Source organism: Medicago truncatula, chromosome 1 (assembly GCF_003473485.1).
Source record: "Medicago truncatula cultivar Jemalong A17 chromosome 1, MtrunA17r5.0-ANR, whole genome shotgun sequence".
In the NCBI taxonomy this organism is placed as follows: domain Eukaryota; kingdom Viridiplantae; phylum Streptophyta; class Magnoliopsida; order Fabales; family Fabaceae; genus Medicago; species Medicago truncatula.
This window is the reverse complement of record NC_053042.1, coordinates 27,727,048-27,799,136: the sequence shown is the minus strand read 5'-3', so window position 1 is coordinate 27,799,136 and position 72,089 is coordinate 27,727,048. Positions and strand designations below refer to the sequence as shown.

At 32.3% G+C, this 72,089-nt stretch overlaps 7 protein-coding genes and 4 non-coding genes across 11 annotated transcripts in view; 3 read left to right on the top strand and 8 right to left on the bottom strand.

Annotated features, from left to right (window-relative positions):
• The window catches only part of LOC120575979 (uncharacterized), an 18,732-nt gene extending 1,264 nt beyond the window's left edge, over positions 1-17,468 (top strand). Inside the window, exon 2 of the mRNA XM_039826918.1 lies at positions 16,931-17,468. Coding sequence (XP_039682852.1) covers positions 16,931-17,455 — 525 coding nt within the window. The 3' untranslated portion in view covers positions 17,456-17,468. The remainder of the gene's footprint in view (positions 1-16,930) is intronic.
• On the top strand, positions 9,705-10,112 carry LOC120578230 (glutathione S-transferase T2-like). The gene has a single exon (XM_039830658.1). It carries the CDS (start codon positions 9,705-9,707, stop codon positions 10,110-10,112), a length of 408 nt encoding a protein of 135 aa, XP_039686592.1.
• A 7,184-nt stretch (positions 17,469-24,652) lies between the features above and the next one.
• Positions 24,653-37,241, bottom strand: LOC25481440 (probable LRR receptor-like serine/threonine-protein kinase At3g47570). Its single transcript, XM_039830654.1, has 5 exons — positions 36,659-37,241; positions 31,026-31,583; positions 29,069-29,440; positions 25,189-27,171; positions 24,653-25,005 (listed from the first exon to the last, which is right to left on the bottom strand). Exons 1-5 carry the CDS (start codon positions 37,239-37,241, stop codon positions 24,653-24,655), a joined length of 3,849 nt encoding a protein of 1,282 aa, XP_039686588.1.
• Positions 37,242-42,653: 5,412 nt separating this feature from the next.
• LOC25483547 (EEF1A lysine methyltransferase 1) lies at positions 42,654-45,330 on the bottom strand. The gene is made up of 4 exons (XM_013612241.3): positions 44,849-45,330; positions 44,274-44,432; positions 43,076-43,157; positions 42,654-42,954 (listed from the first exon to the last, which is right to left on the bottom strand). Exons 1-4 carry the CDS (start codon positions 45,158-45,160, stop codon positions 42,809-42,811), a joined length of 699 nt encoding a protein of 232 aa, XP_013467695.1. The 5' UTR covers positions 45,161-45,330; the 3' UTR covers positions 42,654-42,808.
• A 1,423-nt stretch (positions 45,331-46,753) lies between these two features.
• On the bottom strand, positions 46,754-50,251 carry LOC25483546 (40S ribosomal protein S5). The gene is made up of 5 exons (XM_013612240.3): positions 50,096-50,251; positions 49,916-50,013; positions 49,205-49,473; positions 47,127-47,330; positions 46,754-47,012 (listed from the first exon to the last, which is right to left on the bottom strand). The coding sequence occupies exons 1-5, from the start codon at positions 50,187-50,189 to the stop codon at positions 46,958-46,960; spliced, it is 720 nt and encodes a 239-aa protein (XP_013467694.1). The 5' UTR covers positions 50,190-50,251; the 3' UTR covers positions 46,754-46,957.
• On the bottom strand, positions 47,635-47,717 carry LOC112418800 (small nucleolar RNA Z102/R77). Its single transcript, XR_003008880.1, has one exon. It is a non-coding gene; the product is annotated as a small nucleolar RNA Z102/R77 (small nucleolar RNA).
• Positions 47,940-48,021, bottom strand: LOC112418802 (small nucleolar RNA Z102/R77). Its single transcript, XR_003008882.1, has one exon. It is a non-coding gene; the product is annotated as a small nucleolar RNA Z102/R77 (small nucleolar RNA).
• LOC112418801 (small nucleolar RNA Z102/R77) lies at positions 48,312-48,393 on the bottom strand. The gene has a single exon (XR_003008881.1). It is a non-coding gene; the product is annotated as a small nucleolar RNA Z102/R77 (small nucleolar RNA).
• On the bottom strand, positions 48,696-48,776 carry LOC112418803 (small nucleolar RNA Z102/R77). The gene has a single exon (XR_003008883.1). It is a non-coding gene; the product is annotated as a small nucleolar RNA Z102/R77 (small nucleolar RNA).
• Positions 50,252-54,167: 3,916 nt separating the features above from the next.
• On the top strand, positions 54,168-61,573 carry LOC25483545 (homogentisate solanesyltransferase, chloroplastic). Its single transcript, XM_013612239.2, has 10 exons — positions 54,168-54,484; positions 55,804-55,928; positions 56,025-56,171; positions 58,102-58,327; positions 58,439-58,512; positions 58,730-58,822; positions 58,981-59,098; positions 59,189-59,251; positions 59,572-59,604; positions 61,158-61,573. The coding sequence occupies exons 1-10, from the start codon at positions 54,260-54,262 to the stop codon at positions 61,230-61,232; spliced, it is 1,179 nt and encodes a 392-aa protein (XP_013467693.1). The 5' UTR covers positions 54,168-54,259; the 3' UTR covers positions 61,233-61,573.
• A 1,407-nt stretch (positions 61,574-62,980) lies between these two features.
• On the bottom strand, positions 62,981-71,571 carry LOC25483544 (notchless protein homolog). Its single transcript, XM_013612238.3, has 13 exons — positions 71,204-71,571; positions 70,354-70,435; positions 70,153-70,242; positions 69,832-69,957; positions 68,915-69,042; positions 67,349-67,545; positions 66,827-66,890; positions 65,914-66,024; positions 64,456-64,593; positions 63,934-64,076; positions 63,779-63,833; positions 63,596-63,652; positions 62,981-63,502 (listed from the first exon to the last, which is right to left on the bottom strand). The coding sequence occupies exons 1-13, from the start codon at positions 71,378-71,380 to the stop codon at positions 63,419-63,421; spliced, it is 1,452 nt and encodes a 483-aa protein (XP_013467692.1). The 5' UTR covers positions 71,381-71,571; the 3' UTR covers positions 62,981-63,418.
• Between the last annotated feature and the right edge of the window lie 518 nt (positions 71,572-72,089).

The window sequence follows — 72,089 nt, the reverse complement described above, 5'->3', positions numbered from 1 at the left end:
TTTAGGTGGATGTAAGTTATCATTGTAGTAACTTTTCTCCTTATTTTACCATTTATTTAAACTACTAACTTTATAAGTAGTCAATTTTTAGAATAACCAGTAAAATTCAGTTATTGATCATGGCCATCGTCTCTTAAGATAGAAGATTAACAACGATCCCGTGAATTACTTAACTTAGTTGGTAAAAATATTACATATTATATATAGGGTTGAGGTTCAAACTCTGGACACCTCTAATCTTCACATTTAAAATGTGTGACTTCTAGCTACTAAACTACTTAAAAAAAACGAGAAGAACAAATAAAAATAAAACTAAAATATAAAAGAAGAGAATAATAAGAAAGGAGAGAAAAGGAAAAATGAGTTAGTATTTTGTAATATATATTATTGAGGAAATAGGCAATTACCCCCCTGAAATTAACAAAATTTCAATTACCCCTAAAATTGCACAAGGTTGATCAATTTACCCCCTCCGTCAAATTTTCCTGTTAGTGAACATGACGTTTTGCAAATACCCCTGAAGTTTTGCACTTATATGCAAAATAACCCCCGAACTTGAAAATTTATATTTTTTTTATGTGTAATGAGAACCATTGCTGTTCTTTTTTATTTACTTATTTGAGGGGAAATAGGATAGAAAGGTAACATAGCGATTTCCTTGATGATTGATTTATTAAATTTAATCTGGAGAAGTGAATGAATGATATCATCTTTAAAATAGGAACAAATTTGAGGTTTGGTCTTTTCTTTTTCACATTGCATGTCATATTAGAGGAAAATGCATACCTTAAATCTTAGACTATGTGAACTATTTGGGAAATGGAAAGCCTTCTTATTATTCTACGAAGTGTGACTTATGCTCCAAGGTTCTTGGCTTGTTTTAGTATCAAAATGAAAAAAGGCTTTGTGTCTTTTATATAGGAAAATTATTTCACATCTAATTATGGACTAATCTTGTTCTTATCTAATTATCTCACAATCACTCGTCCAGACATTTCCTTTGTAGTTAGTGTGGTAAGCCAATTCTTAAATTCTCCTTGCCAAGAACACATAAATGCTTTAATTTGAATTCTTAAGTACATCAAAGGTGCTCCATGAAAAGGTCTCATTTATGACGATAAAGGACATACTCATATAGTTGATTACTTAGATGCTGACTGGACAGGTTCACTCATTGATAGACGATCCACATCTGGTATTGTGTACTTGTTGAAGGAGACCTGATATCCTAGAAGAGTAAGAAACAAAATGTAGTTGCAAGATCAAGCGCTGTGGCAGAATATAGAGTCATGGCACTAGTAACATGTGAACTCATTTGGTTGAAGCATTTACTCAAGGAACTTCAATTCGAATCCTAGAAGAGTAAGAAACAAAATGTAGTTGCAAGATCAAGCGCTGTGGCAGAATATAGAGTCATGGCACTAGTAACATGTGAACTCATTTGGTAGAAGCATTTACTCAAGGAACTTCAATTCGAAGAAGCACGACAAATAATAAATTCTTAACAAAATCTATACAAAATTCTTAACATAATTTAATTAAAATTCCTAAAATAAATATCCTTTAAAATTTACAATTCGATAAAAAAAAAACCCAATTTGTCCCCCGTACACACTTCAAGAAAAAACTTCAAAGCATGGACCATCTCTTCTTTGGTACTTAAAATATTAGTGTAAGGGTCAATTTCCTTATCCAAATTGGTTCATATCAAAGCACCATAAACAATGTCATAAAGTAGAAAATATCAAAACTTATCAATCAAAAAGAAATAAGAAAAATACATTCAAGTCATATTTTTAAGTAAAGTTCACACACATTTCATTTGCATTATAATATTTTAATCAATTATAAAATCGCAAATATACAATTAACTCAATGCAATTATATGCATAAGATGCATGCTCTTATAATTATATGATCCGGGTATAATTCCCGCCACTAAGGCATCCGCACAGAATATAATTGCAATTCCCGCCACTAAGGCATCCACACAGACTATAATTGCAATTCCCACCACTAAGGCATCACACAAATGCATATGCCTTTCATGATCATGAAAATGCAGACTAAAACTCGCCACTAAGGCACCACACAGAATATAATTATAACCCGCCACTAAGGCAATTACAGTCAAATATTAACACATCATCAAAACACACCAACCAAAAGTTCATCATTTCACAAACTCACATTTTCAACTTTCTCTTTTCTTTAATTCATCAAAAAAAAAACGTAACACTTCTTTTCCAACACCACAAAAAAAACATATATATGCATGGCAAAATAAAATAAATGGCATTCTACATAACATTATCATACACACATCATATAAAATATAATTAAACTAATAACTTTTATAAAAGGTTAAATTTTACCATATAGATTTATATTTTAATTATTTTTCTTTTTAACAAACAAGAATCTCTATCTCTAATTCATAACATTCATAACATGATCCAGTACTTAGTATGGACATATGGGAAAAAAAAACCCTTACCTTGGACTGCTTCCCTTCCAAAGCCACGACTCTATGCCTCAAATATGCAGCTACGGTGTAATTTTTGAAGATTGAGCAAATCTTTTGGATGGACCAGGTGGTGGAGGCATATGAATCTAAATGGTATAAAGAATGTGTAAACTCAATGAAAGAGGTGTGAGTTTGCTAATATGGGGAGAGAGACTGCATATTTGTTAATGACGGCTAGGCATGACAAAGCAACAGAAATATTGCTCCTAATTATTTAAAACCCAATTCATGGTAATTTGAATGGGATTCAATGGGCAACTTGAGAGAGAGGGATCCGAGAAAGAGAAGACACAAAATGATCATGGGTCTGCTGACTGAAACGGTTTTCTCCTATGTATATGCCAAAGATGAATTGGTTTCCTATGTAAATGTTGCTATTATTTCTCCCACTCAAGTAAAGCCAAGTTATTAGGAGTAATCTGTAACCTATTTGACTGAGCAATTGGGTACAAAAAAAACGTGTAGTTTTTACTACTATATATGACCACCATGTCCAAGTAAAAAAGAAAACTAATTAATATAATACAAAATTAATTTTAAAATAAATCACAAATAAAAATACCACAATGAAGGAGTAGAATAAAAATAAATTATGTAAGAAATAATTATCTTTTTTTTTTCTTCACACCAAATTGATTTATAAAAATGAAATGGTTTGAATAATAGATAGACTCAAATTCTAAATAATTAACCAAAGTAGAAAATGTCAAGGTTTTTCTTAAATTTTGCACACATAAAATAATTATTTTAGCTTACTCTCTAAGTTACTTATGATATAATATTTTGATGAATATTCATTCTGTAAATATATCATAGCTTCGGCCCTAAGCTACTTACTTCTATATAATAAATCTTCCATTGTGTTATTCAGATACACGGTATTTCATCATATGTCTCTCTTTTCTCTCTTATTCAACAGTTTCCAATGATTAGATCCTCTAGATGTAAAGACTTGTACTTGTAAGTATTTTTGGATTGAGTAGCTTGTTGCGAACCATCTTGAGCTTCATCATAAGCTTCTTCATTTTGAGCGTCTAGAGTGGGTTCAGCTTCTGGACTCTCATCAGACTCTAGAGTCTGATCAAGTTCTGAAGGTTCTTCAGACACCTATATACCTGCAAAAACTTTCAACTAGCTCTGGAATTTTACTTCTAGGCTTCTTGTCATCAAATTTGATGTGAATTGATTCTTCAACACATTGTGTTTCTGAATTATACATTTTGTATGCCTTGGACCTTTCAGAGTAACCTAAAAAGATTCCTCTTTGAGCTTTGGTATCAAATTTCTTTTTTCTTCCTTTAAAGGGTTCATATGTTGTTATGTCAAATATAGATCTGATATAGATTCTATTTTGAACATAACATGTTGTGTTTATTACTTCTTCCCAGAAATGTTTAGCCAAATTATTTTCATGAATCATGGTTCTAGCCATTTCTTGTAAAGATCTATTCTTTCTTTCTAGAACTTCATTTTGTTGTGGAGTTCTAGGAGAAGAGAATTCATGGACAATTCCATGTTTTTCACAAAAAGATTCAAATGACTCATTTTCAAATTCTCCACCATGATCACTTATAACTTTTAAAATTTTCAATTCTTTTTCAGACAGTATTTGAATGCAGAAATTACTAAACACATCATATACATCATCTTTAGTTCTAAGGAATTTAACCCAAGTCCATCTGTTGTAATCATCAACAATGACTAATCCATATTTACTTCCATAAATGGATGCATTGCTAATTGGTCCAGATAAATCAATATGAAGTAGTTCTGAGGGTCTAGAAGTAGAAACAATGTCTTTAGATTTGAAAGATGATTTAACAATTTTTCCCTTCTGACATGCACCACAAAGTGCATCGGAATGATAGTCAATGTCTGGTAAGAATTCAATCAGTTGTAACTTACTAAGCTTAGAGATTAATCTCCAGTTAGCATGTCCCAACTTTATGTGCCACGGCCATTTCTTATCATTCATTGATAGAAGACAAACTACCTTCTGATAAGCCAGTTCTAAAAAAATTAATTTTATAGACATCATTTTTCCTTTTTCCCTTGAACATTATTGACTTATCATTTTTGTTGATTACTGTGCAGTTGCTCTTACCAAACGTCACATCATAACCACTATCACAAAACTGACTAATGTTAAGTAGGTTATGTCTAAGTCCATCAACAAACCACACATTATTAATAGAGATAGAAGAGTTACCAATAGTTCATATACCAATGATTTTTTCAGTTTGGTTTCCTCCAAATCCCACAGTTCCTCCCTTTTTCATTTTTAGGGTTAGGAACATAGACCTTTCTTCTGTCATGTGTGGTGAGCAGCCAATGTCCAGGTACCATGAGATCTGCTTTTCCTTTCCTCTTAAGCAAATCTCATTTCATCTTGAGAGTTTGTTTCAGGTTCTGCATCTGAATTCATTGTAGCTACTAACCCCATAGCCACATTTACTTCATCTTTAGCATCATCTTTATCAGACCTTGACTCATTGTCTAGATCTTCTCAAGTAGCCATCAGACTCTGTTTGATCTGTCTTCTGAACTTGTTGGATTTGAAGGTTGGTTTCTTTGATTTTTCCTTTGATTTCTCTTTTTGCAAATTAGGACAGACAACAATGAAGTGTCCATGTTTCTTGTAGTTAAAATAACCTTTGTGATCTTCTTTTCTTGAGCCTTTGTAACCACTGCCTCTGCCCAAGAACTTCTTGTTCTTCTTTTCCAGATATTGGAGTCTATTGGAGAGCATAGTCATCTCTTCAACAACAACATGATCCTAATCCGAATCTCCAGCAGGAGACTCATCTTCAGATTCATTTGCTTTGAGGGCTTTTGAAGACTTTCCTTTAGACTTTAGTGCAATAGTTTTTTGCTTTCTTACAGGTTCTTGTTCAATAAGACCAATCTCATGACATTTGAGAGAGCTTATGAGATCTTCGACACTTAGAGTGTTTAGATCCTTAGCTTCCTCAATAGCAGTCACTTTAGGTCACCATTTAGCACGTAAGCTCCTTAGAATCTTGTTCACATGATCAAAAACTACATAACTTTTCTTCAGTATTTAAAGTCCAGATACTAGAGTCTAAAACCTTAAGTACATAGTCTCAATGTCCTGATCCTCCTTCATCCTGAACAACTCATACCGATGAACAAGCATAATAGCTTTTTCTTCTCTGACTTTCTTGTTACCTTCATAGTTTGTTCACAAGGAAGCAAACATTGCTTTAACAATTGATTTATCACTCATCTTAAAGTACTCCTTGTGAGGCAAAGCAGCAACAAGAATGCCTCTAATCTTGTGATGTTTCTTGTGCATCTTCTTCTGAGCAGTAGTGTGTTTCTTTCTATCAATAGTAGTTCCTTCTTCATCTAACACCAAATCCCCAACACCGTCTTCAAGGACATCACATAGCTCTTCATCTAAACCCATAATGTGACTATACATTTTGGTTTTCCACCAAGAGAAGGTATCAGGATCTCGATTGAACATTGGAGGTTTGATTGAACTAGATGACTTGTAACTAGTACTAGAACCTTCACCGGTTGACATGTATTTCTCAAATCTTTTTTTGTTACACTGTTAAGTGTTAAGACAACAGAACCGGAGCTCTAGTACCAATTGAAGGCGAGAAAAACACAAGAGGGGGTTGAATTGTGTTGGTTTTTTCTTCTTTTTAAACTAAGTCCAAAGTCTAGAGTATGATAGAGTTCAGATCCTGAAGCAACGTTCAGAGTCTAATGCAACGGATAATGTAAAGATAGAGAGAGAAGAGAAAGACATAAAGCAATTATACATGTTCCTTCCACAATCCGGAAGTAGTCTTCTCCCCCTTGTACTTCCAAGGAGAGTTCACTAAAATCAATATCTGATTACAAATGCTCAATCACACAAGCAAGAGACTTAAAATACTCAAGCACACAAGCAAAAGATTTCCTATGCTCAAGCACAAAAGCAAGAGACTTCTAAACAAACACAATTACACAGGAAAAATATTTGGATTGAACACTTGATATACAGTCAGTGGTGTTCACAATACAAATCATAATCAGACTCTTAAGACTCTAGAATTTCTGAGATATGAAAGTTGTTAAGAAATTCTAAGTAAACTGATGTGAAATAATTTCAGCAGAGTTTTAATACTATCAAAATGTTGTTGACTCTTTCATAATCTTTAAGTATTCACTCCTTTATATAGAGGTGTGAAAGATATGTTGGAGAGGTGCAAACACATCAAAAGAGTCATTGTTGAAGCTTGATCATCACCAATGACCTGTTGCTTTATTTGTTTAAAGTCCTAGGAGGGAATAATCTGAAATCCATTCCTTGTTTGGAGAATTAACCAGCATAGACACAACTATAACAGTACTATATGCAGATAAGAGAGTGGAGTAGTGGAGTAGTGGTTGTACAATTGTACTATTGTCATTTTCCTGCGTTCTTCAGTGGATAAGCATCAAATGCCTTCTAATTCCTCTGAAATAGTCGTTGCTCCAGGCTTTTATTCCTTCTGAAATCTTGTGTTTTCAAATAACCAACTTTAACTAACTCCAGCTTCTTGACTTCAGACTCTGATGAACTTTAGACTTTGATGACATTAGACTATGGCAGTCAACTTCTGATGAATCTTCATAATCTGATGGTCTTCAGATTCAGACTTGCAACATAAGCTTCCTTTGTAATTTCCATTGCTCTCATTTGTTTTTTCAGAACCAATACCTTGTTTTAAGACTTATAAATTTTAGTCTATGGTCCTGCACACTTGAACAAATATTAGCATATCCAATTGACTTTTTAATACCTTGTTATCATCAAAACTTAAGGTGACAATGTTAAACACATTTTGTTCCAACAAAAAGAAGATAACGAGCATTAGAATTAACAAAATCACAAAAGTGAGAACATAAATTTGTTAGTAAACGAGTAGAAGAGCCTTAAAATAATGATGGAAGTAAAAGAAGATAATCTTGAACAATCTAATGAAAATTTAAATGATGACAATCTTGACCATGATATTGTTCTTGATGCCTCAAATGTCAATGTACCCATTGATGACCACTTTATCCCTCCTCTATATATCTATGATCCTAGAAATTGGATATTTTTTATGCTAAAATCAAACACATTTTAATTGAAAAATGGGGCTATTGAGGAATTGAATCTCACATTTTCTATAGAAATTTTTCAAAGTTACAATTATTGAAAAACTAGATCGGCAATGTCAAGTTTGAATGGTCTAGCCATTTTATGTATTGATATGAAAGAACATATTGATGTAGACGCATAATTAGTGACTTTGCATCTAGAAATGCTCGTAAGAATAGTTTTGTATCACCATTTTAATATTAAATAAACACTCAAAAATTTTATGAATTTTGATGTTTTTGTTAGAAAATATATATTAACCTAGTAAAATCCTTGAAGTTATTTTCACACTTTAGAAATTTAAACGTTTTATATAATTATTATTTAGAACCTAAATTGTAGGTTCGTTCTAAGCCACTAAAATCTCATAAACGGCCTTAACTCCGAAGGCAGGACACTAGTTAGCAAGACTCTAGTTATTTTATAAATATCGATGTTTTTTTCTCATCTTTTACTTTCTTTTCTCTCATACAAAATTACTAAATATCGTCTCATTTTCTATTCTTTGGCTCTTCTTTTAACTTCCTTTTCTTTAATTTTTCAACATATATTTTCTTCATCAACTAAACAAATTGTGAACAAGATAGGACTAAGTTGTCCCATTTTATTTTATTTTATATTCAGTAAAAAGATGCTTTTATTTTCTTCGACGGTTAAATTGAGTATCATAATTTTTCTCATGAACTAAAATGAGTCTTCATTATAAAATTCAAAACTATATTCAGTCAATCCAATTCGTTGTATTCCAAATCATATAAGTATTATTAGCATAATAAAAAAAATATATAACTATTTATGAAAAACTACTAGTATTTAATTTGGGTTGACCAGATTTTTTTATGTATTTGAAACTAAATTAATAGTGTAGTTTTATTTTCAAGAAATTTATAGTGTAGTTTTAAATTTGGAGATGACTATCAACCAAAAGAGAAAAAAAAAACAATTGTGATGGAAACCGAGCAAAATAATTGGAGATGGTTTTATTTTTGTCAAATAGCCTTGCGGCTGGAGCTCACTCCCTATTAACTAAGTTAAACAATTGGAGATGACTTTTATTGCTCTTTATGTAAATTAATTTTTAAAAAGGAAAACACTCATTTCAAAACAAAAAGAAATCAATTTCAAAAGAAAAAGATATCAAGGAAAATAATGGCCTTTGACCCCCCTTTTGTAGAAAAAAATAAAAGAAATCAAGAAAAATAGTACTCCTTCCGTTTCAAAATGAGTGTCACTTTAGCTAATTGCACACGGATTAAGGAATGAAATAAAGTAGTCAAATGTCATAACAATTCATGATTTTTTTTTTTAAAATACCAAAATTCATGATTTTTTTTCTCTATAAATAGAGACTTGGTTCATTTGATTTGGACACAGAAAAAAAAAATCAAGTTTTTCACTATCTTAATCTTATTATTATCCCTATTAGCAAACTAAGTGAAGTTTTAATCTTATTTTTAGTGAAATGGATCCCAATAATAATCATTTCAACGCCGAAAATTATTCTAATTACCCATTTAACTACGAAAATTCAAACAATTATCAAAATTCAAATCAATTTTTCAACCAGCGTCCTCAAAACATACCTAATTTTGGTTTTACACCAAATTTCAACCAGTCATCCTCTGTTCCAAACTTTCATGCATATTATGGATCTATGATGAGATATCCATCTCAAACACCCTCGTTTAATGGTTATATGCCAATGGAGAATGAAAATTTTCCCAGTGTTGCTGCATCTCAATTTCTTGAATTTTCAACACAAATAACTCCTGGTGGCATGGCAGTTGCTAATGAAGTCACTACAAATCCAAAAAATTCAACTCCTATGAGCAAGAAAAGTAAGGAACTTCAACATGGAACACTGAACAAAATTTGGTGCTAATTAGTGCGTGGATTAAATATGGAACAAGCAGTGTTGTCGAGAGAAACCAGAGAGGTGAAACATATTAGGGTGAAATTGCTGAGTATTGTAATGAGTATTGCTCATTCGATTCTCCACGCGATCTAGTTGCATGCCGAAACCGTTTTAATTATATGAGCAAAGTAATAAATAAATGGATTGGTGCTTATGAAAGCGTTAAGCGTTTGCAAGGAAGCGATTGGTCGGAAGATGATGTTTTGGCAAAAGCGCAGGAATTATTTGCATGTGGGAAGAATGTTCAATTTACTTTAAAGGAAGAATGGCACGCTCTCCGTGATCAACCACGTTATGGTAGTCAAATGGGAGGAAATGTTAGGTCAGGAAGTAGTGGATCTAAGAGATCTAACGAGGACTCTGTAGGATCTAGTGCTCGTCCAATGGGTAGGGAGGCATCTAAAAAAAAAGGTAAAAAGAAAAGAAAGGACGCTGCCTTGGAGGAGGTGGAAAAGGAGTGGGTTAAATTCAAGGAAATCAAGGTGCAAGAGATTGAAAAAATGAAAGAGTTCACCTTGGTGCTGTAACGCCCACTTTCGTTTAATCGTTTATTTAATCGAGTTTAGGTGATTATATTATATTTATATAATATATGCATGATTTTGGTATGTCTTGATGATTTATGATGATTTGATCGATGACGTGTTAAGTTATGAGCTTTGGAAGATTTGATAAGAATATGAGAATTATTTTATTGTTAAATAAAATAAAGATTTGAAAATAATATAAAATATTTAGTTGAGGGCTGTTTTGATATTTATTTAATAGGGAAGACCGAATATCTTTAGAAAATTATTGTACGTGAAAACTTTCGGAAAAAGGGAGAAAAGCTTAGAGAGGAGCAAGAGACCAAAAGTGCTGCGATTTTCTTCAAACAAGGTAAGGGTGAGACTAATGATTCAATAGCAGTGATTGTTGTAATTCTGATGATTAATTGACAAAGTTAGGATTGATTTAGAAAAGTTTGGAAATTAGGTCAAAACCCTAAAAATTGATGATCAAATGGTAAAAACTGGTTTAGATTGATGTAGAAATCGTCTTTTAACCTTAGAACATGTTTAGGATGGATTATGGAATCAAAATTAGGCTTTGAACCGTGTTATTTGATGGATTTTCGAGAAAACCCGTAGTCTGCCCGTGCTTCTGTTCATCGCTCGCCACGGCGAGGGATGATCCTCGCCTCGCGAGTGATGAACTTCATCGCTCGCCACGCGAGCCCTTTCCCTTCGCCTCGCGAGTTGTTTGGTGCAACTCGCCATGGCGAGCAACCCTTCCTCGCCTCGCGAGCTTAGGCAGAGAGCATGTCATTGTTGAGGCAAAATCCCTAATTTTTTTAAAGATAACAAACCTTGATGATTAAGGAATTAATGGACTTTGATTAATTTGTTGGTATTTAACTTGTGCTCTTGAGTGGTTAACTAAGACAGGAACAAGTGTAAATTCATACCAAGATACAAAGAATCAAAGGACATAAAAACTTAAAAACTCAGTCAGAGTTCAGAAAGTTAAAAAGAGTTCAGAAGGTTGGACAAAGTTCAGAAGGTTGTTCATGATGAACATCAAGAACCAAGCCCAGAAATTCATGGACTAAATGAAGAACATGCAAGGTTCACGTGACTTAAATGAAAGCCCAGAAAAGTACATGACTGAGATCAATCAAGGAATAAAAGCATTTATTTGATTAAAGTCAAAAAGGGCATCTTCAATGTTCATTTAAGACTATGAACAATTGAAGTACAAAACATTAGGAATATTCCATTAAGAATATCATCCTAGATGTTTTCCATGCTGCACTTCATAAATGTTTCACTATTAGGATTTGATTACATTAATTACAAGTCTTACAAATCATCCTAAGTGAAACAAAAGAAACATTCTGAAGTCCCCTGAGTTCAGAATGTTCGATCCTACTCCATGCTTTTTCTGACGTGAACAGTACAGTGGTTGGAAAGCAAAAGGCAAAATCAAAAGCAAGATCAGATCTGATTCAACAAGATCTCGACACATAAGGGAGTTGGTACTGTACAAAGCAAACCAAATCCCCTAAAGCATGGTAGTGAAGTGACAGCTCCACTTTATGAGATTCTGCACTAGTTCCAAGACAGATTTCAAAGAAGATCTGATCCAGGAACATTCTGAAGTACGTCCAAGAACAATCTTCAAGTACAACCTAGAAATTCATGTGATATTCATCTGCAAAAGCCCAGATGCACATCTGACCGTTCATCCACATGAACCCAGATGAAGATCATGAAGAACACAACAACATTCTGAAGTATTCTCAAGAACACAGCAACATTCTGAAGTATTTCATTTTGCCCAGAATTTCAAGTTAAAGTTGGTGGGTCCCAGGACACGTGGCATAAGACCAGTGGTCACTCTCCAACGGCTATAAAGGCTCAAGAACTCTATAAATAGAGATCAAGACCTCAGCATAACACACACCTTTGCAAAGCATACAAGAAAACAACATAAGAGTGTTTGAAGCTTTAGCAAAAATATTGATCATCACAAAGATTCCAAGAAGTCTTCAAAAGTGTAAATCAATATCTCTCTTATCTTTTCAAAGATAAATCTCAACCTCCATTCTTCTCTTGTCTGATCTATATCATTCAAACCTCCATACAAATTGTAAAGGAAAGTCTCATCTAGCTTTAGGGGTACTAAAGTGTTAGTTTGAGCAGAAAGGTGTAAAGTCTAAGTGGGTAACTTAGCAAGAAAGGTGTAAGCCTGCTGAGGCTAAGAGAATACAGTTGTTGTAATTGTTCAGGTGAACAAGGTTGTAAGGTGCAGGATTTGAGAAGTTATCTCAAGCATCATAGTGGAAAATCTCACAAGATTGTGAGGAGTGGACTAACCCACATTGGGTGAACCACTATAAATTTCTGTGTGTTCTTCTTCTCTTCTCTTCTCTTTACTATTTACTTACAGTAAACACAACACGCACAAACACATTTAATTATTCAAATTGTGTTTATACTAATACTTCAGAATGTTCTGAAGTCTGTCTGTTAGCTTAACCATTCCAAGTTATCAACTTGAGAATAACTTTTAAGTGGCAGGTTTAATTTTTAAAGGGTCACAATTCAAACCCCCCCTTCCTTGTGACTATTTTATCTACTTCAGTTATAATTTGTGTTTCGACCTTTTTAGTTGGACCTTGAGTGCCTTTGAGTGCCTGAACATGCCTAGTATTGATTAGGAATGAATGTAGGATCAGAGGGAACCTAGAACAAGTTTATTTTGGGAGTTGAGTGGTACTCGCCATGGCGAGTAAGAACTCTCACCTCGCGAGCACAGCCAGGATGCAGTTGCTTGTGTGTTTGTGCGATCTGTGTCGCACGTGTTGATCTAAAGTGAACCCCTAACTAATAATAAGACCTAATGATGACGTTTAATGCAGTTTGTAGAGTTGTTTAAGTTATGTTGATATTAATTGGACATGAACTAATGTATTGTATATCCATGCAAGATAGGAAAGCTTGATAATGATGCAATTTATGTGCTATTGATATAATGATATCATCTCGTTTATGTGACCTGTTTATGCTGCTTCCGTTATTTAACTAAGTGCATGATGAAGTTAGCTCCAAATTATTGGATGCATGTTGATATGTTGATTACGATGTTTTTGTTCATAAGTGTCCATGCATAGCATCTCATTGAGCTTAGTCCTCACCACGAATAATAGGAGCTTTGTCCTCCGCACGTTTTATAGGAGCTTTGTCCTCCGCACGATTAAAGTATATTAATACTTATGATGACGATTGGTACCACATGCATATAAGGAGTCTAAGAGCATTGTCGCATTGTCATGATTAAGATGCCTTGTTGATAATGATTGATTACGTGATTATGTGATAAGTGATTATCGAATATGTTATGTTGTTCATGATAATTGGTTATATGATTATGTTATAACTGTTTAGCAATTATGCAATGTTATTTAAGGATGATTATGATGTTAATTTATGATTCGCAATTGTATTGATTAATGTTATTTGATTATGAAATCTCACCCCTTCTGCTTGAAAATGTTGCCCTTCGTATGGGTAACTTGCAGGTGATCGTGCTTAGTGTGCAGTTTGCTTTCGTGAGTTGGCCTTGCCTTCACTGTGTCGTCTAGGTCGCTCTGATACGTAACGGGATGGGGTTATATGCTATAACATGCTTCATTCTTTTACGTGAACTGCTATGATAATTTCTGTTTTGATTAACTCTTTTGAGATACTTTATTGGGGCCTGCGTGCCAAACTGATTTATGGTTTATGAACTAATATTTCGCTGCTATGTTAAAATATTATGTGGAAGTTAAATTATTATTTAACTGTTTTTGGATTACGTTTCTATGTGATATCCCGTTTATGGTTTTTACTCTGATAAATGTTTAAGAAATTTGTATATTGGGAAAACGGGGTGTTACAGGTGCAACATGAGAAAAACAGATTGAAGAAAATGAAACTGTATGTAAAGTTAAGTTCTGAAGAGCATCTTGATGACCGGAAAAAAGAGATGTTGGAAAACTTAGAGCGTGAGTTGTTTGGAAATTAATTTCAATCAAATATTTGTTTGTATTCGGTCAAAATTGTCAGTGTTGTCTAGTCCCCAATGTTTGCTTTAATAATTGTCAGTGTTGTCTAGTCATCAGTGGTTGCTTTATTATCCCCATTGATAGTTCCCAGTGTTGTCTAGTCCCCCGTGACTTATTTCACATACTATTTGCTTTAATAATTATGGCCACTGTGTGCCCATTATTTCACATATTACTTGCTTTAATAATTATCCCCACTGTGTGCTCATTATTTCACATATTATTTGTTTTAATAATTATCTCCAATGTTTGCTTTAATACAATACAATAACTTATTTCAAATTCGTCAATGTCCACCACACAATGTACTTATATATAGGGACTCATATCTACTTCCCATTTCACAAATCTCATTCATATCTACTTCCAATTTCACAAATCTCATTCATATCTACTTCCAATATCACAAAAAACTATTCAATCTACTTCCAAAAAAAACTATCAATAGACCCTTTTGATATCGAAGACTACTTACTGTATTCATGTATTCTTCCGTTGTTAACTCTAAATTATCAAGCTGCAAAACAAAGAATTTTATTGGTAAGATCCAAGGATTCATCTTATATGCACAATAAAATTTGCTTAATTTTGAAAAGAACCAAAATCCGGGAATAAGGAATTTATCCTTCGGTCTAGAAGTCTTTTTCCTTTTTACATTCATTCCCATCCAATTGAAATACTTTCTATCCAGATTTTTTTCCATATCTAGAATATCATATTCTTCTAGATAATTTTGGATAGAGATGTTGTAATTATAAGAAATCACTTGGTTTTTATTCGGTGATCTATATCCATAAATAGAGGATTTTTTCTTATTCGCAAAATGAAGATATTGATAGGAGAAAAGATCATATCTATACTTCCAAAAACGTGATATTGAAGACACTTATATCGCCAACCGATTTATTCAGCATCGAAAAAAATTATAGGAATGTAGTGCATCTCGTACTAGAAAATATTTCAATAGAAATCATGCAGCGGCAAACCAAAGACTAATTGACGACTACTTTGCCAATGAGCCTACATATGACGATGCAATGTTTCGTCGTTGGTACCGGATGCAAAAACACGTTTTCCTTCGAATCGTTGGAGACCTTTGAAGTAGTGATAACTACTTCACCCAACGAGTTGATGCAGCCAATAAAGAAGGTATATCATCGTTAGCAAAATGTACCACAACAATGCGAATGTTAGCATATGGTGTGGCAGCAGATGCGGTCGATGAATACATCAAAATAGGAAGTAGTACAGCATTGGAGTGCTTACTTAGATTCTGCAAAGGAATCATATGATTGTATGAGCAAGTGTACTTGAGAGCACCAACCCAAGATGACCTGCAAAGAATACTACATGTTAGTGAAATGTGGGGGTTCCCATGGATGATCGAGAGTATTGACTGCATGCACTGGGAGTGGAAAAATTGTCCTAAAGCATGGGAAAGTCAATTTACCGGGGGGGATAAGGGAACCACCACAGTTATTCTTGAAGCAGTTTCATCTCATGATCTATGGATCTGACATGCCTTTTTTGGATTTCCGGGAACGTTGAACGATATAAACATTCTAGACCGGTCACCAGTGTTTGATGATGTGGAACAGGGAAAGGCTCCAAGGGTGAATTACTTTGTGAATCAACGTCCCTATAATATGGCATACTATATAGCTGATGGTAGCTACCCTTCTTATCCAACTTTCGTCAAATCAATTAGACTTCCTCAAAGTGAACCTGATAAGTTATTTGCAAAAGATCAGGAGGGATGTCGGAAGGACATCGAACGTGCTTTTGGAGTGCTTCAAGCTCGATTTAAAATCATCCGTGAACCAGCTCACTTGTGGGACATAGCTGATTTGGGTATCATCATGAGGTCATGCATCATATTACATATATGATTGTTGAGGATGAACGAGATACATATGCTCAATGTTGGACCGATTTTGAGCAACCTGGGGGAAGTGGATCTAGTACACCGCAACCATACTCGACCGAGGTGTTACCAGCTTTTGCAAATCATGTGCGTGCTAGATCTGAGTTGCGTGATCCAAATGTTCATCACAAATTGCAAGCAGATCTAGTGAAGCACATATGGACAAAGTTTGGAATGAATCGTTATTGAAGATGATTTGTATCGTACTAAATAAATTACTTGTGTGTTGTATGTTTAGTTTATTGTCTTGCATTTTAAGTTATCTGTGTGCCGCGTGCTTAGTTTGTTGTATTGCATTTTAAGTTATTTGTGTGTCGCGTTCTTAGTTTGTTGTAATGCATTTTAACTTAAGAAAATAAAAATAAATTATTTTACAAAATTTTGTTTTTCCAAAAAAACTAAAAAAATAAATTGTTAATTGTATTATTTTAATTTAATTATAATCAATAATTTTATGTAATTATAAAATCAAAAATTAAATAAGAATAAGAAATAAAAAAAAAATGGTGGGGTAGAGTGTTGAATGAAAAACCATTGGAAAGGATAAAAGTTAAATGAGTGTTGAATAAGAGAGAGAAAATGATATGGAGTATTGAGAATTGAAAAGGTGGGTGTTGAATGGTGTTGAAAGAGAAAATCATTGGACATGATCTAACAAAAAAACCTAGAATATTATTGACTGAATTTGTTTCTGACCAGATTCATTCACTCGTTTGACTGGGAGAATTCCTAAAAAAAGGTATTGCATTATAATGCCTATAAATTAAGAACCCTAACGTCTATTCTCCATTCTCCTCAACAACAAACTAAGTCTATTGTCAAAAGAGAAAATGGCATCTTCAACCTATTTATCCATTTTGCTCACCATTTCAATGATCTTTATTTCCCATGCCAATTCACCAACACCAAGCCTCAAGTTGTACCAAAATGTATGCAAACAACCTGGTCAGAAAGACTTCGAACAACGCTGTCTCAAACTAATAGAAGGTTACCCTCCAATTACTTTGATCAAAGATTATCTTACCTTTTGCAGGTCATTTTTAAAGATTGCGGCAATAGGGAAGGCAATAAAATCCCAACAACAAGTTAAAGAAATTATGAAAAAATATCCTTCTTCTCAACCCATCAAAGAATGTGCTAATGATTATAATAGTGTGGTTGGTCAATTAAAAGTTGCATTGATTGAAGAACCGGACCTTATAGACTTGGATATCAGATATGCTAGTGATGCACTTGGAAGGTGTGAAGATAGCTTAGCTCGTGAAAAGAATGTTAATACGTCTGCCATTGCTACATTGAATCATGAGATGCAGTTATATAATGATATTGTATTGATAGCCGCAGGCCATCTATAAATAAATTAATTTATATTTCATGAATAAAACCACAATTTTCTCTTCACTTGTATTATTATGTTTCAATTAAGACATTTTGATTTAACAGAGAAGATGTCAGAAGTAATAGAAAAAAATTGACAAAAATTATCGCATCTTTTGTAAAATTGACTAAATTTATAATCTAATCAATTAACTAAATTTAAACTAATTTATTTCCTCCACTCTTTTCTCCTCCAGGTTATGTTTGATTGGATGGAATGTGATGTAATGGAGTAGAAAATAATCATGTTTCATTGTTTGAATTTGTAAAAATGAATAAAGCATAATAGAATTAGTTTAATAGAATAGCTCGGATATGAAGTCATTTAATAGAATTACCCCATAAATATTGGCTGGATCGCACTATGTGTGAGATTATGAGTGTTATAGATACACCACTCATCATTGAAAGAGCCATTCTGAATGGACTATTTGATCACTATGCGTGAATGCAGGTAGATATAGGGTTCACCCTGTTGGAGATGCCCAAGATCCAATCAATTATGTAACCAATTTTAGAATTGATAAATATTCATTATCTTGTTTACTGTTTAGTGAAATAGTTAATTTGATAATGTCCTTGATTAAAACTGTAGACTTGTTATCATGATAGAGATTATGATAATTAGAAACAAGTCTTTTATTATTTTTTAATCTAAATTGTTCTTGATCGTATGATTGTTGTGAATAGGACATCAATAATTCGGATAGATCAATATATATGTGATAGTCTTTATTGGATAAAGATTAATAAGTCTCATTTATTAAATTACATATATAGATGATGCATATAGAGATGTGATCATTGAACTGACTCAACTGAGAATTTCTAATGGTCGATATTACCTTAATTTGTCAATAGAAAAGTTCTCAAGAAAGAATATAATAATTTTCTTTGACCTGAGATTGTCATAGTAATTAACATGTTATTTATTGTATTTTGATTCTGAACACCTAATACCTTAGGGTGCTAGTTGAAAGGATATTGGATACGATTAAATGCTTGTATAATTAATGACTAATCAAGATGGGATCTGTCAACTCTTGGTGATGAGTTTGAACTCTATGATAAAATCAAAATTCTGGCCAGGAAAACTAAATGAAAGAAGAAATGAGTTTCTTAAGTCATATATGTTAACTTATTAGAGTTTGACAATTGTACCATGCTCTAGAGTTAACAAGAGTTGTAACGACAGAAGAAAAATATTATGTCATTCTATTTGGTTCTTGATAGTAAAATAGTACTTCATACTACATGGACGTTAAGGAGTGTTACTAGACGCCTACCTTGATTAATATATTAATTTGATTAATCTATTACCAATTTAGTATTGAACCTACAGGGTCACACACAAACGAGTGTTCTAATTCTTACTAAAGAATTACTTTATTATTTGATGATTAAATAGAAGAATTTAATTAATCAACATATAAATTTTCTAAGTGGAATATTATTGTATTTTTTGCTAGTACAAAGAATACAAATAATATATATTTAAATTGAGCATATTATAATTATTTATTAAATTAAATAAATTGTACGTGAACAAACGTCTTTGATTTTATATGAAAAATGGTCAATTGTACCTTGAACATTTTAATTGATTCATATAGTCAATTGTGTATATATATGAAAATGGTTTTATGTATATTATACACAATTATATGAAATTAAAATGGTCAATGTCTTATGAAGTCAACAACGTCCATTTTCTTTCTTTTAAGTAATTAACATTAACCTTTGTTAATTGCTCTTTACAATAATTGACCATATAAAATTAAAATGGTTATTAAGATGAGTCAACCTTCTATTTGATAGTAGTGTGTGTGACTTATATATAGATCTTAAAGTGATTTGATCAAAACACACAACACAACAACAAGAATACAAAATAGAAATATGCTCTAGTTTTCTAGTTCCACTACTCAAAGGTTGAGGGTAAGAATTGGTCTCGGTATGGATACACGTAGAGTCTTCATATCATTGAAGAATTTTCATACTTCAAGAATTAATACAAAGGTACACTTTTAGTATCTAATTTATAATTTTATAATTTATGCGCAAAATAGATCTAAACTTTATTCTGTTGCATGTGTTATGAACACTATTTTTACTTCACACCCATCGCCTATTTCATGAATTACTTGTGAAAAGGGAGGGTTTTGATTTTAATGTGGAGGTTTAGTGGTGTGGAGCAAGCATGACTCAGTTTTAAATGATATCAGGAGCGTCAAACGACTACGTGTCACCGCGGATGCCAAACCTAACCAACAGACGAGGATAACACATGAATTGGTGCGATGAAAATAGGAGAGAAGATACTGAAAATTGAAGGTAGAAGAAGGAAAACTCTAGGGTGATAAGAAAACCCTAGCAAAGCTCATCACTTCTCTATAACCACGTTTTTGTCATATTCTCTATGATGTCATTACTCTATTAAAAATGATCTTCCCATCTTATATTCTTTGTCTTTTCTTTTAGTTTTCTTTTCTTTCATTTTTCCACAAGTAATTTTCTCGTCAACCAAACTAAAGTGTAAACAACTTAAGGACCATTGTCCCATTTTTTTTTTAGAGACTAAAAGGCGTTTTTCCACTCTTCAAGGACTAAAGTGGGTCTCATGGTTTTTAAAGGGACTAAAAAATGTTGACTGAAAATTTTAAAGGGATTAAAAAATGTGATTTTATGTTATAAGAACTAAAAACGAAATTCTAAATATTTATATGGACCAAAAACACATTTAATCCAAAAAAGTATAACAGTTATATCATCCACGAATATCGTTACCAAACAAATTATCATATACCAATCCCCTAAAAAAAATTATCATATATCAACATATATCGAAATGGAAATTGTAGATGGTGTTCTACCATTTATATCCTATTTATTAGCAAAATAAAAAAAAAATCATATTTAAAAAATTTATATTGAATTTGGTTTGACCATATTTTGAAAATATTTAAAACTAAATTATAGTGTAGTTCTAAGAATAAGTTGACTACCGACAAAAATATATAATAAAAATGGAGACTTGTCAAAAAAAAATGGAGATGACTTTATTTTGTTTTATAGTATAGGAAATGAATATGAAAATAATACTAGCATATAGGAAAAGAAAACGATTCCCTCAAAAAAAATATGAAAACGATTAGCATCTCCTCGTGTGTGAAAATTATCAATTATAACAAAATGACAATATTTTTAAGGGTTTTGTTAACGAGTGCTCCCAGACACTCTTTAAGCATTCTAAAATAAGTAATTAGTGTTTAAAAAGGTTAAATATTTAGTATCTTTTATTCTCCTTTTCCTTGTAAAGGTTGTTGGAACAAAATAAGTTTAAACAATACCTCTTAAATTTTGATGATAACAAGGTATTAAAAAGTTGAATTGGTCATGAAATAACAAATGAAAGAGCAAGGATTTTCATGAGAAACTTTGTTGCAAATCTGAAGGAGTCAGACTCTGAAGGTCATCTAGACTTTGGAAGCAGTTAGACTCTGCAGATGTTTCAGACTCTGAAGGTCAGGATCTGAACAAGCTAGAGGATAAAGGAGCTAAGTCTGGATTATTCTGAAGATCATGCACAATGGTTCTGAAGATATCAGAAGGTCAATGGATGTCATTGTCAGTGAAGGTACAAATAAGGACAGTCTTGTATGACCACTACTCCACTACCTCCAACATTCTCATGTGCATTGTACGAAGCTACAACTGTGTCTCCATTGGAAAAGAACGATGAATTCCTTATCAAGGAAAGGATTCAAACTCATTCTTTTATATGACATTAACCAAATCAAGCAAGAAATCAATGTTGAATGATCAAGCTTCTCAAATGACTCTTTGATGCACTGACACGCTTCAACGTCTCTTTTCTACCTCTATATAAAGGATTGCAGACTTGAAGAATTTACAAGACTCTGCAATATTTTACAAATGTCAAAACTCTGTCAAATTCATTACGTGTTCAACCAAACAACTATTTCTTTTCATATCTTAGAAATTCTTAAGTCTAGAGTATGTACTGTTTTGTATTTGTGAATATATATATATATATATATATATATATATATATATATATATAGGATCAAATGACACCATGGTGTCAAAATTAGTTTGACACCAAATCTCATCCATTCATTTCATTTAATCCAAAGGTTTAAAACTATCACCAAATTAATTAATATACACCAAATACTCTCTATCACCTAATTAAGAAACATATCTATCATTATTAATTTATAATCAAACATTCCATTTTTATTTCCCCAAATTTATTTGTTCCTCTTTTTTATTTCCCCAAATTTATAAATTTTCCCAATTTCTATAATCATACTCAAACTTTTTTTCTAAACTTTTTTATAAAATGAATGGTTGAACTCATATACCTATGGTTGTTTGAGTCATCATCACCATCAATGATATTTCTTTGTATTTATCTCATATACTCATATTTTTTTAATAATTAATTAAATTGTATTAAAAAAAAAAACCAACAAGCTCGACAAATGATTCTTGAATTGTTCATGCTAATTAGATTATTTTGTCATTCATAGGTCTAATATTTTTTTAGAGGACTCGTTGTGTCTCATGTTTAACTGAATTAAGATTTATCATGATTTTATAAAAATTATAAAGTTTGAGTTTGTGCTTATGGCCAAAAGAAAAAAATTAGGGGAAAATAAAAAGGGTTTGAATCTACCAAAAATAAGAAGGTATTGTTTAATTATGAATTAATGATGATAGATATGTTTCTTAATTAGGTGATAGAGAGTATTTGATGTATGTTGATTAATTTTGTGATAGTTTTAAGCCTTTGGATTAAATGAAATGAATGGATAAGATTTGGTGTCAAACTAATTTTGACACCATGGTGTTATTTGATCCTATCCCATATATATATATACCTTTGATTGTATATCAAGTGTTCAACCAAACAACTATTTCTTTGTAATATTTGTTTATTATAAGACTCTTGCTTGTGTGCTTGAGCATAAAAAGTCTCTTGCTTTTGTGCTTGAGCATAGGAAGTCGCTTGCTTGTGTTCTTAAGCAATTGTAATCTTGTGTGATTATAGTGAAAAAATCTCTTGTAAGTGACAAGGGGACTATACTACTTCTGGATTATAGAAGGAACCCGGATCATTGCTTGTGTCTCTTTCTTCTCTCTCTATCTCTTTTATATCTGCTGAATTTAACTATGAATATTGCTTCAGGTTCTGAACTCTATCAGAAGCTGGACTTTGGACTTAGTTTTAAGCAATAAAAATCTAAAACAATTCAACCTTCCCTTCTTGTGTTTTTCTCACTTTTAGTTGGTATCAGATCGTCTGATTTTGTTGTTCTATTCCTAGCACTTAACTGTGTAACAGAACAGATCTTGAGAAAAACATGTCTGCTAGTGGTGATGGAGCTACTGATTCTAGAGATTCCAGAAATGTATCATATGACTATGGTACTGATGATAAGTAGTGTGGCTCTTACAAATCACTTATGTTTAATGGTGATCCTGAAACATTTTCTTGGTGGAAAGGGAAAATGTATAGTCACATCATTGGTATAGATGAAGAACTTCGGGACATCATTGAAAATGGTGTTGATCTTACACTAGATGAAAAAGGTGTAGTTGTTGACAGAAAGAAACACATTGTTGCTTAGAAAAAGATTTACAAGAAACATCACAAAGTCAGAGGACTTATTGTTGCTTCTTTACCTCAAATGGAGAAATTATGTTCCCAAGTTTCAAGACAACTTACATAGAAACAAACGCCTAAAAATGCGAAGAAAAGGCGTTTCAGCACCCGAAAGTCAGGCCCATGCACCCCGGGGATTAAACCAAGTGCCTCGAGCATGGAGCAACCAGGCACATGCGCCTGACGCATGGAAAGGTGCTCCTGGCGCATGGAGGCGATTTAGATGTGAGGCACATGTGCCTCGGGGATGCTATGTGTCCTCCGAGCATGTTGCCTTGCTGAAAAAGTAGCAATTTTGTGACGTTTTAGCCCCTTAAGCCCACAGTTTTAGCCCAAGTTAAGGTGGAAACTTTCCCTATAAATATTGTTTTCCTCATTCATAATATCTCATTTAGAACTGGAGCAGTTCAAAAGGAAGACGATTCTAGGAGCTTCAGGAGGAGTTTCTCTATCTTCTCCTTGTTTTTCTTGGGTATGTTTTTATTTTTTTGTAATTTGTCTTTAGTTACTATGTGTAACCAACTCTATCTTCTCCTTGGAGGAATATGGTGTTGGATGATTTGAGAGAGTTTCAGATAGAGTTTTGTGAAATGGAAAAAAAATGAGCGATTGTTTCTACTATAAAAGGACGTAGCAGGAGTTAACTGCCGCTGGTACATGCAAGTTAACGCACGTTAGGTACCCGACGGATATTAACTACCGCCAGTACGTTTTTGATTGTTCAAAAAAAAACTACCGCCAGTACCAACGCAAGTTAACTTACACTGGATACCAAGCGGAAATTAACTGTCATTGAGGTTAATGCTAGAAAGTCCGGGTGGGAATGAGCAAAACTGAATCAGAGAAGAGAAGAGTAATATTCTATTATCTTTCCTAAAAAAAAGTAATATTCTATTATCTAACACAAGGCTCTTCTTGACTTGTATTCTCTTTGGCCTTTAGGAGCTGAGGTATTCTTCCATGATCACAAGACCAAATCAATAGTGTTTGGACACACATACATAAAAAGATAGTCTTAAAAATATTCAATCATTTTTTTATCAATTTCATCTTTATTATTAGGCTTAATTACACTTTTGGTCCTCGTTTGATACATCAGTTCCTCTTTTTTTTTTTTAAGTTTGATACACCACTTTTTAGAGAGCGATCAGTTTCCATCAGTTTGATACACCAGTTCCTCTATTTTTATGTTTCATCTGAAGCTACTAAAATTAAGCTAAAAGAATATTGTTTTTACTAACTAACTCATTATCAATGCTCAATGGAAGCTCGTTCTAGAAAATGCAGTCTTAACTATCATAAAATTTAAAGACTCAATTCAACTTCTCCTTGCTTGTCACTCGGCAAAAAATAATATAAGAGAAACTGTAAAATGGGAAGATAGAAAGTAGCAACACATCAATCCTAAATATTACAAAAGAAAAAGGAAATTCATAAAAATACATTCCAATGTCTTAACCCAACAGCGTACAAATGAAAATAACTACACCATGTTTACCCTAAACACTGAAGTCTTGATTTTTATTAGCGACGCAATAACATCTGTCATATTAATTCTTGCTTCCGGTGAATATTCGCAACAATTCAAAGCTAAACCAAAAATAGATGACATATGAATCAATATATCATCAGTTTCTTCCTCAATTTGTTGGACTAAATTTGAATCCAAGACCTTCATAATTGAATTAGGCAATGATTCATTGATCCATGATTTCAAACTTAGTTCTGCAACAAACATATCATCTGTTGGCTTTCTTCTGGTGAAGATTTCCATTAGCATAATCCCATAGCTGTACACATCTCCTTTGACAGAAACAATTCCTTTAGATCCATACTCTGCATTTAAATACTAGTTATTACTAGCTATCAAATATTCGAAAAAAATAAGGCTTAGATCCATACTATGTACGCAATAATTACTAATATAACATGTTGATTGCATATGTGTAAATCAAATAGATTGGTTGGGACCGAAAACATAAAGAAGAAAATGTTAAGGAGTATAAGAAAAGAAATTACCTGGTGCAAGGTATCCGATAGTTGCCAAAGTTTGTGTATGAGTTTTAGAATGTCCTTCGTCCATGAGCTTGGCAATACCAAAATCACTAACATGTGCAACCATATTTTCATCCAACAAGACATTAGAAGGCTTTAGATCGCAATGAACCACAGGTATTGAAGAACCATGATGGAGATACTCCAATGCGGATGCAACATCTATCATTATATTTAACCTTTGCAAGAAATTTAAACAGCAATTATTTGAATATAACCATTTGTCTACACTTCCATTTGACATGAACTCCATCACCAATGATTTGAAATCAAGATTTGAACAACTGCTGATAATCTTAACCAGATTTCGATGTCGTAGATTTCTCATTGCATTGCATTCTACATCAAAACTCTTTGATTTTGCCTCAGATTGCAAATCAATTACTTTAACTGCAATCATCTCACCATTAGGAAGCTTCCCCTCATACACAGAACCAAAGCTCCCCCTTCCAAGTAATTTGCTCTCTTCGAATCCATTTGTTGCTTCCACAAGTTCATAATATGATATTCTTCTTGGAGCTCCTAATGCTGATAAACCCCTTTCAAAAGTATTTTCAACATTTTTTCTTCTGAGTTTAAAACATATGATGCATGCAACAACCAAAATGGCTGACACAACTATGGGAAGTATGAATTTGAGTATTATCTTCTTTGTCATTGACATTTTCTGATCTTGTTTACCACAAGGTGGTACTTGGAGGCGGGGATTTCCGCAAAGTGCTAAATTATGCATAAAAGAATGAGCTGTCAAATTTTGGAAAGCTCCACCATAAGGAATCTCTCCTTGCAATCTATTGTATGAGAAGTTGATGTTTTGAAGGTACAAAAGTGATTCTAAGGATTTTGGAATAACACCAGTTAGCATATTTTGAGACAAGTCCAAGGAGATCAAGCTTACCATTTCATCAAGTGATGTGGGAATTGATCCATACAGTTTGTTATCGGCTAAGGAGAGATTCTGCAAAGTTTTTAAGGAACTGATGGTTTCAGGAATGTTGCTTGAAATATGATTTCTAGATAGATCTAATAATGTAATTGCTCTCAAATTTGCAATCTCAGGTGGAAGATTACCACTGAAACCATTAGAGGACAAATTTAACTTTAAGATATATGTAAGACTCCAAAGAGACGAAGGAATCCTAGAGTTAAAATTGTTAGATCCTATGTCCAAATTTCTAAGAAAAGTCATATTTCCCAAACATGGTGACAAAACACCAGATAGCTTATTATTTTGTAGATATAACTCACTCAACCTCTCAATTCCACAAAGCTCTTTAATAAATGATCCTTGTAGTCCATTGTTGCTAAGATCCAAATACTGAAGTTTTTGTAATCCTTTTAATGTGACCGGTATTGGTCCATTTATATTATTCCCAGGTAGAGAAAGTTGTAGCAAGTTGCTCATGTTTCCAACTTCTAGGGGAATACTACCATCAATTCCACATAAATCCATGTCAAAATAAGTTGAAGTTATGTTTCCAATTGACTTAGGAAGATTTGATGATATAGGATTTCTCGATATGTCTAGAATTTTCAAATATCTACAATTTGTCAAGGAAGTAAAGAATTGAAGAGGATCGTCGATTGTCAAATTGTTGAAACTTATGATAAACGAATCGAGCAACCTTAAATTCCGAAAAGCATTATTGGGTAGAGTTCCACTAAATTCATTGTCAACCGCTTCAAATTCAACGAGATTAGAAGAGTTGAAAATACTATTTGGAATATTTCCAACAAATTTGTTATGATTCAAGTGTAGTTTTTGCAGGTTAGGAAGGAATCCCGTATTTGATGGGATTGTGCCTGAGAGACTATTTCGTTCAAGCTCCAAATGTGTTAACGATGACATGTTGAAGATTTTGGAATGAATAGTTCCACTTAAGTTATTAACAGACAATATTAGAAGCTCAAGTTTATCAAGATAGACAATCTCCTCAGGTATAGAACCTGAAAATGGATATTCATGGTAGACTAGTGGTCATTCTTAAGAATATTAAGTTTCATAAAAGGAAACAAATAGCTAAAATTACTCTATTGGTCCTAAATCTTACTTTCAAAAAAATATTCCTTAACATATTTCATGCACTAATGCGTTATATTCATGCACAAAAAATGAATGTGTAGATTGTCTCTTTTAAGACTTTGACACACTTAAATTTCACATTGTAGACTCCAAATATCTTCTAAAAATCAATGTTTTATAACATGAAAACTTCGGAAAACATGCAAATTTAACTAGCATACTCGAAAGCGACTCCAAATTCCCTATCATACATTCTTAAACTATCTTTCAAAAAATATGTTCTTAGACTAGTGAATTACGGATGACATGGTCTGTTGTTGGGTGGGCCCAGCCCGAAACAATTGCCCCAAACCCTTACCTAAGGCAATGTACTTGCAAAAGTACAAGTAATTAGGGTTTGTATTGTATAGACCTGATTTATGATTACTTAAGCAGTAAGTAATAGGGGTATTTATGTATTTAGGCCGAGCTCTAGAGGCTTCTAGAAGCTAGATTAAGGCGGCACCCTAGGAGGGGCGTGCCTTGGGCCTTAAAGCCCTTCTGGAGGACGCTAAGGCCTCTGAGAGAGTTTAAATGCCCTTTTGGAGGTTTCTTAGGTCTTTAGGAATATATCGGTGGTCCAGGTAAGCATATGAAAAAAAAAATCTCGGACCATAGTAGTGTGATCAAGGTAGACTTCCATTATTTTGGACATAATTTATTTTGAATTTTTAATTCTATTCTTTTAAGGGTTAATTCTATGCAACTTTTTACAAAATGTTTTTCATATTAAAGAGTATTTTCAATTAAGATATTTTTTTTATCAAGATTAAGAGCATATCATTCTAAGAGAAAAAGATAAAATTCATTAAAAGTAAATAAATGCTTTTAAATGTAAATATGCATCTTATTTCAGGTAAAAGTGTCAAGATATAAAAAAAAAGAGCGTACCTGTGAAAAAGTTCGATCCTAAGCCTAAATTTCTCAACGATGTGGAGTTGCCAATTGATCGTGGAATGCTTCCTTCAAAATGATTGTTGTCTAAAGAAAAATCTTCAAGTTGAGGAAGATGATTGAAAAAATCATTTGGTAGACTTCCATTTAAATTGTTATCATTAAAAAAGATAGCCATCAAAGAAGTCATGTTGTTAAGTGATGGAATTTTACCTGCACGTGTGTAACATTAATATCAAATTTAATATTTATTATTTAGTACAAGACATCAACTTTCCTGACTTATTTTCAGACTAGAATTTCTGGGTTTGTAGTCTTGCTTAGTGCTGGGCTCATAGAAGGTTTAGTCTGATTCGGTCTTGGATGTGTACGTTTCTCCCTTCAATCTGTTTTTGTAGTCTATACTCGTATGAGTTTTCTATCGGCTGCTTAGTGTTCTGGTCCTGCTGCTCTATGTGTTGTTTGGTGGGTCATTGTTTTGGTGTTCTGGTTTTATATCAGTGGCTTGGTTAGCACATTTAGGAGGTTTATAGCATATTGTTTCTGCTCTTTTTATTACGTTAGCATTTGAAATTATAAACGATATTTATTTATAGAATCAAACTAATCATGTTTATCTATTTGAATGACATCAACAATATAACAAAAAAAATAATCTAAAATTATATCTTTTTAATGACACCAACAAACAATTATTGTTATAGAAAAAATAATTTAAAGATATAATTGAGATAATGAAAAAATCAGTCCAAAATCTTCTATTTTTTTTATATATAACTGACGAAAATATATATTTGGTTTAACTCGTGTCAAATCTTCTATCTTCTATCATCTTATACATTATAGAGACAAATGCAGTATAATAAAATGTCAATGGAAATATCTTACCCTCCAAATTGTTGCCAATAAGAAATAAATTTTGAAGTTTGGCCATGTTCATGATGCCTTCTGGTATGGGTCCTTTGTTGAAACTATTGAATGAAAGATCTAATCCCAACAACTCTTCGCATTGATGCCAAATAGTCGGTATGTCACCAGAAAGATCATTATCACTAATATCAAAAATTCTAAGATTTGGAAGTCTGTGACAAATATTTGACGGAAGATTACCAGACAGATTATTATACCTAAGATACAAATCTTGCAATATTGAGCTGTTGAATTTGAATATGGACGATACGTTTCCTGAAAACTGGTTATTGTGAAGGTACAATGCTTGCAGCTGTGTAAGATCACCCGATATCCATTTTGAAATTTCTCCTTTAATTCCACAATGAAACAATATAAATACAAAGATTTAATTAGGATAGCTCAAACATTTGATTAAAATAAATACTCCCTTCGTTAATATTTATTTTTTTATTATATTATTTACTGTTTGTTATTTTTTTTTCTAATTTTCAAAATTTAAGTCATTGATGAATTGTAATTTTATAAAGAGTTTTTCTATCATGTGCAAATTTACACATGTTAAGAAGTTTAAAGTATTAACTTTAACTTGAAACTTGTGTTTTTTATATTAAATATGTAGCTTTTAATCAATAATTGTTGGTTTGCATATTTTATTAAATACTCCCTCCGGTCCTATTTACAAGAGAAAGTTCATTTTTTAGATACATTGAATAATGTATGTATCTAGTCAAGAATCTAAACCAAATACATAAATTAATTAATGTATCTAAAAAGTAACTTGTCTCTTATAAATAGGACCGGAGGGAGTATGTAGCTTTTATAAAATATGTAAGGTTCGGGATTAAAACCTCATACACCGCCCAAAAAAATATGCAAACTAATTTATATTTCTAATTAAACACTCTAATTAATTAATAATGTCAAATATGTTTTTGATCCTTGTAAATATATCAACTTTTCGTTGTAGTCCCTTTAAATTTTTTGTTAGACTTTTAGTCCCTCAAAGAAAAATTATCACTACTTTTTGTCTCTATGTTTTAGTCAACTCATGTCTAACATTCATATCTTTTAGGCTTAATTGCAGTTTTGACTCCCTAGGTATCACAATCTTGCGATTTTGAACTCCTATAAAAACAATAATAAATCACCCCCTATGTTTACTCCATTTTGCACTTTTGGCCCCCCCAAGACCAATTTTGACTAGGTCAATGCATACGTGACACCCAAATCACTTTATTTATTAAGCTTAACTGCAGTTTTGACCCCCTAAGAAAATAGAAAGTCACACATGGCGCCTCACTTTAAGTGATGTGAGTGCCACGTATGCATTGACTTTGTCAAAATTGATCTAGAGGACCAAAAGTGCAAAAGTGGGTAAACTTAGGGGGGCTGATTTGTTATTGTTTCTTATAGGGGTCAAAATCGCAAGATTGTGATACTTAGGGGACCAAAACTACAATTAAGCCTATCTTTTAATGAAATTTCCATAAATGCGAAGAATATTATGGCAATCTCTAGCAAAAATAATTAGATTTTTTTACAAAACATTAATTAAATATGAATATTTAAGCATCAAAAACATAAAAATTCATATTTAATAAGAATACCCTCGGGGCACTCATTATTTATCATCTTTATTAATGTGTGAAATATGGTCAAATGTGTAACAATTATTGTTGCATTGAAGGAGTAATAAATCATACATTGAGATTCTAAAATCACAAATAGTGTGAAACATCGAAGTACACCCTCCAGTTATTATTATAAGCAAAAAAAATATTTTAGATTCATTTAATAGATGATGTATGTGATTTATAATGTAGACCACATACATCATTTATTAAATGAATCTAAAGTATAGATTTTTTATTATAATAGTGATCGGACGATATATCTCAAATATGAAACATAATAATATTAGAGTTAGGAGTACCTGAAAAGTAGTTAGAAGATAAACCAATATATTTAAGTGAAGACATGTTTGAAATTGTTTGAGGTATGGGTCCATACATCTTGTTGTGACCAATTTCAAAATATATCAACTGACGAAGATAACCAATAGATTGGGGGATAAAACCACTAAAATTGTTTACACCAAGATACAAATATTGAAGTCGTGATAAGTCCCCCAACGCTTCAGGAATTCCTCCAACAAACCAGTTATAGTTTAAATCAAGAGACTTTAATCGGCGCAACCGACATATCTCTTTGGGAAACTGACCACTAAAGTTATTACGAGAGATGTCAAGTATAACAAGGAAAGACAGATTCCCCAACTTTGGAGAAATTGTACCACTAAGACTCATGTTTCGGAGAGTCAAGCTGTGGACTCTATGGTGTCTCTCATCACAAGTGACACCAACCCAACTGCATACAGAAGAGGAGGTTGACCAATTATTAGCTAACATATCATTGGGGTCTGAAGTAATGAGGGATTTGAATGCGAGAAGAGCAGATTGATCTGTGGAGATGTTTTTGGCATTGGCATGAGCTAAGTAAGCCACGAAACAATGCATTGAGAGCCAGAAAAGAAAGAGATTGGTTAATAGACTGACCATTTTTTTTCGTAGTGTGTGGATGTTAGACAAGGCAAGGACTGCTCAGTAACTATATTGGTTTGAAATTGATTTTCCTGCGCTATTATTAATACTAGTTGGTGGCTGGTAATGGTTTAAATCTTCCACTTGGTACCTTTGACTTTTGAGCTTGGTGTTTTCTATCGATATCTACTGTCGATATAAAAAAGCTGACTACTACGTATTGTCTTCATTACCCTTCCTTAATCCCATAAAATCACTAATATGAATGACTATTTCATCATTTTCTGAAGTTATTGTCCAAGGTAATTAACTACTCCCTCCTCTTTTTTTTTTTGTCAAGTAGCCTAGTGACTAGAGCTCAAACAATTTAATTGTGGAGAAGTGGAGTGTCCGGAGTTCGAACCCCGACCCTTGCATATAAAATGTGATATCCCTATCAACTGAGCTAAGCTCACGGGGATCCTCTCTATATACATTCTCTTTGTTTTTTCATATTTTTTAAGAAAAGTTGTCAATGTAATTAATGTATCTATTTTGTGTATTAATTTATTAAATTGTCATTTGTTTGTATGTGTATTATTTGACTATTCATATTTCAAGACAAGTTATTAGTACTCCCTCCGTCCCTTAATAAATGACACAGTTGACTCAATTACGCATGCCAATGCATAATTTTGAGCTTAAATATCTTGAATAATATGTTAGAAAAAATTATGAAAATTTGATATTTTGAAAATACTCATCGAGACGAATCTAACGACATCTTATATGATATTATTTATATTTGTATATTAGTATAAAAATATGGTCAAAGTAAACTAGGTCAAAATTGCAAATTTTTAAATAAGTCATCTATTGCGGGACGGAGGGAATATTAATTATGGATATGTTTAGAAAAAATAATAATAAATACATCTAATAATTTAAAAAGGGGTTTACATTCAAAAACAAAAATAAAATTAAATGAATGTTTAAATATAAGGACGGAGCAACCAGTTGGATTGGTTGTTCAATGTATGACCATTTCCTCTTTCTCAAGTTATTGGTCAAGGTAATTAATTAGTTGGATTGGTTGTTCAATGTAAGTAATAATTAAATTACACTACTCAAGGTTGACTGTGATTTTCATTTGGGACCCAATGAAAAAACATTTAATGGCAGCCACATGGATTCTCGGCAAGAACAAATGAGTTTAAAACATTACTCCATTTTTTTTTTTTTGACAAATACTCCATTTTTATATATGGAAAATGCTAACTTGTGGCTAGTGTCTTTAAGACACAAGTTAAGATATTAAAAATTGAAATATTTTGTTCAAAATTGTGCATTTAATATTTTAAAATTTTAAAATCTTATATTTTTAAGATAAAATTTATTTTTTAATTTCATTTTTAGATTTTTAACTTGTGTCTTTAGCACAGTTAAATAGACCTCCGTTTTTAATTATAAGCAAATTTTACTTTTTAGATTCATTTAATTATTGATGTATGTGGTTTATAATATTGATCACATACATCATTAATTGAATGAACCTAAAACGTCAATTTTATTTATAATTAGTAACGGAAGAATGTATAAAAAAAAAAAATTAACAATTCTAAGTTTTCGGCAGATATATGTGTTTTTTTTTTTTTCTTTTTTACAAATTACACCTTCCGTCTTAAAATGTAAGCACAAAAAACTCATTTTCTTTATCCAAAAATGTAAGTAAAAATGACCAACTTCTATCCTATTTAATCTTTTTTTTTTAAAATCATTTTTTCCAAAAAAAACTTTTGTTTATTCTCATGAAATTAAATGCAAATTACATTAATTTTCTCCATAACCAATAGTCAATGAAAATTATTTTTATATCTTTCTATAAAACTTATTCCAAAGAAAACTATACTTCAAATTCTTATGTTTTAATTTTTTTAAATAAGTGATTTTTTTTTCTTACAATTTGGGGCGGATGGAGTACAATACGTGAACTTTTTATGTTGGTACTTGACAAATTCTAAATTACTACGTTCCAAACTAATAAATATAAATAACGACTTGCTTTCCGTTTGGGAGAAACTCTTCTATAGACACAATCATAAATGATAACTATTTAGACACACTCATATCAAATGCAAAAACTAAAAGAGAATAAAACTAAATGATGTTGATTGATGTGATTCAATTATTATTTTTTTTTATTTGATGTGAGTGTCCCCAAATATTTATCATTTGTGGTTGTGTCCATATAAGAGTTTTTCTCCATTTGGTTCCCAAGATAAATTTATGTTGATATTTTGAAAATAGTCGAGATTCCAAAATTTTATCATATTGATTTTCTCATGTACGTATATAAAATTTGTTTCTATAGATATAAGCAGTTAAAATTTGCAACGATAACAAGGCAAACATTGAACGGTGATATGCATATTAAATAAAAAATTATTTAATAGAAACACTATATTAATGTTGAAGTTTGAAAATAGTCACGAGTTTTCAAAATTTTATCATATCGACTTTCTCATATCGGTACATAAAATTTTTCTTCTGCATATAAAATCATTAGCAAGCATGGTTCAAATATTAACGGTGTTTAATATATAAAATAAAAATTTATTCAATAGACACACTACATTAATGTTGATATTTTGAAAATAGTCACTGATTTTCAAAATTTTATCATATCAACTTTCTCATATATGTATATAAAAATTTGCTTATATAGATATAAGACATAAAATCTGCAACGGATGTGGCGCAAACATTGAACGGTTTGCATATAAAATAAAAAGTTATTTAATAGAAACACTACATTAATGTTTATATTTTGAAAATAGTCATTAGTTTATAATATTTTATCATATTGAATTTATCATATTTGCATATAAAATTTGTTTCTGCATATATAAACATTTAAAATCTGCAATGGACTGGTGCAAACATTGAACGATGTTTTACATATAAAAATATTTATTTAATAGAAATACTACATTAATTTTGATTTAAATATAGTCATAAATTTTTAAAAATGTATCATATCGACTTTCTCATATATGGACATAAAAATTTGTTTTCACATATATAAGCAAATAAATTCCACAACTGACGCGATTCAACTATTTAATAGATTTTTGTATATATAAGAGAAAAATATTTAATAGAACCATTACATTAATATTCATAATTTTAATTTAATATATATAAACATTCGACAATATTAACAATCTACTTATTTTTTATATAATTATCTATAGATCCTTCCTAATAGTTTCTCTTACAGTTTTTCTAGGTCCACCCCTACCTCAAGTCATCTAACTCCCCTTCCATCTGATTTATTCTCCTAACTACAAAATTCATATATCTTCTCTCTATTCAAACCACCAAAGTCTAGTCTCTACCATTTTTCTACTATTGGTGCACCCCCAACTCTCTATCTAATGTCGTCATTTTTAATTCTATCTCATCTTGTTTTACCACATATCCAACGCATCATCCTTATTACTACTACATTTAGTTTATGTTCGTGTTGGTTCTTCACCGTCCAACACTCTATCACATACAATGCTTGCAGCTGTGTAAGATCACCCGATATCCATTTTGAAATTTCTCCTTTAATTCCACAATGAAACAATATAAATACAAAGATTTAATTAGGATAGCTCAAACATTTGATTAAAATAAATACTCCCTTCGTTAATATTTATTTTTTTATTATATTATTTACTGTTTGTTATTTTTTTTTCTAATTATCAAAATTTAAGTCATTGATGAATTGTAATTTTATAAAGGGTTTTTCTATCATGTGCAAATTTACACATGTTAAGAAGTTTAAAGTATTAACTTTAACTTGGAACTTGTGTTTTTTATATTAAATATGTAGTTTTTAATCAATAATTGTTGGTTTGCATATTTTATTAAATATGTAGCTTTTATAAAATATGTAAGGTTGGGGATTAAAACCTCATACACCACCCAAAAAAATATGCAAACTAATTTATATTTCTAATTAAACACTCTAATTAATTAATAATGTCAAATATGTTTTTGATCCTTGTAAATATATCAATTTTTCGTTGTAGTCCCTTTAAATTTTTTGTTAGACTTTTAGTCCCTCAAAGAAAAATTATCACTACTTTTTGTCTCTATGTTTTAGTCAACTCATGTCTAACATTCATATCTTTTAGGCTTAATTGCAGTTTTGACTCCCTAGGTATCACAATCTTGCGATTTTGAACTCCTATAAAAACAATAATAAATCACCCCCTATGTTTACTCCATTCTGCACTTTTGGCACCCCCAAGACCAATTTTGACTAGGTCAATGCATACGTGACACCCAAATCACTTTATTTATTAAGCTTAACTGCAGTTTTGACCCCCTAAGAAAATAGAAAGTCACACATGACGCCTCACTTTAAGTGATGTGAGTGTCAACGTATGCATTGACTTTGTCAAAATTGATCTAGAGGACCAAAAGTGCAAAAGTGGGTAAACTTAGGGGGGCTGATTTGTTATTGTTTCTTATAGGGGTCAAAATCGCAAGATTGTGATACTTAGGGGACCAAAACTACAATTAAGCCTATCTTTTAATGAAATTTCCATAAATGCGAAGAATATTATGGCAATCTCTAGCAAAAATAATTAGATTTTTTTACAAAACATTAATTAAATATGAATATTTAAGCATCAAAAACATAAAAATTCATATTTAATAAGAATACCCTCGGGGCACTCATTATTTATCATCTTTATTAATGTGTGAAATATGGTCAAATGTGTAACAATTATTGTTGCATTGAAGGAGTAATAAATCATACATTGAGATTCTAAAATCACAAATAGTGTGAAACATCGAAGTACACCCTGCAGTTATTATTATAAGCAAAAAAAAATATTTTAGATTCATTTAATAGATGATGTATGTGATTTATAATGTAGACCACATACATCATTTATTAAATGAATCTAAAGTATAGATTTTTTATTATAATAGTGATCGGACGATATATCTCAAATATGAAACATAATAATATTAGAGTTAGGAGTACCTGAAAAGTAGTTAGAAGATAAACCAATATATTTAAGTGAAGACATGTTTGAAATTGTTTGAGGTATGGGTCCATACATCTTGTTGTGACCAATTTCAAAATATATCAACTGACGAAGATAACCAATAGATTGGGGGATAAAACCACTAAAATTGTTTACACCAAGATACAAATATTGAAGTCGTGATAAGTCCCCCAACGCTTCAGGAATTCCTCCAACAAACCAGTTATAGTTTAAATCAAGAGACTTTAATCGGCGCAACCGACATATCTCTTTGGGAAACTGACCACTAAAGTTATTACGAGAGATGTCAAGTATAACAAGGAAAGACAGATTCCCCAACTTTGGAGAAATTGTACCACTAAGACTCATGTTTCGGAGAGTCAAGCTGTGGACTCTATGGTGTCTCTCATCACAAGTGACACCAACCCAACTGCATACAGAAGAGGAGGTTGACCAATTATTAGCTAACATATCATTGGGGTCTGAAGTAATGAGGGATTTGAATGCGAGAAGAGCAGATTGATCTGTGGAGATGTTTTTGGCATTGGCATGAGCTAAGTAAGCCACGAAACAATGCATTGAGAGCCAGAAAAGAAAGAGATTGGTTAATAGACTGACCATTTTTTTTCGTAGTGTGTGGATGTTAGACAAGGCAAGGACTGCTCAGTAACTATATTGGTTTGAAATTGATTTTCCTGCGCTATTATTAATACTAGTTGGTGGCTGGTAATGGTTTAAATCTTCCACTTGGTACCTTTGACTTTTGAGCTTGGTGTTTTCTATCGATATCTACTGTCGATATAAAAAAGCTGACTACTACGTATTGTCTTCATTACCCTTCCTTAATCCCATAAAATCACTAATATGAATGACTATTTCATCATTTTCTGAGCTCAAACAATTTAATTGTGGAGAAGTGGAGTGTTCGGGGTTCGAACCTCGACCCCTGCATATAAAATGTGATATCCCTACCAACTGAGTTCATCTCACGGGGATCCTCTCTATGTACATTCTCTTTGTTTTTTCATATTTTTTAAGAAAAGTTGTGAATGTAATTAATGTATCTATTTTGTGTATTAATTTATTAAATTGTCATTTGTTTGTATGTGTATTATTTGACTATTCATATTTCAAGACAAGTTATTAGTACTCCCTCCGTCCCTTAATAAATGACACAGTTGACTCAATTACGCATGCCAATGCATAATTTTGAGCTTAAATATCTTGAATAATATGTTAGAAAAAATTATGAAAATTTGATATTTTGAAAATACTCATCGAGACGAATCTAACGACATCTTATATGATATTATTTATATTTGTATATTAGTAGAAAAATATGGTCAAAGTAAACTAGTTTAAAATTGCAAATTTTTAAATAGGTCATTTATTGCAGGACGGAAGGAATATTAATTATGGATATATTTAGAAAAAATAATAATAAATGCATCTAATAATTTAAAAAGAAATTTACATTCAAGAACAAAAATAAAATTAAATAAATGCTTAAATATAAAGACGGAGAAACAAGTTGGATTGGTTGTTCAATGTACGACCATTTCCTCTTTCTCAAGTTATTGGTCAAGGTAATTAATTAGTTGGATTGGTTGTTCAATGTAAGTAATAATTAAATTACACTACTCAAGGTTGACTATGATTTTCATTTGGGACCCAATGAAAAAACATTTAATGGCAGCCACATGGATTCTCGGCAAGAACAAATGAGTTTAAAACATTACTCCATTTTTTTTTTTGACAAATACTCCATTTTTATATATGGGAAATGCTAACTTGTCGCTATTGTCTTTAAGACACAAGTTAAGAAATTAAAAATTGAAATATTTTATTTAAAATTGTGCATTTAATATTTTAAAATTTTAAAAATCTTATATTTTTAAGATAAAATTTATTTTTTAATTCCATTTTTAGATTTTTAACTTGTGTCTTTAGCACAGTTAACAAGACCTCCGTTTTTAATTATAAGCAAATTTTACTTTTTAGATTCATTTAATTATTGATGTATGTGGTTTATAATATTGATCATATACATCATTAGTTGAATGAACCTAAAATGTCAATTTTATTTATAATTAGTAACGGAAGAATGTATAAAAAAAAAATTAACAATTCTAAGTTTTCAGCAGATATATGTGTTATTTTTTTTTCTTTTTTACAAATTACACCTTCCATCTTAAAATGTAAGTAAAAAAAACTCATTTTCTTTATCCAAAAATGTAAGTAAAAAAGACCAACTTCTATCCTATTTAATCTTTTTTTTTTTAAATTATTTTTTTCAAAAAAAACTTTTGTTTATTCTCATGAAATTAAATGCAAATTACATTAATTTTCTCTTTCTTCCATTTTCTCCATAACCAATAGTCAATGAAAATTATTTTTATATTTTTCTATAAAACTTATTCCAAAGAAAACTATACTTCAAATTCTTATTTTTTTTAATAAGTGATTTTTTTTCCTTACAATTTGGGGCGGAGGGAGTACAATACGTGAACTTTTTATGTTGGTACTTGACAAATTCTAAATTACTACGTTCCAAACTAATAAATATAAATAACGACTTGCTTTCCGTTTGGGAGAAACTCTTCTATAGACACAATCATAAATGATAACTATTTAGACACACTCACATCAAATGCAAAAACTAAAAGAGAATAAAACTAAATGATGTTGATTGATGTGATTCAATTATTATTTTTTTATTTGATGTGAGTGTCCCCAAATATTTATCATTTGTGGTTGTGTCCATATAAGAGTTTTTTTTTTTTAGACACACTCACATAAATAATAATATACTTTTTTTTTTTTTGAAAGAATAATAAGATACTTATATACCAAGGGAATATCCTCCGTATTTTATTATAATTCAATTTGAAAGACAAAAATTGTGTTTTATTATAAGTCACCATACCAATTTTTATTATAATCTGGCGTGTGAAATTGGAAAAATGTTTCTCTCTAGCGAATATTTAGGCAATAGGATCATTATTCAATGTTGAACCAATAAAATGTCAGAGTTGGTTGAAACTTTCGTAGAAATTACAGGTATACGAAGACACGCCAGAATCTGCACAAGCAACCTCCAGAACCAATCAATCCTGCTAAGGTACTTCCTCTGTCCCTTATTAGATGACATGTTTGATAGTACATTTTTGATCTAACATACTTTGACCGTATTTTTATACTAATATATAATAATAAATAATATCATATAAGAAGTTGTTGGATTCATCTCGATGAATATTTTCAAAATTTTAAATTTTCATAATTTTTTTTAAATAGATAACAAAATATATTAAAGATAAAAAAATATGCATTGATATGTGTATCATAGTCAACTAGGTCATCTAATAAAAGACGGAGGGATTATCAGATACTGATGCAATCCCTGAAGATGAATATTTTGAAGAAGAAGAAGAAGCCCAAGATAATTCAGGAGAAGTTACTCAATCCAGAAGAACCTTCAAATACAAGTTATCACGTCCAGAAGAGCTTATAATTGGAAGTAAAGATAGTCCTCCGAAAACAAGATCAACATTCAGAAATGAATCTATGTTAGGACTAATCTCTCTAGTTGAGCCTACCTCCATTGATGAAGCATTGGCAGATGATGGATGAATTGTAGCCATGCAAGAATAACTGAATCAGTTCCAAAGAAATGATGTCTGGATTTTGTTGCCAAACCTCAATAAAAGAACATCATCGGAACAAAGTGGGTTTTCAGGAACATGCTAAATGAACAGGGAAAAGTAGTCAGGAACAAGGCCAGACTTGTAGCATAAGGCTACAGTCATCAAGAGGGAATTGGAAGCAATAAGACTTCTTATGTCTTACGATGTCAATCATGGTATCATCTTATATCAAATGGATGTTAATAGTGCCTTTCTAAATGTGTCATTTCTAAAGAAGTCTATGTGAAGCAACCACATGAGTTTGAAGATTTAAAACACCCAGATTATGTTTTCAAACTTAAGAGGTCACTATATGGTTTGAAACAAGTTCCCAAAGCATGTTATGAAAGACTTGATAACTTCTTACTTGAAAAGGGTTTTAAAAGAGGATAGGTTGACACTACCCTCTTCAAAAAGACACGAAAGAAAGATATCTTGATTGTTCAGATATATGTTGATGATATCATCTTTGGCTCTACTAATGCTAGTATTTGCAAGGAGTTTTCCAAGACTATGCAAGCTGAGTTTGAGATTAGTGTGATAGGAGAATTAAAGTTCTTTCTTGGTATTCAAATCAACCAATGCGAAGATGGAGTTTACGTTCATCAATCTAAATATGCAATGGAACTTTTGAAGAAGTTCAAACTTGAAGATTGGAAACTGATGGCTACACCAATGCATCCCAACTACAACATGAGCAAAAAAGAATCAAGCAGCAAGGTAGATCAGAAGTTGTATAGATGGTATTTCCTTACTTTATTTAACAGTTTCCCAGCCAGATATGTTATTCAGTGTATGCATGTTTGCAAGATTTCAGTCAGATCCTAGATAATCTCATCTAACAGTTGTTAAGAGAATCTTTAGGTATCTGAAAGGAACAACTCATCTTGAAATTCTTTATAAGAAATCTAAAGATTATAAGCTAGTTGGATTCTGTGATGCTGAGGATAGAATTGAGAGAAAATCCACCAGTGGAAACTGTCAACTCTTTGGTGAGAACTTGGTATCCTGGGCAAGTAAAAGACAAAATATTGTTGCACTGTCCACAGCAGAAGCATAATACTTCTCAACTGCAAGTTGTTGCACACAACTACTCTGGATGAAATATCAGTCAAAAGACTATCAGATCTGTAAAAATAGTATTTCAGTCTACTGTGATAATATTGCAGCTATTTGTTTGTCTAACAATTCAATTCTTCACTGAAGAGTCAAACACATAGAAATAAAGCATCATTTCATATGAGAAGCAGGTTGTTTGACAGATGTCTATACACTTTGTATGAGATTTAGAGTGCATCCTTTTTGTATTGGTATTGTAAACATATGTTGTTGTCAATTGGCTTGGGGGCAGTAAGTGTTCAAAATGTCTCGAGTTTCAGCTGGGAGCAGAGGGAGTATCGTGGAGAAGAGAAGTGTGTATTAGGAGCTAAGTCAATTTGTTGATTAATTATGTTAGCATTTGACAGCAAGAGGAGGCAACGATTATAACAGAAATGTCAGTAAACGGGGATTGTTTTATATCTCAATTTGTGTGGAGGAGCTTAAAGTATGATGTTACTGGGGAGGCTTCTTGTCTTGATCAAACAATGAATTTCGCTTTAACAAAAAAATTTAAAAATAAATTATAATTAGGTCGGTGATCCTCTATTCTAATTTCTAAATGAAAGAAAAAAAAATGATTATTTTCTCTCTTGGCTACGTTTGAAAACGATTACCATTTGCGTTGAATCTATGGTTTTAATTCAATCAATGATTATAATCACTCAAACTCCCCCCTATCTGCACTTGCTGCAGCAATATAACAACCCAAACCATAGAACACACAAATCTAGCTCACCCTTCATTGTATATGTTACTTTCTGCAATTTAAGTACATAAACCAAATCAAATTGTTTTCACTTGTGCATAGCTATGTACGTTGTATGAATCAAACTAACTTCCAATCCTCCAACAGACTTCAACAACTGTGTTTATCTCCCTTGGATTTTCATCATGAGCCACAACCTTTTTTGGCTCATGACCTTAAAACACAAACAGCCAAGCAATTATCATAGCAAACAATGTTCTCATATTGGTCATAGGTTTTATACCCTTATTTCTTTCATTCACATTTTAACTTTTTGTATCATTCACTGAGTACTAGAAGGGCTATTTAAGTATTGTATACAAATTCCTTCAAATAAAAAAGTATTGTATACAAATATCAATTATCTCTATTTCTAAACAGAATCTTTTTCAAGTTTTGGTGATTTTTAGCAAAGTCTAATTATATAATTAAGATTTTTCAAGAGTGGAAAATTTTGCATATACAAATCATTGTGGTTGACAACAAAACACAGATCATTAAACATATAATTATGTTTGAGATGAGATTGAGATAACTCAAATCGGTGGATCCTAAGTTGAACTTCTTACAGATATATCAATTTAGAGAAATCAAAGCAAGCAAAAGAAAAACACCTATTTTTCCCACCCTCCTAGTCTTGTTTCAGGGTCGTAGTTAGAAAACAGCCGAAATTCATTTCCAAGTTTACTGGAGTGATGAGGTCTAAAACCACAAGGATGCAAGCCCAAGATCTCAGCTGCACTTTCTTTCTGCACTTCACCTACAATTACAAAACCCAACGTTGTATAAAATTTTACATTTTAGCAATTCTTTATATTGGTGATCTCATTATGAACAATCTATTAAGAGTAAATAATCATTTGCAATGCTGTGATTGTTACCTGTGAGTAGAAGCAAAAATGACTCTCCAGGTTGTCTGAGAAAAGAAATTGTTTCAGCAACTTTCTCCAAACACTCTTTGCTCTATTACCAAAGAAATTAGAATAATAAGTTTAACAAGATGATTGTTATACAAATTAGAAATAATCTTACAATATTATAGTTTCATATCTCCCTAGCTTAAGTCATTAACTGCTTTCGCTCCGATTTTGAAGGAACTTCTCTTTTAAATTATTCTCTTTACAGTTTGAAAACTAAATCAATTCAGATTCCAAAAGAAAGAAATATAACTAGACTTTTCTTTTTAAGTATTCATGACACATACAGCTCAACTCGGCAAAAAAGAATATAAAGAAGGATACATACTATACGCAACATAGCATTCTTTTTATCTGGTACATAATGATTATGAAGCAAAACAAAATATTAGATTTCATTTTTTTTTTTGAGAGAAAATATTAGATTTCATATTGATTAGTTATTACAATAAACCCACAAGGCTGACAATATCCACTTCATATCCCATAATCCTGTTACTTTTAATTAGAAAAGGAGAAAAAAATACAATAGATGAGGAAGAACTAAAATTGAGAGATGTTCAACGCAGTACATTAGTCAATAAATTTGTAAAGCTAGGATCTATGCTTTCAAAAATAAACGAAGAAAAAGAGTAATGCAACTTGTACACTCCAAAATAAATGTACGCCCTTTTAAAATTGACATCAAAAAAGAGGAAAGTAATTACATTTGTCATGAATAAAAACTAAACTCGAGAGAAGTTCAACCAACACAATGCATTTGTCATGAAAAATATAGAAGAAAAGAGTAGTGCTACTATTGACTCCAAACTAAAAATATAACTTTTATCTGCATTGACTGCATATACTATTGGGAGAAAAGCAAGAAAAAGACGAAGAAAAATTGTAAAACATCAAAAGATTGAGTGAAAATGATAAAACTCGCTTTAGATTTGAGTACATCAGTGTATATGTAAGCATATAAGGAAAAGAGCTAACTAACTCCAACTGCTTGTGATTAACTGAATTAAGATATAAGGTTCAAAAACCATTTTTCACATAGAAAAAACATAAGATTGCAAGTGCACAAACAATTGGCATAAGTGGAGTAAAATAAAAGGTATAGATCGTGAAAGTATATCACCAAGTTAAAGTAGGTAAAATTAATGCAATTAACTCTCACCAAGTAAGGAGGATCGGCAACTATAACTTTGTAGGAATTCTTCAATTCTGATGGTAACTCCTCGGGGTGATTGTAGTCATAAAATGTGAAATCACTTCCATATTGCTCAAAACGTTTGTCATACTCAAGAAGTTGCGCAGAAACATTAGGATCCATTTTCTGAAAATTGAAAATAGATAAACAATCTCAAAATCATTCTTACAATTTGGTACAAACCTAACATGAAAGGTTACTGATAATCACATTTCCATATCATATTTCATCCAATGAGACTCTCAACACACCCTCTCACGTTCAAGACTGAATATCTCCGCGATATTTTATAAAAACAATTTTATTTATTTTTGTAATTGAAACAGTATAGTATATGCAAAAAGTCATTATGAAGCAGGCAAACAGACACGCAGACAGCTATAAGAAATTGATATAATTCAGTCTAATCATATGTGACGGTGTCAGGCAGCGTGTCCGACACCGGTTACATTTAATCCAAGGAATGTAAGTGCTTCTTACTTAAAGTTGTTTATCCAAACAGACCTATTGAAACAAAAGCAATAACAGAAATGAGGAAATACCTTGAGATAAGCATAAAGAGTGGGACAAGCAATACAGGCAACACGAGAATCAACGCCATTGCTGCAAAGAGTAAGAACTTCTTCAGCAACCGTTTTAGCAGTTTCTGAATCGTACCAGAACTGACTTAGCCTCCAATCTTCAGATACAAGAGAAACCTCCTCAGAGTCGTCTCCGGCGGCATCGGAGTGACTCTGCTGCTCGGAGAGAAACTCTTTGAGAGCGGAGAGAGCATGGGAGCTTAGAACTGGAGTGTCGTCGTCTTCACTGAGTTCGGTCACCGAGTTAGGGTTCAGTTCGAGTTGCTCCGCCATGTTTGTGTGTGTAGGATGAAATGGGGAGGCCGAAATGAATGGTTTTTGGATTGGATCGGACGGTTGGGTCGGGTATACAAACTGGTCCGGTCAAGTAAGCAAACACGAAGCAAAAGCAAACCGGTATGAGCAAAAAAAAAAAAGATAAAATTTGAGAGCACTAAGCAGTGTTTTTGGTGACACCAATAAACTAGTGTACTAACTTATGGGGTTTTTTATCATATGAAAATATATATTAAATATTATGACATTTTTAATAAATGATTTTTTCAATACAAAGTTGATTATTTTCAATTCATTTAACATGTTAGACAAACCTTTAACTTATATGTCTGCATCTGCATGACTAAAAATTTCATGTTTGATAATCATTATTTTATCACTAATTTATAGTTCATTGTACTAGCTTATAGTGTATTCCTTGTAAGTTTTGCACGAGATGTTGATGCTACACTTTCAAACTTCCTTGATAAATTTAAACGTTTCTTTAAGAGCAAATCCTCCCCAACCTTCTTTCTACTTGGAACAACAGTCATTGATTGATAACAAACTGTTTATACCTAAAAAATTCAGTCCAACATTGCAATTTGCAACAAACTCAACGGCGTCCAATTTTTCCTTATCAATAGTCGACATAAATTACATAATAGAACAATGAGGAGACAAACCCCTAATCAAAGCCACATGAATACATTTTGGCCAAAATTCAAAGACCAATAATTAAAAAAAAATTATCAACTCAGACATCTCCGGCACAAAGGAAGATTAATTAAAAAGATTATCATCAATAAATCGACATGACGAGAGACTCTCTCAACCCCTCACTTCTGCCACCCCTCACCATTACCTCTTACTCTACTTTCCACCTTAGAGAAAACATTAAACATATTATTTTTATCTCGTTTAAACTTCACCCACTATCGTCCTCCCAATCCTCCACCGCTACTCAGATTTAGCATGTAAAATCAACTGATTTTTTACCATCAACATTGGATGACCTGCTATCCACACCTTTTGACTTCCTCTTTTCATGCTTATTCAAAATCTTGAGCATAGCTTTCATATCTTGACTTAAAATCCTTGCAAAGGAGGATGTTTGTTACCACGTTTTCTAGACTTGGCTTTCCTATCCCTTTAGGAGGGAAAAAAAACTCCAGCACCCCCTTATCATGAGTATGCAACCAGTCAAAACTCCAAAGACCTGAAATAGACCGGTGTTGTAATCGAGGACGATTGAGCATGCCCCACATTATTACTCGAATACAACCCTAATACCTTCATCAATGTTCGGTTCAACAATGCGTTAGAACTTTATTCCTGTCTTTGGGTAAATATCTTTCTTTGACAAGTCATTGTTGGTGGAATACAAGGTCGTGCCATTAAGTAGTCTTAAAGATACTCACATTTTAGCAGTTTATAAAAGGTTTAGAATGAGATAGCTTTAGCAAAGCAACCAAAAATAGACTGTAGCTTTAGCAAATCATGGCTGGGAAAACATGTTTCCCATGCTTGCACTAGATTATGACTTTATGCTTACGCTTTATAATAAAACATGATTTGGCATATATGAAACATCGCAAGGCAAAAAACCCATAAATCATTCAAATTATCATATTATAACTTTTGAAGGTTGATAATCAAACACAGGTCTCAACACATTTCACGTTTTAACAAACAAAATTACTCATAATGTGTACGCAAACAAAAATCTAGGAAACTAAAGCCCATAAAACTTCATTAAATAAGGTACAACGACAAAACAAAATCTGAGGTGCCAATGACGCTGCCACAAGCTCCTTAACGATTTGCCTTGGCAACTCTTTCAATTTCATCTTTTTTCTTGATTGCATAGCTGAAAGAGATAATAGTATTTAACATAAGTCAAAGAATTAAAAGGACTAAAACACGAGATGAAAAAAATTCATGGAAGACTGTGTACAGGGGTAAAATTTGTAAAAGCATATACCTGTTGGATGATCCTTTTGCTGCATTAATAAGTTCATCAGCAAGACATTCAGCAATTGTCTTAATATTTCTAAAGGCCGCTTCACGTGCACCAGTAGTTAGAAGATAGATGGCTTGATTCACACGACGAAGGGGTGAGATATCCACAGCCTGTCTTCTTACAACTCCAGCAGAACCAATACGAGTTGCATCTTCACGAGGGCCACTGTACAAAAGACACAAGTGCATACATAAATAAATCAGATCCAAATTCAAAATTTTGAAACATTAATATTTGATTCATAACAGAACATGTCAAGAAAAGCAAAAGGTAACATTCTTATAAAACATGAACTCAGCATAAATTGCAACACTTGAAAACAACACTCTAGGGTAAAGTAAAACCTCAGAAAATAAACGGCTAGCATGGCATATTTAAGCAACAACCACTCACAAGTATATACTAATGGTGCAGAATGTCATTGATTAATTAAATAGATAAAAACAGTCATAATTTCATTTATTGAGGAGAATGATCAGATAGAGCTAATACATAAATGCCATCATCCAGGCAATCAAACCAATAGGGAAATAACCAATCATCATGTCATTCTCCAACTACGATTGTCATTGTTCTATGCTTAAAAACCATAGTAGGTTTAACATTAAATCAAAAGAGCCCAGATAAACAAAACTCTTGAAATGTAAGGTATCATCAAAGATGTTATGATCCAACAACATCTTCAACGAAGGGTTTTATTTTTTGAATAAAAAAAAAACAGAGCACCAAAGTCTTGTTATAAATTGAAAATAAAAATGAACTGGTAGATAAGGTGAATGGTCAGATAGAGCTAATACAATTTGCCATCATTCTGGCGGTCAAACCAATAGGAAACAAATTATTCATCACTCCATCCTCCAAATCAAACCAGACAAGTAAATCAAAACATCGTACAAATTCAAATCATTCACCCTTGTTTGATAAGAAAATTGCAAAAGTTTATTCACAACATTAACTTTATTAAGCTGGCTTTCTTTTTAATATCGTTTACAACATTAACTTTATTTAGTTAGTCTTTCTTTTCAATATCTTTGATGATGCTGACTTATTTAAGAAACATATCGAGTCAGTTGTTAACATGCTAAAAAAACCATATTTCTGAATAATTACTAATTAGATACAAACAAATGACCTGGAATGTTCGGAGAATGGTCAGATAGAGCTAATACAAAATGCCATCATTCTGGCAGTCAAACCAATAGGAAAACAAATATTCATCACTCCATCCTCCATTCCAAGCCATACAACAAGTACAAAAGAAAATCAATTAAATTTAAATTATTTACACTTTTGATATCCTCCATTCCAAACCAGACAACAAATACACAAACACAATTCAAATTAAAATCATTTACACTAGTCTGAAAAGACATGGCAATTGTTTTCTTATGTTAACTTAAACTTAATTTACTCGAGTATTTCTATTCAATCTCCTCAACAGTCATCACTAATGAAACAAAAAAGTTCATTTTCATAAGAAATAACAAAACCTAATTAGATATTAAAAAACAATAAACTGGAACGATATGAGAACGGTCAGATAGTTCTAAAACAAATTGCATCATTCTGGCAGTCAAACCAATAGGGAAACAAATATTCATCATTCCATTCTCCATATCAAACCAGAAAAAATCTAAAAAAAGAACAACCTAATCACAATCACAATAACTACATACATAAGACAAATCTCACACTATCAAACTCAAATTTCCTACAGCATCAAAAACATAGATATATTATTTCCAAAGTGTTTATTTATGATAACTTGCACACTTAATTTACTCAAAGTGTTTCTTTTCAATGTCCTCAACAATCATTACTATTCGTAAGAAACAATATATCTAATTAGATATTACAAAAAAAAACTAACTGGAATGTCAAGAGAATGGTCAAAAAGTTCTAATACAAAAATTCATCACTTCATCCTCCATATCAAACCAGAAAATAAAAAAACATTGTTTCAATAATTGAAAGACATCAACGATTTTCACAATATCAAACTCAAATTTCTACATCTATCAACAATCAACAATTCATACCTGTTGACGACAGCATCAACGATGACCTGAATTGGGTTCTGGTCAGTTAGCAAATGAATAATCTCCATAGCATGCTTGATAATCCTAACTGCCATAAGCTTCTTTCCATTGTTCCTCCCATGCATCATGAGAGAGTTAGTGAGCCTCTCGACAATGGGACACTGAGCTTTCCTGAATCTCTTCTTTGAGTATCTACCAGCAGTGTGTGGAACATATGTTGCATGTTTGGATCTTGCTCCAATGTAATCCCCAAGAGACAAATCAGTAATCTGGTTTAACAAAAATTGCAAAATTAATCACAACATTTTTCAATACTAAAACACAATAAAAATCCAATTAATTGAAATAATTTTTTTTTGAAGTATACATCAGAAAACTAAAACATGAAATACCAAATAATCTGCTATAACAAAACTTGCAAAATTAATCACAACATTTTTAAATTACTAAAACACAATAAAAATTCAATTATTTGATATATAAACAAAAAAAAAAGTATTGCAGACAGAGTAATTAAGCATTTCATACAACATTTCAGTTGATACATCAGAAAACTAAAACACCAAATACAAAAATTTCAACAAACAACAAAAATACATAAATTTTTACATCATTTCAGACAGTAATTAAGCATTAATTTAAACTAATAGATTGTTAAAACCTAAAAAAAAACAAATCAAAAACGAAATCTGAGTGAAATTGAAGAATTACCTGAACGTCATCGAAGCTCCAGCGGTTGAAGAGCTTGACTTCAATGAGGTTTGGATCTGACACGACTGCAACAGGTTCTTCAATGACATCAGCCATGGCTGCATAGAGAAACGAAGAATGAGAAAAAACGGATACAGAAAAGGAACGAAGATTCAAATAATCAGAAGGAAATGAACGAACCGTGAATGTGGTGGATGCGGCAACCAAACTGAAGCTGCTGAGAATGGAGAGAGTATGGAATGTGATAAACCCTAATTTTGGTGCATTGGTTCATGGGTATTTATTTTGGTGTTTTGGTGGATCCGTTTTTTTTCTGGGCCGGACCCAATGTTTTCTTTCATGGATTTAGAATGTTAACGGCGATAGAAATTGCTTTTCCCACCGTTCTCTTTTCTGTTTTCTCACGCACTCTCTAATAAAATCATATGAAAAATGGTTTGAATTATATAATTTGAATTGTATCGGCATAAATTTTGAACTTGTTTGTGATATTAATAGCCGGTTTAACAATTATACTAACCATTTTAACTCATTGTTTCATTGTGTTTCTTGTGCTTTAGGTCATTGTGCACCGCTTTTTTCGTATAAGAGACTTTTTATGTGACTAAGCCCCTAAAAATCCAAAATTCCATTGTTTAGCCCTGTTTTTCATTTTTATTTTTTATTTTTTTGTATTCTCATAAAAAATCAAAAAATAAATTACATTTTTTATTTTATTTCATAAGTTTTGTCATTTTTTACTTTATTTTTTGCTGGTTTTTATAGCAAAATTCGCAGCTGCTGAAATGAGTTGAGACTCTGATTGTTGTTTATATAAACATATTTCATACTAAATAATCTAAACCGTGTCATTTTATTAAATAATTCAAAAAAGGTGGAAAAACTTTCCAAAAAGATATTCATATGTAGTTTGTTTGGTATTTTTTTCGACAAATATATACTTACAAATCACTAATTTTTTATAACTTGATTTTTTAAGGAAATTTTATTATAACTATCAATAGATAACATACATACATACATATATACATACATATATATATATATATATATATATATATAAACACATTAAATTTTCAATAAAAATTCAACGGACGTGTATAAAAAAAATCAATTTCCAATAATTTGTTAAGACGTTATGCTATTTGGGAAAAGAAAGATTAATTTAAGGTGTAATTTTTCTTAAGTGTGAGACAGATTATCAGAGTTCATATTTTTTTCCTAAATAGCATAACTCTTCTTTAAAAGGTTAAAAGTATCTGGCAATCAAATTGATAGAATTTGAGGTGTCTCTAGATTTAAACCCCTTCAAGTTTCTTTTGGCGTCTCTACAACATTCACCTAAAAACAATCAATACTCTCATGAGTAACCATTCTAATGTCAAAGAAGTCAACACATGTTTAACGATAAAATATAAACCATAATTTAAGGTTTAACCACTTGGAGAAAGAAACAATCACACATTTAACCATTAACTATAAGTTATAAGTCAAGGTATAACCATTTGAAGGAGGCACCAATGTTTAACGATCATAGGATAGAAGCGAACATTCGAAAAGTCATAAGGTAAATCACTCAAGGTGGAAGCAAAATATCATTGCTTGACTATCACAAATAAAAGTCAAGCTAATATATCAACAAAGAAATATATCACCAAACAATTGATGCACAAAGTGCTAGTGTCGTGCTGAGAACATATAGCTTATACATAAACATCATTTGTTCCTTCCAAGCTAAAACTCAAATGCTTCAAGGCTCGTACTAAGAAGGTACACACGAGCATCATCACAATAATGACTATTATGTTATTGGCACAAACTTTTAGTGGCAGCAAAAAATATGATGAAAATTCAAACTCAATGACCAATGGACTATAAAGCACGAAGCTAAAATTTGTTTAGCAAATACAACTCACAGTAACCATGAAGGAGGCTCCCTCAACTAAACCAAATAGCAATCAACATATTGCAATGGATTAACAATAAGCAATAAGATCTACAACACCGGTGAATTGAAAATGAATTGTCACTTTTGGCAAGAAAAATTATTTAAAACAGAGCATGTCTAATTAGCTACTAGTAGAACCATTGAAATCCATCATGACAAATGATAGGACCTTTACCATGCATTTTGTGAGTGTGATGCTGCCAAATCAACATTTCATGTTCTATTTTCCAAAAGTCATACAAATTTCAAACTATAAGAATAATTACACACAAGAAAAAAAATTATGAAATATGAGTTATAAATGAAATTAAATACATAATAATAAGAAGGTAAATAAAGTCACAAGAATAGCTTAAATGCATCAGTTATAATGCATCAGTAGGCCATCACATAAATTTGTGCGCAAAAAACAAAAAGAAAAAGAGACGTGTCTAACTCTATGTGAGGGGATTCAAGATAGGTGCAAAACAGAAAACAAAGAGGATTCAAAGTAAAAATACATTGGCATAGTAGGTGCAAAATTGTACATGTGAGGGCTGAGTTGACTGTGTCCTATTCTCCACTAAAATATGTTTTCTAAATCAATGTCATTTTCAAGAATCTTAATAGCATAGCTTAATTTGTCATTCGCACTATGCAATATACACCGCCTTTTGAGTGTGATCGCACATTAAGTAAAAAAACTGGTTGAAAAATTAATATGCAATAGATATTCCTTATTGTTTATAATTTACTTAAATATAACAACAACAAGTGTTTGTTTAACATGTGCAATATTACATATGTTAAAACAACTAAAATTAATAACTTTTTATTGAAAATAACAATTATTTGTTAAAAAGTTACACTATATTTAATATAAAATGTACAAATAGCAATTCAAATTTACTATTTTGAAATTCTTAACATGTTCAAATTTGTACATGAGTCTAGGCTTATACCAACAATAAAACATCATCAAATAAAATTATCTAATGAACATGAACAAAACAAGAGCCTATATATACACACAACTTTATCCTAATCGATCGGAGCGCGTCCATGAAATTCATCGTAAAATGGACTGCGTTAAAACTGTAGCGATTTATATGGAGGTTTCTAAAATCGATTGATTATAACGTATGACCTACCACATGTGTCAGTATATTGATTGTGTTCGTACTCCAGACCTACACTATAAGCCCATTTGGTCACTTGAATTTAGGGTTTTGAGGTGATTTAAGAGCGAGGACTGAAAAAATGTGCATGAGGATTTGGTGACTCTTATGGGTGAACATAATTGGATTGTGAGATCAAACATATTCATTGAGAAGTCAATCAATGTGCTTAATGTCTTGTTACTCTTGGTTATAATGACAGACTTGATTCGACAAAACTCTCATCCCCAACCTTCTTTATTTTTATTACTTCATAATGATTGTAGAATGATTTTGATCTCATCCAGTTCCTTAGATTTCGTTGCTATTACCTTTATTAATTAAAAAAATGCGGCAATACTAGCCGTATTTTAATAATTTTATATTTTTAGGGGTTTTAATAATATTATTATTCTTTTTTTTTTGTTGAATATTATCATTTGCTGCTATTGCCATAAATAAATCACTACGTTCCAAATTCCAATGATTATACACCACATGACACAAACAAATAACACGTAGAAGCCATAATGATCATAACCAAAATCAAAACAAACATACCTCGTATACAGTTGGAATCACGTCTTATCCCACCCCAGTAACAAGGAATTCGACATAACCAGAATAGTTATTGTAACACTTTGATTTATGATGTCCACCTTGCCCACATAAATGAAAAACTATATCATCCCCAGTTCTGCATTCTTGACGATCTTAATCAAAGGCTGCAATATTTCCTCATCGGTCGAAGTGCGTCCATGAAATTCATCTGTAAAATGGATTGCGTTAAAATTGCAGTGATTGATAAGGAGGTTTCTAAAATCCCTAGATGATAACACATGCCTACAACATGTTCGTTAAAAAATTGTTTTTTTTTTTTAGAGACTCTTCTAATATTATAAACCTTTCTACATAATTTTATTCAGAAATATGCATTCTATATACTACTTAAATGGAGGGATCAAAAGTAAAGATGAAAAATTTTGGGTACTAAAAGTCGAAATTTTTGCTTAGAGAGACTAAAACGAAAATTTCGTATATTTACAAGGACAAAAAACTATTTAAACCTAAATATTATAATTATTATTATTTTAAAAATACCCAAATATTAATAAAAATAATAACTATTGAATTCTATCAATAAAAAAAAAACATGATTTGAAGAAGTGGTTGAATGATTTTGACCCCACATCAGCAAGAGCACCTTCATCAAACGTTTGTGTGTCTGAGATTGTCAGTTGAGTGTTGCTTCAGCTCCTTATGGAGCTCTCTACTTCTTCATCATCTTCTCTTCATTCACATTCCATAATTCCCACATGGAATTCCAAAAACTACTACTCTTTCAAACCACCCATTTCAGCTAAGTCCACAACCCCAAAATCTTCCAAACGGTTTGGTTCAATTGGGCTGCACCATCATCATCACACAAGTTTCTCTGCTCATGTTTCAAAACCGAAGAGACAGTGTAAACCCATTTCCATCAGGGTATGGTTCGTTTTTTGTTTTCTTCATTAAAGTTTAAATTTTTATTTGTTACCTTGTGATTTTTTTGGAAAAATTTGGTGGGTTTTGATAAGTAGTTCATGGAAAATTCAGAATGGTTGAGAATGAATAATGGGGTGTATGAATACATACATATTGTGTTAGCAATGTGTTTTAATTACTTAGATCTTTCGGGCAAATTTGTAATCTTATGTAATGCAAAATTATATATTTTTTTTACGAAAATTAATGCAAAATTATAATTTCTTATGTATATGTATTAATCTTTAATAGTTTATATTAATAATTTACCGGAAATGTGTGCGTGCAAGTGATTAATCATAATTGACAGCACATAAGTAGAATTGAAGTTTGAACTCTGGCTTCATATGATCAGAACTGAGTTATTATAGTAAATGGTAATAAATCTAATTTGAAATGTTTTAATTATGTATTGATTAAAAGTGAAACCTATTTATATAACGGAAATAAAACGTTATGACGGCGTTGTCAATTGAAATGTAACGGTAATGGTTTCAAATGGCGGTCTGCAATAGCAATTACAGCCGCAATGTCAAGGTTTTCGGGGACTTTGCAACTGCAATTGTGGCCGTATCAATTACATTTCTATGCAATTCTTCACAATTTCAAAGATCACAATGTGTTGCGACCGCAGTTTAAAACCTTGATCGTGGAAGTTAGAGAAGCGCAGTCACGAATGTAATGTTGATGGGGACAGGCTGTCTAGTGGATTAAATAATAGGATCAGTATAGCAATATGAGTGATCAATGCTAGTATACCGTGTTAAGCGAACAATCAAAATAGTGATGAGTGTTAGTGTATTGCAGGACCTGGTTAGTATTTCAGGTTGTGTCTAGTTGAGGCGACAATGGTATTCTTGTCACTTTGCAAATGGTACTGATACAAGGGGACAGAAATAACTTCTGCAATGGTGATACTTTTATTGAAGTGGTCCAGTTGGTACTAATAGCAATCCTTAGCAAGGAAAATTGAGATGCAGAGAAAAAGAGTTAAAGAAGACAAATAGACAAATGTTTTTTCGACAGTAAAAACGTCACTGAATTGTGATTGTTAAATAATTTTTTGTGGTTCTTTTTGTGTTAATTTTATAGTAATCGCGTGATATCCACTTGATATTTGAGCATGGAAAATTTCAGATTCAGCTGCAATTTCAGCCACCAATTATTCCGTTAGTTACATCAATTTTGTTATCGCCGAATTTATTGATGTTAGGAAACACATTTTACCCTACTTTTGGTTTTGATTCAACAGTTGACAGATTAAATTGAAATGCTTTCAGGCCTGCAGTGAAGTTGGAGCTGCTGGATCTGATCGTCCATTTGCTGACAAAGTTTTAGATTTTAAAGATGCATTCTGGAGATTTTTAAGGCCACATACTATCCGTGGGACAGCATTAGGCTCTTTGTGAGTAGCTCTACAGCTTCCATCGATGTGTTGCTTGCAGCTTCATGATAGTTCTTACATTTTAACTGACTTTCATTTTAACCCTATTGTTTACAGTGCTTTGGTGTCAAGAGCGTTGATTGAGAACTCAAATCTGATAAAGTGGTCTCTTTTGTTGAAAGCACTCTCTGGACTTTTTGCTCTGATTTGTGGGAATGGTTATATAGTTGGCATCAATCAAATATATGATATCGGCATTGACAAGTATGATGCAGACAGACATATATAGATAATTATCTTACTATTTACTGCCTTGTTCTCGTTCATTCCGCCCCCTTTTGCACAATTCTTGCTAATTTTCAATATTTTTCTTCTGAATCATGCTTAACTGTACGATTGTTTCATTTTAGGGTTCTTTTTCTCTGCATTTGAAATTATTCCTCATTTTTGTTCAATATTTCACCTAAATACATTATGATAGGGTGCCATTTACTATACACAATGCACAAATTTGTGCACCATACACAAGTTAGAGAAACTTTTTTTTTAACTATTAGATAAAAGAGAAACATTGATTTTATTAGTCTGTCCACACTATATCTATCTCACCATGTCTTCCCTCTTTTCACCACCACCACCACCAAACTCAACACTCATCCGGTTATGTTATAATATTAATTCGACCCTCTCTTCGGCTCATTTGCATCCAAACTTAATTACCTACTTATTTCCGAACGACATACGTGTATGTAAAGGGTATCTGTGTTTAGCCACAAATGTTTTTCAACTTTTAACATTATGATTGGTGGGGAAATGATACACTTTTTGGGAATGGACATAACAATATAATCGGTTGCAACTTGCAATTCTATCTATAGTGTTTTTTCTTTAATTTTGGTTACAACAGTTTTTTTTATCGTTCCACTATGGAGAAGGTTCGCTTATATGTACTGTAAACTTTGATTTGCTTGAAAGGAATGAAATCAAGAGAAAGATTTTGAAATATAATGGCGGTGATTGAATATCTTTTAGAATATTCGGAGTTAATATGAGCTTCTGTCCTTGCATCACTACATCAGTGAAGTGTACAACATTTTTAATCTTTTTACATGGAAGTGTACGATTCTTCTTTTCCATTAGAACTTGGTAACAAAAATCATCAAAAAAACAGGATAAGTTGCCTAGAAAATAAAACGGAGAATATGACCAGAGTCCATAGCAACGGTGGTGGATGGTGGTTCTCCGGCAAATGTGTCCAGAACTCAACAAAGTAGATCAATAGAGAGATCTCATGACGGAGAACAAGATCTAGTACTCATTTTTCTTGAACAAACTTGAGATGGTCGGGGACAGCTTTCGAAAAGTCGGATCTGAAAACACATACACATAATAATTTTTTTGTTTGAAAAAAAGAAACAGACAAGGTTTTTGCCGAAATCATGTATCATGTGGCACTGGAAAGATTTCATCGAGTGATTTCTCAATAAGGGAGATGAATAATGTGGTGGGTGGCTACTAGTGATTTCATGTTTATTTCAATAACCTTTCTCTCCTTTTTTTCTCTTCGTGTTTCTTGTTTATTTTGTGGATCTTTATGTATTTATTTTGTGTCTTGGTCTTGTATCACTTATTGTTGAGCAAAATAGATCTTGAAATGTTCATCGACTGTGGTTTAATTTTAGTTTTCTGGGTTTTTTTTAAGAACATGATGAAGATAGAAAATGGATGGTAGTCTTATGATGGGTGAATTGCATAGGGAGGTTGAAGACAAAGTGAGAGAGATATAGTGTGGGCAGACTATAATAAGGATCAATGTTCCTCTTTTATATAATGGTTTAAAAAACTTTCTCTAACTTGTTTCATGTGCACAAATTTGTGCATTGTGCAAAGTAAATGCCACCTTATGATAGCACTATTAGTCTAAGGATCTGTTTGGACGAACAAATAAATTAAGTGCTTATCATATAACTGCTTACGTATTAGCTATTTCTATATCAAAAGATAAAATAAAGTCAATCTGTTTTCATAAGCTATCCTGAAGAGCTTACAGAAATAAGCTGAAAACAGATGTGGACATGTCATAAGTTGTTTCTATAAGCTCTCCCAAACAATCTCACAAGTGCTTATATCAGTAGACAAGTTCAAATAAGTCAATTCAAACAGGCCCTAAGTTATTCTTATATTTCATTTTCAGGGTAAACAAACCTTATTTACCTATAGCTGCAGGAGATCTTTCTGTCCAATCTGCATGGTACTTGGTTATATTCTTTGCAGCAGCTGGCCTTTTGACTGTAGGATTGAACTTTGGATCTTTTATTTTTTCTCTTTACTCCTTCGGCCTTTTTCTTGGTACTATCTATTCCGTTCCTCCGCTTAGGATGAAACGGTTTCCTGTTGCAGCATTTCTTATTATTGCTACGGTATGACAACCTCCTTTTCTCCCAATCTCTGCACTACTAACTGTAATTTGTCAATTACAGTTAGTAAAATATCATTTGGATGAACAAGATTGACAGAAGAGACTTATACAGGTACGAGGTTTTCTACTTAACTTCGGTGTGTACTACGCCACTAGAGCTGCTCTTGGACTTGCTTTTGAGTGGAGGTGAGTTAGAGCTTATCGTTGTTGCTTCGTATTTCACAATTGGTAAAGTTTTGAACAACTGAGATCACGAGTGGCTATTGTTTGATTAGAGGCTTGGCAATGCTTACACTAACTATCAATTATGTTGTTGCTATTATAATGAATAAAACTTGTGTGATGTGAGATTTTCATCCATTGTCTCCAACTTATGCGTTTGTTCCTGTATATCTATCTGCAGCTCTCCTGTGGTTTTTATCACAACTTTCGTAACATTTTTCGCATTGGTAATTGCTATAACAAAAGATCTTCCAGATGTTGAAGGAGATCGCAGGTACGTTTTGGAATCATGTTGCATTAAGGGTTGCAAATTCATTGGTTCTATTTATGTGCGCTTGCTTGCATATTACATAATCTGCTTCTGCGACCACTCTTTATTTGTTGCTGTATCACGTATATGTAATATGGATTGCATGTAATAATTAATTACAGGTATCAGATATCGACCTTTGCTACAAAATTAGGAGTTCGGAACATTTCTTTCCTTGGTTCTGGAATTTTGCTGATGAACTATGTTGTTACCATATTGGCAGCAATTTATATGCCACAGGTGAATATTAAATTGTCTCATGTTCGAATCTCTTATCATCCGTGCTACATTTCAAAATAAATCTTATGTAAGTTGTGGTGCTGTTGACAGGCTTTCAGGAGATGGTTACTGATACCAGCTCATGCAATATTTGCTTCAAGCTTAATTTACCAGGTTCGATGAGCGGATTAATACCAATTATTGAGAGTTGCATATTGAATGTGATATGATCAGAATGAAATGTACCTTATTAATCATTTTCTGCTATAAAATATTTGTTCGGAGAATGGTGCAGCTACTGAGTTGTGTGTTGTCTGGAACTTCTTCTTAGTATAATTAGGATACTCGTGTTCTTTGAGAATATTAAACGTTGCATCATATATGTTCTTCATTAGCAAGCAATTTCTCATCATTCCCCGTCTGTATTTTTCCAAAATGCACATTAATAAGTTGTGAGATTGTAAAATGACATGATTTATTTTCTTATATTTCAGGTGCAGATATTAGAAAAAGCAAATTATACAAAGGTAAATATGTTATCATCTTTTGTTTGGAATTAATTGTACCAACTTATTTAATGTTTTCAAAATTCAAAAGTTGGACCTTGATTTTCAATTCTTGTAATCCCGACTACATATGATATTACATCAGTTAGCAAAGAACTAGCTTTGCTTGTTCTGGTAGTTACATCTTTTAGGGGTTGAAGGAGGATCTGTATAGAGAGAAAATTTAGTCAAAAGGAGGATCCTTGCTTGATTACTCTAAGTGGCCATTTTTCTTCTTTGTTTTAGATTCTGGTGGAAGCTAACAGAAAAAAGAAAAAAAAAAATCCCAATGCACTTTTTACTATAGGAAGTTGTAGTTAATTCTATTGGAATCTATTTGAGATCCCTCATAAACTAAACCAAACAGGAAATTGGCCACATCAATGATATAATCAATAAGGTAGCAGCCCGGTGCACTAAAGCTACCACATACGCAGGGTCTGGAAGGGGTCCCAGCATTTGGTGTATTGTACACAACCTTGCCCGTTTTTTACCCAAGTGGCTGTTTCTAGGACTTGAACCCGTGACCTTTCAGTCATGCGAAAACAACTTTACTGTTGCGCCAAGGCTCCCCATTCAATGATATAATCAATAAGATAAAGCTCAAATTCAAATAGAGCAACCTGCATCTATAAACCTCCTGTCATGGAAGGTCTAGGAACATGAACTTGTAATTCTTAGTCACACAAAACAGTGTTGTTAAATGGCGGCTTTGGCAGATTTTTTGACAACCGCCACAGGCAATTTGTGAAGGGATGGCCGCCACGGAAGTGCCATAGGCCGCAATGGCGTATTTACACGGCAGATCTTTTGCCTTCATATTCTGCCTTCCGCTATCTACAACACTTACATAGGACCAACTCCAACTGTTACGTTGAGGCTCCCCTTCTCTTCCAGTAAAATAGAGGCATTGAAAAATAACATTAAATATCGACTAGTTCAAGTCGAGGTGGGTGGACCTACCTGAGGGGGAAAACTCATCCAATGATTACTTTTATCATTCACAAAATTCATACTTTTGAAACCTGACATAAGAGAAACTAAACTTCTTCCCGCCTCGATCAACAGCCAAAAGTACTTTACAAAGCCCAAGTTTTACTTCTAATTAATTTTTGTGTAAAGCTTTCAAGACACCATCTTTGCTGGGTTTTTGTGGGTCAAGGCATCTTTGCCGGTCCCCTGTTTCTGCTTTGCTTGGATAAACAGCTTCCTTACGCGTTTCTAGCATACACTTTTATCATATAAGTACTTACGTATAAGCTATTTCTATTACAAAAGATAAAACAAAGTGAAGCTGGTTTCATATAAGCAGTTTTCATAAGCTATCTTGGATGGCTTATATGGAAGTTAGCTAAAAACAGCTTTTAGACTGTTATAAGCCGTTTTCATAAGCTCTCTTTTAAACAGTCTCACAAGTGCTTATGCTTGTACATAAACTCAATAAGTCAATCTTAAAGTGTTGAACTTCACATCTACATATATATTTTTTTTCTTTCCAATATTGCTCGATTAAGTGTCTGAACTATATGTTGCAGGAAGCAATATCAGGATTCTATCGATTCATATGGAATCTGTTCTATGCCGAGTATGCATTATTTCCTTTCATCTAGCAAACTGTGCTACATTTTTACTTGGAAAAATTGCACACATGCATCCAAAAATGCAGCGGTTGCTTGACCAAAGCCGGTCAATAAGACAAAGCCGTTCAATAAGAAAAATCTTAGTTATATCGAGTATCTATTCTTAAAGTATTAACAATTTTTTTTAATGGTTTGAGTAAATTTTTGTATATAGTATAGTGCTTCCTTTTAATGAGATGTATTGCCATGAGAATTGTATACAACGGCCAGATTTCATTTGTGTTGGAACAAATTCCAATGGTGAATGTGATAATATACTCATGTGAACTCTACCAAAAATAAAATAAAATAAAAAAACATACTCAAGTGAATGCGATCAAGCATATAGTTTATGGTAATATACTATACTCATGCAAATAGTCTATTGTTAGCTGGAATGAATTCTCTCATGTGACATAAAAGATCCATTGAAATCTCCACCATTGGTTAGATAGGAGAGAGAAAGAGAACTTTAACCAAAATGAGTTTTAACGGTGGAGATTATGAAACACGAGAAAACATGAGAAATATCTTGAGAGAACCCATTCACATTGCTAGCATATAGTTTAGGCCGCAAGGTAGGACTGTTTGGATTGACTTATTTGCGAGTTTATGATAAAAAGCTTATGCAAATAAATAAGTTTTTTAAGTTAATTCATAAGTTTCTACTAACGAAAGTTATATCTTCATAAACTGTTTTTTTTCATAAACTACTTTGACAAACTTATCAATGAGAGTAATTATATTTATACAACCATTTTATGACAACTTTTGTGATAACCTTTCTTTTCTCTCCTCTTATTGATCAAAAACAATAAAGAAAGAAAATGAAGAGAGAGAGAGAGTAAAAACACTATGGGAGAGAGTAGTCCAAAATTTAACATATAAAATGGTTGTACAAATATATTTCTCTATAAATAATACATAAAAAAATTTCCTTGAGCTTAACTCAGTTGATCGGGATATTGTATATTATATGCAGGGGCCGCGGTTCGAACCCCGGACACCCCAATTCTCCGTGATTAAATTGTGGGAGCTTTACTAACTAGCCTACTTGAACCAAAAAAAAACATAAAAACTTATTTATTTGTATAAGTCTTTTTTTTAAGAGATTACTTGCATAAATTTAAAAATAAGTCAACCCAGACGGACCTTAACATGTAATATTTATATTACTAATAAACTGAATATTAACGATTGCTGTGAATAGAATGATAGTTTTTGTGTTCCCATGAGCTTAGCTCATTTGATAAGGGATAATGCACATTTTGTGCAGGGACCGATGTTCGAACCCCGGACACCCCACTTATTCACATTAAAGGTGAATTTATCTAGCCACTAGTCTACTTGACAAAAAAAAAAAATGATAGTTTGTGGCAAATAAAAAAGAAAGGATAGTCTGTCTATGTTGAATTATTTAACTATGTGTTATCATTCAATTGCTAGCACATCATTACTAGCCTTGCGAAAGTTCCTTTCGTTTAAAAAAAGATTATCAACAGTTCCTATGTGGCTAATGGCTATGTTCAATTTTTTGCGAGTCTGACCCAAAAAATAACTGTAAAGTTTGTTTTTTTTTTTTTTTTTTGAAAGAAACTGTAAAGTTTGTTATTGCGAAATTATTTAGCCCTGGGCTATTAATAAAAATATATTACACACTTCATTTCTCATATTTATGTTGGAATTTAAAATTTCAAATATGACAATCCAAACAGATTCGAAAAATGAAGAAAACAGAATACATTCAAATTTTAAATATAGAAGTACTCCATTCAAAGACTATTGTACACTACTAGTGTCAAGGCAAACAAAAACCATCTTATGGCTAGCCCTTGCACACTTAGAGTTCATTACCAAAAAAAACCAAAATTGCCATAGCTGTCATTAAAAAACAATATCATACTATTGTCAACATATGACATAATACCAGAAAAAAATACATTGAAAAAAATAAAAAAAAAGACCAGCAAAGTATATTCTTGCAAGCATATGATAGACCCCCAAGCAATTCAAGCAGCTTCTTTGCCTGATACTCAATTTGATTAACTTGTTCTTCATGGCATTGTAGTATGTGGAATTTAAAGATGATCTTGCAGCCATTGATTTCCATGCAATGGCAACAGCATGGACATAAATACAGCAACTAATATATTCTCAATGATGGTCCAAAAATTAGCCTATCCCATCCACAACTTCAACACTTTATCCTTACCACCAGAAGCCACCTTCTCTCCATCTGGACTCCAATCAACAGAAAACACCTTCACAGTAAGGAAATAAACTAAGGTTAGCCACTAGAGTGGAAAATTGTTTTTTAAAAATCACCAAGTATTTGGCATCCATAACAAACATACTTCATCGGCATGGCCCGGAAGGTCCTGCTTCAACTTACGAGTCCGAATATCCCAAACCTTGAAAATCAAACACAATGCAATGTCAAAGTTCTCGTTTACAAATGAAATTTGATGTGTGATCTAATAGTCATATACAAACCAAACCAAAAATATTAACCGAAAAAAAAATAAAATTATGGTTACCTTAAGTGTAGAATCTTTGCTACCACTTAAAAGAAGTCTACTATCTGCAGACCAGCTGTACAGAAAAAGTCAACACAGTTTGTTAATCACAGTTCACGGGATATATAACAAAACGATAATGAATTTGAAATACGATTGAATCACTCATGTTAAACCTTATCTGGTAAACAGGCCCAACATGACCACGGAAGGCCGTGACAAATTTCCCTGTAGTGCCATTCCATATCTTCACAGATTTATCAAAAGATGCGCTCGCTATCCATTGCCCGTCAGGCGAAAAATAGACATGGTTCACAAGCTGTCAACAAGCAAGTTTAGTTTGTATCATTAAGCCTAAAAAATGAAATTTGCGTAATGCATAACAATAAAACTATAACTTGATAAATTGTGATTTAATCAGTACGACATCAAAATCAATTTCAACTAACACAGATAACAACATATAATAAATAAAGATAGACAAATGAAAATAATTAAGGATCTCAATATGTTTATTAGAACTTCCTATTTAACCATTTTATGTGTAACAAAAACTGCTATATCAAGATAAATCATTCAAATCCGAGTTTTCCAATAAATACTGATTCAAAACTGAAGTCACATTGCAATTTGAAGAAATGATAATTTTGGTTTGTTTTCATTGGCATATTGTGAAATTGGTCAAGAAAAATAAATACCTGCTGATGACCTGTCATGCGAGTTTTGGGGTGCTTGTTGATGAAGGGTTCCCAAAGGAACATTGTGAAATCATCAGATCCAGAGACCAATCTTTCAGGAGCAGTACCTCTCGTTGTATTGTACCTTTCAAGAGCGACCTACATACATCAGCAGCATAAACTGGTATTAGTAAAACAGAGATGGAAGGAGTAGTTCCTACAGAAAGAACTTGCGAAGTAGAGAAATCAAATATTTAATTGACTGAAAGCGAAAACAGCTCAGAATTAATCTATTGCAAGTGAAAACTACTCAAATAATAATTATGAATGCACAATAAACAACCAAAAGGAGAAAATAAATCAGAGATCAGTCTCACCCTAAATGTCCAAAATAAATATCAGACACAAGAAAAATATAATCTAATGGAGGGTATAAAATAAATTATCCATCTAAATTATAATCTAAGAACAATGCATGTCATGGTTCCACTTCCACCATTAGGAAGGTATAAATCAGAAAAAAGACGAAACTTCAAAGAATACAAACTAAAAATAACATTAAATCAGTCAATGAAAACTCTTTTCTTAAGAATAATTTTGAAATAAACTACCGATATTTTTATAAAAAGAAAGCCGAATCCTATTATGTGGAGTTGAATACATGGACAGAACCATGTCACTAGGCTCTATCAATATTGATTAACTTTTAAATTTATTGATTGAATACACTGGACCAATCAACAATCCAAATAACTTTATGTTGGGTTTTTAACCTGAAACCACATTATTAATTTAATTAAAAATCCACTGTCAATTATTATTTTTTTAATTAAAATCCTGAGCAAAAGGCATTATGATATACTTTCTTTTAATAAATAGAAATAATATAAATATATCAATAAAAAAATATTCAAAAGTTCGCTGATACATTTTATTCCAAAGTAATATCAATATAGAATTCGCTAAATCAATCTGTCTGCTAGATCAGGTCAGACTATGAATTCGCTATCTTAATCTGAACATTATCTGTTCAATTTCAATTCAATATCATAGGTCTTGGTGATTCAAATATCAGGGCTTCTATAGTTAAACTTTTTATGACTATTGTTTTAACTTTTTATAAGCATCTTCATCAAATATAAGACAGTAAAAAATAATTATGTTTGTTTAATATGAGGATAAATTAACATAGCATCTTGAAAAAGCAAGTTGCCTGTTGGCACTACAGCTTGATTTCCATTATGAAGTCCTTTGATCCCTGAATTTTTCTTTCACTACAGAAAAAACCTGTATGTTGAAACTAACGCAATCCTGGAGCTGGTTTCAGTCACAAGGCTTGACGTGATCACGAGATTGTGATCGAATTCCAGAAATGTGGGTTAATTATTGCTGATCTGGCCAGACAGAGAAGGCCCAGTTTTGTACCTAAAAACTATTGTTCAAAGGGCTAATATTACTATTAAACAAACTATTAGTTACCTTCTTCATTTCGTCTGGAGATGAATATTGTTTCCCAGTATGATCAAAAGCTCCGGTGCGAAGAACATACTCAGTGCTCAATGCTAAAGAATTAACCCAATGCCCATGTCCCTAAAATAAATATCAAAATATGAAGAAAACGATAGTATAAAAAAGTAAAGAAAAGAGAATAAAGTGATGACATCACTAATAAAACAGGAATTTTGAAATAAAATATATAATACAGAAAAGTATCTGATACAAAGTATAAAAAAAAAAAAACTTCGTTAGAAATGTTCTTTTTGTGTGTCGTGATGAACTTTCTTTTAAACAAGAAAAATAATCATTGAGATATATAATGTTGCAGGGAGAATGAAAATTAATGAAACAACATAAACAAGAATAAAACAAAAAACAACCAACAAGAAGCGTGGAAGAAGTGTAAACAAACATATTTCACACTACCATTTACTCATGTACACGCGAAATAATAAAAGATTTTAATCATCATACCAGGAAAGTAACTTTATAAATGGTATCTCAACATATTGGATCAAAATAAACACCTAGTAAATAGATATATTTTACTAAAATAAAATTGATAAATAAAGGTTCGTGATTAGTGATTTATATCCTATGTTTAAACTTTTTTCACACTATCATCTACTCCTGTACACATGAACAACAAAGAGTTCGTTCACCATCCCAGGAAAGTCATTTTTACACATGAACAACAAAAGAGTGTGTCCATCATACCAGGAAAGTCATTTTTAAATGATATCTCAACATATTGGATGAATGTATAAAAAGTTTACACTCACATTTGAACAATATATCAAATTAAACACCTAGTCAAATCCTTGAGAATTATCAAATTAAAACACCTAGTAAAATCCTTGAGAATTTAAATAGTAAAACTCCAATTAGCAGCTACCTTCAGTTCCCGAATTAGCTTCCCTTCTGTGGTTTCCCAAACTTTGATTGTACAATCCTGGGACCTGTAACAAAACAACATGGTCAAAAACCCAAGTAGTAATATGGAAACATAGAGGGAAAATCAGCCACTATTGTATTATTTGAAAAAGGAAAACCCCTGCATACTATCACCGTACACCAGGATTAGTTGAATTAAAAGTCTGAAAATAAGATGTGTAATCTCTAAACTAGGATAAACATGTGTTAAAATCATTAATTGGGTGTGAACAAAATGGGTTTTTACTTCCCACGGAGGGTATAGACGAATAATTCTCCTAAAGATCGAAGTATACTAGATATGTTGAGAAAACATGCTCTAAGAAATCTTGTGCAAACTTGAATAAGAAACATCATTCTAGTTCTAGATAAAAACTTGATTCAGCAGCAAAACTACTCTAGTAATATCTCAATTCATGCAGTATAAAAAAAATTAAGTGAATAGAAAAACTCAGACAAAATATTTTGAGAATTTGGAAATTACCCCGTATAAATCACACCATCTCCACCCCATTTTACACATGTTACTGCAAGTGTGTGGCCACAGAGTACAATACATTTCTTTAAAGAAACATCCCATATACGAGCATCCCCATCTTTGCTAGCACTTACAAAGCGACGGCAAGGAGCATTCAAATGGACAGGTTCCCAAGAGATACCAGTGATCCATTTCTTGTGGCCCTACAATTAGTATATTTCAAATATTATTGTCCAATAAACAATTAGATGGTGTAAAATTCTTTGAACAACATCTGTTATCAAAGTAAATACATTGATTCTGACCTAAAGTAGTGGTTACAAATATGTACTTAGTCTAAAAAATGTTCATCTAAAATATCTCCATAACATATGTATTTTCTCAGGAAACACTGAATTAAAAAAGCCTGATATTCTTTTATTCTATTTTTTATAATTTTCGAGTGTGGGAGGGAAGACGAGTGAAGTAAATTCAGTTTCAATAAGAATTGTGTACTTATTCTAACAAAAATAAATGCCACCCCCTGCACCAATGTTCTGTTTCTCACCACTTTTTTCAATTATTAATTTCTGCAAGTGATTCTTAAAAGCTCAGAGTTTCAAGTTCCTATTGTTTCCTAAAATATTTGTTGGATCTCTGAATGTTGAAAAAGTAGTAGATTATCATGTTTGAATTTGTATGAAATTATGTGTTTGAACTTTTTGAAGTCATGTTCTTTTGTTGCATGCATTTGTTTTCGATTTATTTATTCATTCACACCAATCCATTATTTATTATTCACCAGTTGCAATCGATGCAAATCATAGTTGTCAAATGCGGCCGGCCGGCCGCTTCGCGCCACGATAGCGGATTTTTGGGTTCTCCGCGTCCGTCCGTGATGGCGCGTGTCAGTTGTGCATAGCGGCCAAATGCGGCCGCTTTTATCCGGTGCGGTGCGGTTCTAGTGCGGTCAGATGCGCCACTCCACAAATAGAAACAAAAATACGTTTTTGCCCCAACATTTTAAACCGTTTTAAGGGCTTTTTTGTCATTTTCGAAACCCTAGAATTTTCTGCATTATAACTCCTGCGCCTCTTTTTATTTCTCTCTACCCTAGCAGCGCCTCTTTCTCTTTCTCTTCTCTTCTGAGATCGAAAAAGAAAGTACAGAGTAACAGAGAGACATCAAATATCTTCTTCTTCCTTGAGCCTACAGAGTAGAAACTACAGATTTATTGTATTTTATTTCAAATTATGAATGCTTCAGATTTTTGATTAATTTTAAGGTATTTTAGTATTTCTATCTCAACAGTATAGTATTTTTAGTATAAAATATATAGGTGTCCGCGCCAGTGAAAAGCGCCCGTTACGGGCCCGCACCCTGCGCCGCGCCGCATTTCCGCATTGACAACTATGATGCAAATTGAGTTCTCTCATCACTATCATGCCACCATCGACTATACTGAATATATAACTTTAGTCTGACAGTTGTTTCTTAACTGGCTATTCTCAACGCACTTTAAAATGCAAAATCATGAGGAGAAAAAGAAGATAGCTTCATAACAAAAATCAGAATTCAAGGTTAATGACTTACAGTTAGAGCATTGCCTAATTGCTTTCCAGTTTGTGGGTCCCAACATATAAGTTCTCCTGACATGCTCCCACTTACAAGATACTTGCCATCTGGTGACCATGCAATACAAAGGACCCAGTTCTTGTGCCCTGCATAAAATGCAAACAACTATATATAGTGTATTCTCCTTAAAGATACATAAGAGTGCATTTTTCTTTTTAATGGGAAATGTTAGTAGTTAGTTTGTTAGATTAATTTTTACTCTTTTAATGGCAAAAGAGTGCATGCCAACAACTGGTGCTAGAAAGAGAATGAAGACTCTCTTTCTTCTCATATATACATTTCTAATAAGTGGCCTCGTATCAAGGAACAACTGTACAAAACTGATATGAACGTGATAGAAACAGATACTTATTTACGGAACAATAAAGCTCCTAAAACCAGAGGTAAACCTCTGTAAATCTTCAAAAGAGAAAAAGAAAAGAAATCAGTCAGAAACCCTCCCTCCCATATCCTCACTCAGAAATTGCCTGTGTCACACTTCTAATCCTCCCCTCTTATGTTTTCATTTCTTCCTAACATAATTTCCACCTCCCACTTTTCCTTGCCAGTTCAGCATATAGTTATGCTCCACACTCAACAGTGAGAGAATAACCAATTTCATCTTCCTTGTGTTGATCCTCTACTTCCCACCCCTTTCCTGATAGCATACCCCCGATAATAGGCATCTATCAGAAACAGATTTAAACTACAAAATCTATCAAGATGTATTTTCTAGCAATGCAACCGTGAGCACAATCGAACGATTCAAATTGATTGCTTTAGTTATTCAAAGAGAAGAATGCCTAAATATCAATTGATAGTTTCTTGCTTTAATTCAATGAATAAGTTATGTTTGTCAGACATGAAGAATAGCTTATCATCTTTAAATGCCAAACCTGTGCATGTGTACATTGGTGTCTGAGTGCCAAGATCCCAAAATCGAACAGTGGTATCACCAGAACCACTTGCTAGCTGCCGCCCATCAGGACTAAAGGCAACACTCAATACAGCTTCACCATGACCTACAAATAACCTCGACGACATTAATTTCAAAGAAAATGACAACAATACACTAAGCTAAAATCTTCAAAAGCGAAACCACAAACGTTACTTTTATGTGATTTTGCATAAAATAAACACATCTTGAAGAATAATTCTACACGGAACATTGTACCATTACAATGATTGAAAGAACAAAATCATAACATCTTTCATACCAGAAATTGTCGCAGAACATCGATTCACAGGACGAATCCGGAAAACAGCTTGAGGTTGACAAACTATAGGCAATGCTTTCTCCACCGAGACTGAAATAATGTAAATTAACATCAGTGAAAAAGAAAATCATTAGTAAAACTCAAACAAGTGAACAATTTTAAAAACGACAACTTAGTTTGAAACCAAACATAACTACTAACCTTTGTGTTTTTGCAGGTATGTTTCAAGTGGTACAAGAAGCTCCTCGTCTGATATATAAAAAGCATACGGCAATTTCTCCTCCTAAATCGATACAATAGACAGACAGACAATCAAATCAATGTAATCCATATTTTTATAATTAAGAGAATTTCAAAAGTAACACTTTTGATCAGACTAATTTTTTTACAAAATTGTCTTTAACAATAGAGCCAAGTTATTTTGACTTAAATTAGGCAACAAATTTCAACAACAATTTAGATGATTAACACATTCAAATACATGGTTAATCAACCACGGTGGCAACATGGCACATATATAAGTGGTGGCTTTTTGGGTTTTCGATGTGGCCAATTTCGTGAAAGATGGCCGGCCATGAACAACACTGAACTGAACACAACCACAATTTTCAAATGTAAATTTGAACACAAATCATGGTTAATGAATATCATGTACTGTAATTTAATACAATTTTGATTTTTCACAGATATAATGTTCATTTGAACATATAAAAAAAATAAATAGTTAATAGCATTCTGTTGATCATTATTGAGCTGTGACAGCTTTTTCCATTCTTTAATCATCCACTAAAATAATTAACCAGCTATTTAAACTTGATTAACATCTAAATTATTGTCAAAATATCATTTCTCCGCAAATGTTTTTTTAAACTGAAACTGAATTTAACATAACAAAACTGACGCAAGTAAACTCGGTATCCAGTCGAAGAATAGATTAATCTGATGAACCAATTTCACCGTCCACTAACAGGGCCGAGGAAAATGAATAACAGACGATAAACACAGAAAATAGAAAGAAAGAAAAAAGGGTGATATATGGTTAAATACATACATTGTTCAGAAGCTGATTAACGATGAGTTGAAGCTGTTGAGGACCAATATTCTGAGGAAGGTACATAGGAGCACCAATAGGACCACCATCTTGGTCTGTCAAAAGACACATCACGTTGTTCACTGTCGTCCTCTTCTCCTCCACTACTGCCGCCTCTGTAACTGTGTCAATCTCCATTTTTCGTTCCTCTTTGTTCAATTCTACGATTCTAGGTTCTTTGTGTTTGCGATGTTGAAACTAAGCGAAAATGATTGGGGATTAGAGTGTCTGTGTGTATATGGGGTTTATTGAGGATTTTGTCCTGTGCTTCGTGAAATGAGGAGGAAGAGGAATTAGGGTTTTGTTTTGTTTTGTTTTTAAACCCTTGGCCCCCAAGATTCAATTCCTTTTCTGCAATATTTTTACATACAATAAAATGTTTTTAATTTTTTTTTTTTTAGATAGAGAAAATGATAAAGTTATTATAAACTCACACACATAAGTGGAGGTACCCCGATCCAGCCCAACAATTTTGGCTTTTAGCCACTTGAGCTAGAACTTCTGGATAAAATATTTTTAATTTACTTTTGCACATTTTGTTTATGTTATACTCTCCTTTTAACATACCTTAAGAAAAAAATAGCTTTACATATAAGGCTGTGCCACACGAGCATTTTTACTCTTTTGCCCCCTCGGCAGTTAATTGCCGAGGAATTTGAAATCCGGCTGCAGTTAACTACCGAGGAAAACCTCGGTAGTAAACTGCCGAGGAAAACTGATTATACAGACAGCAAGTTCTGCATAATTCTAAACATTTCCAAGCCATTTTTTCGGCCAGTTTTTACCTGTAATTAAACCAGAGCATTTCCAAAGGCAAAATAATTCATACAAGATTGAAACTCGAACA

Bases quoted from the DNA above. Each gene is read 5' to 3' on its own strand.
- LOC120578230 (XM_039830658.1), top strand. From the start codon at position 9,705: ATGAGCAAAGTAATAAATAAATGGATTGGTGCTTATGAAAGCGTTAAG.
- LOC25481440 (XM_039830654.1), bottom strand. From the start codon at position 37,241: ATGCATTGTTTCGTGGCTTACTTAGCTCATGCCAATGCCAAAAACATC. The intron at 31,584-36,658 runs GTACTCCTAACT...TGGCTTACTTAG, and splicing joins ATCTTCTAACTACTTTTCAG to CTCATGCCAATGCCAAAAAC. The intron at 29,441-31,025 runs GTACTCCTAACT...GTGGAATTAAAG, and splicing joins ATCTTCTAACTACTTTTCAG to GAGAAATTTCAAAATGGATA.
- LOC25483547 (XM_013612241.3), bottom strand. From the start codon at position 45,160: ATGGCGGAGCAACTCGAACTGAACCCTAACTCGGTGACCGAACTCAGT. The intron at 43,158-44,273 runs GTGAGAGTTAAT...CTTTGGTAATAG, and splicing joins TTGCCGATCCTCCTTACTTG to AGCAAAGAGTGTTTGGAGAA. The intron at 42,955-43,075 runs GTAACAATCACA...TTGTAATTGTAG, and splicing joins ATTTTTGCTTCTACTCACAG to GTGAAGTGCAGAAAGAAAGT.
- LOC25483546 (XM_013612240.3), bottom strand. From the start codon at position 50,189: ATGAACCAATGCACCAAAATTAGGGTTTATCACATTCCATACTCTCTC. The intron at 50,014-50,095 runs GTTCGTTCATTT...TTCTCTATGCAG, and splicing joins CCGCATCCACCACATTCACG to CCATGGCTGATGTCATTGAA. The intron at 47,331-49,204 runs GTATGAATTGTT...TCTTTTGTACAG, and splicing joins GTTGATGCTGTCGTCAACAG to TGGCCCTCGTGAAGATGCAA.
- LOC25483545 (XM_013612239.2), top strand. From the start codon at position 54,260: ATGGAGCTCTCTACTTCTTCATCATCTTCTCTTCATTCACATTCCATA. The intron at 58,513-58,729 runs GTGAGTTAGAGC...ATCTATCTGCAG, and splicing joins GGACTTGCTTTTGAGTGGAG to CTCTCCTGTGGTTTTTATCA. The intron at 59,252-59,571 runs GTTCGATGAGCG...CTTATATTTCAG, and splicing joins CTTCAAGCTTAATTTACCAG to GTGCAGATATTAGAAAAAGC.
- LOC25483544 (XM_013612238.3), bottom strand. From the start codon at position 71,380: ATGGAGATTGACACAGTTACAGAGGCGGCAGTAGTGGAGGAGAAGAGG. The intron at 69,043-69,831 runs GTTTGGCATTTA...CATTTTATGCAG, and splicing joins ACCAATGTACACATGCACAG to GGCACAAGAACTGGGTCCTT. The intron at 63,653-63,778 runs GTAACCATAATT...TTGATTTTCAAG, and splicing joins GCAAAGATTCTACACTTAAG to GTTTGGGATATTCGGACTCG.